The sequence below is a fragment of the Haliotis rubra genome, unplaced genomic scaffold, assembly GCF_003918875.1.
Source record: "Haliotis rubra isolate DU_JTF1 unplaced genomic scaffold, ASM391887v1 Scf1441, whole genome shotgun sequence".
NCBI lineage: Eukaryota > Metazoa > Mollusca > Gastropoda > Lepetellida > Haliotidae > Haliotis > Haliotis rubra.
In genome coordinates, this window is record NW_025765383.1 from 100,303 (window position 1) to 172,391 (window position 72,089).

The 72,089-nt window shown below is 43.2% G+C and overlaps 2 protein-coding genes and 1 long non-coding RNA gene across 3 annotated transcripts in view; all 3 read left to right on the forward strand.

Moving 5' to 3' along the window:
- The first annotated feature begins 1,343 nt into the window (after window positions 1-1,343).
- Window positions 1,344-15,245, forward strand: LOC124269359. The gene is made up of 3 exons (XR_006896497.1): window positions 1,344-1,454; window positions 3,487-3,490; window positions 15,233-15,245. It is a non-coding gene; the product is annotated as an uncharacterized LOC124269359 (long non-coding RNA).
- A 12,249-nt stretch (window positions 15,246-27,494) lies between these two features.
- On the forward strand, window positions 27,495-30,527 carry LOC124269363 (scavenger receptor cysteine-rich domain superfamily protein-like). Its single transcript, XM_046704378.1, has 6 exons — window positions 27,495-27,624; window positions 28,176-28,326; window positions 28,522-28,691; window positions 28,785-28,932; window positions 29,525-29,694; window positions 30,511-30,527. The coding sequence occupies exons 1-6, from the start codon at window positions 27,495-27,497 to the stop codon at window positions 30,525-30,527; spliced, it is 786 nt and encodes a 261-aa protein (XP_046560334.1).
- A 27,545-nt stretch (window positions 30,528-58,072) lies between these two features.
- LOC124269365 (B-cell receptor CD22-like) overlaps window positions 58,073-72,089 on the forward strand; it is a 23,097-nt gene continuing 9,080 nt past the window's right edge. The window contains exons 1-11 of the mRNA XM_046704382.1: window positions 58,073-58,246; window positions 59,144-59,404; window positions 60,630-60,872; window positions 61,091-61,351; window positions 62,375-62,623; window positions 63,896-64,039; window positions 64,266-64,284; window positions 64,663-64,736; window positions 65,527-65,571; window positions 66,551-66,619; window positions 67,508-67,576. Coding sequence (XP_046560338.1) covers window positions 59,362-59,404; window positions 60,630-60,872; window positions 61,091-61,351; window positions 62,375-62,623; window positions 63,896-64,039; window positions 64,266-64,284; window positions 64,663-64,736; window positions 65,527-65,571; window positions 66,551-66,619; window positions 67,508-67,576 — 1,216 coding nt within the window. The 5' untranslated portion in view covers window positions 58,073-58,246; window positions 59,144-59,361. The remainder of the gene's footprint in view (window positions 58,247-59,143; window positions 59,405-60,629; window positions 60,873-61,090; window positions 61,352-62,374; window positions 62,624-63,895; window positions 64,040-64,265; window positions 64,285-64,662; window positions 64,737-65,526; window positions 65,572-66,550; window positions 66,620-67,507; window positions 67,577-72,089) is intronic.

The window sequence follows — 72,089 nt, forward strand, 5'->3', positions numbered from 1 at the left end:
ACCTACACTGAGCACTTATCATCTTAACTTGACAACGACTGGTAAACATCTTTTGTCTTCAAAGAATAACCTGTCAACACCATTTGACAGCTTAACTACTCCACCTGTGACAAACAAATGTACTATGTGAACACCGAGGTTCACATTCGTCATGTGGAGGCACCTTTAGGACAATTGTGCATGTAGCTATGAGAAGAAGTACCGCAACCTTGAATATGACTTAGCTCTTTGTCGAGAAAATGTATACCAGTTCAGGTATAAAAAGAGGGGTATGGTCTTACAACAGCACGTAGCTCTCTTGATTCCAGCAGCGAGATTCTGACTTGGTTTCTGTTAAGCCCGGCAAAGCCATAACATACCATAACATTGATTAAATTGCTACAGTTCACAGAGGTGTCATAGCTCAGCACAGTTATCATTGAGGTACACAGACCAAAATAATGTTCAACACCACCCCTATGAAACTACGTCAGTGTTAAGTATCATGTGCACACATCGCACGTTGACAATGTTTTTCTCAAACTAATACATCGAAGTGTTCAAACTAATACATCGAAGTGTCCAAACTAATACATCGAAGTGTTCAAACTAATACATCGAAGTGTTCAAACTAATACATCGAAGTGTTCAAACTAATACATCGAAGTGTAAAGAAAGGAAAGAGAGAAAAGAAAGAAAGAAAATTAAAAAAAAAAAGGAAAAGAAAGAAAGAAAATTTAAAAAAAAAATTCGTGTTAGCCCGGTAGGTTGCAAATCTTTATATTTAGTTAATTTTGGGAGCTTGCCCAACTTTTCAAAATCATGTGTGAGCTTTTTTTCATAATGGTAGCTACGCCCCTGTTTACCTTCGTCCTTTATTTTGCGCAAGGTACTGACAGATATACCAGAAGCATCGCTGGCTTTTTTGAGTGCACTGTGTGGGCTGTAGGAAATAGTACACATGTACTGATTGACATTGTAGGCAACCTCGCGTGTTTGTGAATGAATGACTTGACCCCATTTACCCAATTTAGAGTGCGACATCATGCGTTTCAAATACCTGCAGAGTTTAATATTCTTGTAACAGTCCACTTTACAAGATACTAGTATACACATGCTCGAGCAGAAACACAACGTTTCCGAATCATTGCGTAGAAAGTGATTACTACAAGGATCACAAAAAGCACGTGCGCGAAGTTTTCACACCTGTTCCCCCTTCGAGTAGGTAGTGGATCAGTTCACGGCACGCTCCCAGCTCTCCTTTCACAAACGCGTCTTTCGCGCACCTCATTCTAATGTTGGTTGGACAGTAGGAATATTTGTTTGTATCTGTAGAAGTGATAGAGTGTGAACATTTCAAACTCTGTGAACTGTACAATACTTGTCTTCAAGCAATTGAAATATGTTTTAGTTGTTTGACAAATAACACCATTTATTCACAACTATGAAATATGTCTTAGCTTTGTAAAGAAAGAGTTTTTTCAGTGATTCTGAATTCTGATATAAATTACATTGAATTGTTTGTGAAAGAATTGGTGTAGAAACACAACTTCCCAAAGGAAACTTCAGTTCAAATATATTTTAAGGCGTGCTGAACATGTTTGACTGTACCTTCTTCAACATGAAATGCTGAAATTTTATGAGATCAACAGCTCTTTAAGTGTGTGTGTGAATGTAACACAGGTTTTAATGAATTTATAACTATTTTTAGTCACGATATGGCTGAAATACTGCCACTGTGACTATAAACTTTAACTCACTCACTCATGATATAACGTCTCGCCTCATTAAACTGGTATCAGGATATATCGTCCTTCCACTTAGACTACGAAGCACAGCTCTAATACCCAGTATGTGCGTATTTACACATTTACAAGAGTACTTCACATCATTAATACATTGTAATCATCTTTTTCGAAGTATAGATAATGAAATTTGTGCAGCTTTGTGAACACACCTGTCTGTGTTTTATTGCAATAAGCAGTCTCTCCTTGTATGTCATATATAAGAAGTGTACCTAAGGTCAATTATTTAAACTATAATGTAATTTCCATTACAAAAAGTATAAACGGTATTACCTACTGATCAGAAACGCTTATCAGTACCCCATCGCCACCACCCCACCCTAGGCCTACCCCATCCTACACCCTCTCCCTCTCACATACATGCACACACACTCCCTAACATGCATATCGCTCTGGCCCATCGACCCAATATTGTAACCTTTTAAACAGACATCATGTGTATGTCAAGAAAGGCAGGCACGTTAATAGTGGTGCTCATTCATGGGTATCACTTCGCCATGTGTTTCTAATGATCTCCGTGCATTATGGCGTGGTCCGACGCGCTAACGAACCCGATGTGAAAGTTACATTACAGAACCATTGAAATACATGTTAAAGTAGTGTTAATCTTGTAACACTATATTTACCCATTACCAACCATTTACGCGTGTACTAAATATGTGACAAACCTAACCCTGGTCACAAGAGATTTCAAAGGTATTGAAATGCATGTCCTACAATCACAGCATTTACATACGTTACACATGCTATTATAAGGGTATGAAGAGAGCCTAGAATACATGATATGATAAACAAGTGCGAGAAATATGCCACGATTAACAGCTGAAGAGAGAGAAAGAGCCATTGGGATTGTGCAGATGGGGACGATATACAATGTCGTGTCTCGAAATAATAACAGCTATGAGTCATAAGCAACGAGAACAGATAAAATATTGAGGTTGTTTTATGCAGAACAATGTGTCACGAGGCTGAGTAAGCAAAAAGGTACAAAATATATAAATACAAAAACAAGGGTGGGAGGGAGGGTGATTACAAAAGCTAAAAAGATGATGTGGATAAAAGGCCGCACAAATATGGAGTGGGTGGGTGGGTGGGTGGGTGGGTAGATGGGTGAGTGAGTGGGTGGGTGCGTGAGTGAGTGAGTGAGTTTAGTTTTACGCCGCACTCAGCAATATTCAAGCTATATGGCGGCGGTCTGTAAATAGTCGAGTCTGGACCAGGCAATCCAGTGATCAACAGCACGAGCATCGATCTGCGCAATTGGGAGCCGATGACATGTGTCAACCAAGCCAGCGAGCCTGACCACCCGATCCCGTTAGTCGCCTGTTAGGACAAGCAACCCGGACCTTCACGGGTGTAGAAGGGACGGAAAGGAGAGGACACCACAATACAAAGGCGTGGATGACAAGTGCGCTATTTTGTGATTGGTTAATGTACTTTGACAGACAGATGCGGTCACGTGGACTTAAAGTGATTTTGCTTCTCAACAACGCTGCAAGTCACAAGTTTGCGAAATGTGACCAAATACCACGTCTCATATTCAACCGATGGATGCAGGAATAATTCGGACATTCAAGGCATACTACAATCGATCGCTTGTTAGACATTACCTCACCTGTGCTGAGGAAGGACGTGATCAGACACGTCGGATCAACATGCGGATGTCACTCGGTAAAATTATTCATGTGATGAATTCAATGAGGAAGGTTAAACGAACACAAACAACAATGAACGACTTTTTGCTATGACTATAGATTATTGTTGTGCTTACTATGCATTGTTTTATAAGCTTTACATTAAATGCTTATTTGTTTTATCCAGATTTGTGTCGTTTTTGTAATAGTAAGGGAAGCAACTCTTGCTTGAATTTGGGTCTTGATTCAGTAGTCCGGACTTTTCGCAATCCGGACGAATTTGGTGAGAAACGCAACCGTCTGGATTAACGAGGCTTCACTACTTACGTCTGTAGAACATGTCGCTCAAAGACTGACTGACTGAACCTACTTGGTCCAAATGCTGTGAATATCCCGCTCATGTTGGCCTCCGCGGGATCAAACCCGTGTTCGCCAAGCATTGGTCCTGTGTTATAAGCGTAGGAACCAAAGTTGGGATGGAGGGTGAAGAAACCAAACCACACATAGGTTTAGTTTCTAAATTTGTCAACAGATTCTTTGGAAATAGAAGACATTTGTCGTACATGAATTACATCGGTTCAGAGATGTACAAACTGGATTGTACCCGAGTCAGCGTTGTAATAGCCAAAACACTCATGTATGTAATTTGACAGTTATGTCGTCAGTGGTATCTGAAGTGATGAATTAACCTTGTCAGCATGGTTAGATAGTGACAAATTTATATTATGTTATTAATTCACTGAATATATAGATTAATTCATCAACTGCCGACTATTTATTGTATTTGTTACTAAATGTTCGTATTTGTGAAATGTGTGATATTGTGTGGTTTTTATTTGTTTGTCGTTTAACGAAACCCGCGACCTTCCGCTCTCAGAGCGGACGCTCTAACCACTACACCACGGAGGCGGTCGAGTCTGGAGCAGACAATCTAGTTATTAACAACATGATCATCGATCTACGCAATTGGGATACTGTGACATGCGTCAGCCAAGTCAGCGAGCCTGACCACCCGATCCCGCTAGTCGTCTCATACGACAAGCATGGGTTGCTGAAGACCGATTCTGACCCGGATGTTAACGAGTCCCACATTGTGGATTCGTTGCGGACGGAGCAAACATAGTTTGTCCAGGAGATTCCTACCGTATCAATATACCAGGGCATTTTTGAAGCCAGCAAGATTGGAGGGACCCGTCTGTGATGCTGAAAGTGCCACCTGTTGGGGATGTTATCCTTCAGATAGGCTGTCACGTGGGGACTGCAATCTTTAAGTGCATTGTAAACCTGACAGAACGAAAGGTACATTCAGAGAAGTATGGGGTACTGTAAGGGGCATTCTCGCGATCTCGTATTCTTGCACTTTTGGCATTTTTAGCTTGTTTCCAAAGGTCGAGATCGTGAGAATGCGAGATCGCGAGAATGTCCCTTACAGTATTCAATTGAGAAACCATTTAGTTGCCATGTTTCGCGCTGACGTAGATGTGAAATATTGACCCCAGTCCTGTTTACATTGACGAAAACAAATTGATTACAATACACAGAAATTCTATAAATGTTCAACACTATTATTAACATAGATTCATCTCGTAGAATTTCCTTTAAACATATATTCTGTTACATATATTTCGTCCATTCGCAGAGTATGAGAAATCTGCCATTGCCTGTCTGTTTGTTTTGGAAGACAGCAACACAGCTCATTTTGTGATTCAGGAGTACTGCTAAACAGTAGTTGTTGTTGTTAAAGCGGCGTAAATTATACCAACAATTCCGTTTCATGTTCCAAATCAAAAGCCGTTGTTTTATCCCTGGATGCCCAACTAATACACATTGTATAGACTGTGGACCGACAAGCCGTTGTTTTATCCCTGGATGCCCAACTAATACACATTGTATAGACTGTGCACCCACCAGCCGTTGTTTTATCCCTGGATGCCCAACTAATACACATTGTATAGACTGTTGACCGACAAGCCGTTGTTTTATCCCTGGATGACCAACTAATACACATTGTATAGACTGTGGACCCACCAGCCGTTGTTTTATCCCGGGATGACCAACTAATACACATTGTATAGACTGTGGACCCAACAGCCGTTGTTTTATCCCTGGATGACCAACTAATACACATTGTATAGACTGTGGACCCAACAGCCGTTGTTTTATCCCTGGATGCCCAACTAATACACATTGTATAGACTGTGGACCCACCAGCCGTTGTTTTATCCCTGTATGACCAACTAATACACAATGTATACACTGTGTACCCACCAGCCGTTGTTTTATCCCTGGATGACCAACTAATACACAATGTATACACTGTGGACCGATCAGCCGTTGTTTTATCCCTGGATGACCAACTAATACACAATGTATACACTGTGTACCCACCAGCCGTTGTTTTATCCCTGGATGCCCAACTAATACACATTGTATAGACTGTGGACCCAACACCCGTTGTTTTATCCCTGGATGCCCAACTAAGACACATTGTATACACTGTGTACCCACCAGCCGTTGTTTTATCCCTGGATGCCCAACTAATACACATTGTATAGACTGTGCACCCACCAGCCGTTGTTTTATCCCTGGATGACCAACTAATACACATTGTATAGACTGTGGACCCAACACCCGTTGTTTTATCCCTGGATGCCCAACTAATACACATTGTATAGACTGTGGACCCACCAGCCGTTGTTTTATCCCTGTATGACCAACTAATACACAATGTATACACTGTGTACCCACCAGCCGTTGTTTTATCCCTGGATGACCAACTAATACACAATGTATACACTGTGGACCGATCAGCCGTTGTTTTATCCCTGGATGACCAACTAATACACAATGTATACACTGTGTACCCACCAGCCGTTGTTTTATCCCTGGATGCCCAACTAATACACATTGTATAGACTGTGGACCCAACACCCGTTGTTTTATCCCTGGATGCCCAACTAAGACACATTGTATAGACTGTGGACCCAACAGCCGTTGTTTTATCCCTGGATGCCCAACTAATACACATTGTATAGACTGTGGACCCACCAGCCGTTGTTTTATCCCTGTATGACCAACTAATACACAATGTATACACTGTGTACCCACCAGCCGTTGTTTTATCCCTGGATGACCAACTAATACACAATGTATACACTGTGGACCGATCAGCCGTTGTTTTATCCCTGGATGACCAACTAATACACAATGTATACACTGTGTACCCACCAGCCGTTGTTTTATCCCTGGATGCCCAACTAATACACATTGTATAGACTGTGGACCCAACACCCGTTGTTTTATCCCTGGATGCCCAACTAAGACACATTGTATAGACTGTGGACCCACCAGCCGTTGTTTTATCTCTTGATGCCCAACTAATACACATTGTATAGACTGTGGACCCACCAGCCGTTGTTTTATCCCGGGATGCCCAACTAAGACACATTGTATAGACTGTGCACCCACCAGCCGTTGTTTTATCCCTGGATGCCCAACTAATACACATTGTATAGACTGTGCACCCACCAGCCGTTGTTTTATCCCTGGATGCCCAACTTGACACATTGTATAGACTGTGCACCCACCAGCCGTTGTTTTATCCCTGGATGCACAACTAATACACATTTTATAGACTGGGCCGACCAGCCGTTGTTTTTTACATGGATGCCGAGCAGAAGGCAGGAAAACAACAAGTACCATGAAACGCCTTTGGGCATGACACGGCCATGGAACTGACCCTCAAACCTTCAGCTCTTTGGGTAGATGTCCACTACACCACGGGGGCGATATCACAATAGTAGTTCATGATTACTGCAAACTGCGATAAAATAACTTCGATATTAGCTTCTTTTTGTTGCATAATCTCCAATATGTTATAACAAATCGCCAAAGAAATATTGTCATTGCACTGAACACCACACGATATTTACCTCTTGTAGACGGCCTTGTTTAGGCCATACACAGGCATGGGAGACGTATGCATTTAGATTGACCTCGACAGACGACGTAGGAATAACGTCACTGACGTTGACGACTTGTGACGGCGATATTGTTGTCATCCCATGGTCAGAGAAAATCATCACGTAGACGGTGTCGTCCAAGCCGTGACTCGCAAACTTCCTCAGCATCCGTCCAAGTTCTTCATCTTCTTCCTCTATTGCCGAGTCTACATACTGGTCATCGTCGGTGTCCATAGTCGTCCACCTTCTCATGGTAGACCACTGGATATAAAGTATCAAATGTAATTCGTTTGATGTAACTACGTATATACTACTCCTACTACTACTACTACTACTACTACTACTACTACTACTACTACTACTATTGCTACTACCACCTCCACCACCACCACCACCACTACTAGTACCACCACTACTACCACCATCACCACTACTACTACCACCACTACTACTACTATTACTACTACCACCACCACCCCCACTGCTGCTACTACTACCACCACTACTGCTACTACTACTACTACTACTACTACCACTACTACCACCAGTACTGCTACTACTACCACAACTATTGCTACTACTACAACCACAACTGCTACTACTACTACTACTACTATTACTACTACTGCTACTACTACTACCACCACTACTGCTACTACTTCTACTACTACCACTACTACTACGACGACTGTTGCTGCTACTACTACTATAGTTGATGCAGCTGGTAATACTTCTGCTACTGCTACAGCTACTACTACTACTACTACTACTATTACTACTACTACCAAGACCACCACCACTACTGCTACTACCACCTCCACCACCACCACTACTACTACTACTACTGATCCAACGTTGGCCCGACGGTCACGATTACGTTGGGTCAACGTTGGGCCAACGTCATAATGCTATCTGGGGTCTTTAACTCATTAAGGCCGAGAGACGCATATATGGGGCATATTAATCAGCTCCTCACAGCGAGTGACGTGTTTATGGGGCAGGTAATTAGCAGTTTCTCACAGCAAGAGCCACATACAGTCGTCAACAGAAAGCACCTCTTATTCAGCGAGAGATGCACATGTGTGTTGTACTTTTAAAAAATCGCACTGTACCTATTATTTCAACCAATTTGGCAGTACTGAGCAAATGTTAGCTTTTCTTACGAGAGATCCCACCTTTAGTATCAATCAGAAGAAGTATTTAAAGTGTTTTGATAACAATTGCTAATCATTATCATAGGCTTGTACAGCGTTTAGCAAATGAACGCCTGTCGGCGAGAAAGGGGATTATGATGTTTTTTACAGAGGTAAGTGCCTGGTACTCTTCCTTGGGAATGGATACTAAAATACTTCGTATGCACCTTGATTGAATTAGATGTAATGGTTTAGAGGTTACTAAAAAATATATTTCCTTCAACTACCTAATAAATAGGAAACAATATACGAAATTTCAAGGACATACAAAGAATTCAAACACAATAGAATAGTTTGAATGTACTTTTTAGGCATCATTACGTTGTCATGTTTCATATACTGAAACATAATGTATAAACACAAGTAATTATACATCCAAGCTGGAATAGATTAAACATAATTGAACTTACTAATTTGAAGTTTACTGAATTGTAACTAGTTGTTTTCCATAATCTAAAGTTCGTAATGTTACCTAAGCGATTCTAAAGTGGTAAGTCGCGCCTTTGCATCGAATACATATATACATGTCAGTGTTGTTACAACAATGAAATGTTTTACTACGTTTGTTACAAAAGACAGTAAGTTGGTAATTCAAAACATTGTCACACATGGACAGAAGTAATATCATAAGTTATTACATGTAAGCCATACAAAGGTATTTCAAGCATTTTTGTTCAAGCTGTTGAAAGTTTCATGTTGATTTGAATTGTCAGTTTTCTATGCAATTTAAATGAGCATTCTGTAAAACGTTTGTATTTGATCTGTGTAATTATCAAATCCGGTGCAATTATCACGTGTATCAATCAACTCAGTCTCTATTGATACATCGTCAATAAAAGCTGGATAGTATATCAGTTACGGTATCGATACACATGCGTATAATCATTCAAGCAGATAACAGTAATGAGATAATTGAACGCCTCTTTCGACCTTGAAATAACAGCCTCCGGTAGAATGCATATGTAGTTACGTCCTTGTTGAAAGGTTTGTCCCGTGACAAGTGTAAAATAAACAGATGCGCTGTTATATCATTGGACATCTTGCTTTATGGAGTCACGCCCCTCTCTGTGATGCTGGGTTTCGGCTTTATCAACTCAAGCTATCATGTAACAGTTTGTGTATTGTAAACATACACACTGGTAACGATGTATGAAATATACCCATAAGACAAATAGGAGTAGATAGTCACTTTGGCGAGTTTATTTGTCCTCATTTAAGTGTTTTTCGATAAGTAAAACAAAGCGATTGAAATCCAACCACTGAGTCGAGGTAATATTTATTTTCATATACATTTTATGCACACAACTAGTACATAAAACATAATGGTTTGCTGTACATGTAAATATAATCTTCACCTTGATACGAATGACTATCCAAGCTAGAGTACACGCATTACAGAATTCACGAGGTGACACTATACTGAATTATTATAGTGTATAAACATGCAGTTGACACCCCCACCCCCCAATATTTATGAAGGTGGGCGTGCCTATATCTTTACTGAATGCAAACGAGGTTCATTAGATTACAGATGTGCATGCATGTATAAACATCACAGAGAGGGGCGTGACTCCATAAAGCAAGATGTCCAATGATATAACAGCGCATCTGTTTATTTTACACTTGTCACGGGACAAACCTTTCAACAAGGACGTAACTACATATGCATTCTACCGGAGGCTGTTATTTCAAGGTCGAAAGAGGCGTTCATTTAATTTTATTATTTCCTTAGAGCTTTCCCTTAGTCCAGTAGAACGTGGACAGGGTTACTGGAAGTTCAACCCATGTTTATTGTATGACAATGATTATGTAACACAAGTCAAGCAAACGATACGGGAAACAGTGGCCGAATATTGTATTACCGGAAACATCGACAATTTAGAAGGTATTGAATTATCAGTAAACGATCAAGTATTTTTCGAAATATTAAAAATGAAGATAAGAACTAAGACAACTGAATATTCAATTAAAATGAAAAAACAAACTGAAAAAGAAGAAAAGACGCTGGAACGTGAACTCTATGAAATGGAGGCTAGATCCCAAATATTAAGTAGTGATGATCATACAAAATTGTGTTTAAAAAAAGAAAGACTCGAAACTATTAGGACAGCAAAAATAAAAGGAATCATATTTAGGAGCAAGGCCAAATGGTATGAAGAGGGAGAGAAGAATACTGAATATTTTATGAATTTAGAAAAGAGAAACTATATAAATAAGAACATGAATGAAATAATAACATAAAATGAAATTCTGACGGAAAAGGAAGACATATTGAGAGAATGTTCAGAATATTATTGCAATTTATACACAAGTAAACACGCAAAAGATTGGCAAGATTACCTAGATGTATTTACGAAAAATTATGACCAGAAATTATCAAATGATAAACGCGAATTTTGTGAAAATACACTTACGCTAGATGAATGTACACGAGCCTTAAATAGTATGAAGAATCGAAAGAGTCCTGGATCGGATGGTTTCACAGCAGAGTTTTATAATTTTTTCTGGAAAGACATAGGTGTATTTCTCTGGCGATCCATTACATATGCATACGAATCTGGAATGTTGTCAGACTTTCAACGACAAGGTATCATAACGTGTTTGCCTAAAGACTCTCGTGATAGGCGATACTTAAAAAATTGGCGACCTATAACTCTTCTAAATGTAGATTTCAAAATTGCATCTGGGGCCATAGATTCACGACTGAAAGAAGTCTTTCCTGAGATAATAAGTGAAACTCTAACAGGCTTAAACAATTTCTTTTAGTTGCAATAGATTTTGAGAAGGCATTCGATACTATCGAATGGGACTTTACTGACAAGGCACTGGAAGTATTTAATTTTGGCCCGGTACTTAGAAATTGGATTAAACTGTTTCAGCGTAATAGCTGTAGTGCCTCAATTATCTCGGGTTCGCTGTCGAACTTCTTTTCCTTAGGACGCGGATGTCGTCAAGGAGACCCAGTAGCGCCATATCTCTATTGGCTATTGCAATTATATCTAATAAGCATATCAATGGTATTACTGTAAAAGATATAGAATATCTCATCTTCCAATACGCAGACGATATGAATTTCACTTTAGATGGATCTGAACGAGGACTGTCAGAGCTAATTCATATTATTAAAACATTTGCAATAGTATCTGGTCTAAATCTAAACTGTGATAAAACTATAGCTGTCTGGATAGGGTCCAAACGAGACACAAATGAACAACTCTGACGATATATACCCCTTCGCTGGTCCAAAGAACCATTTAAAATACTGGGAATCATTTTTTCAACAAATTTAGAAGAAATGATTACATTAAATTTCGAACCGCAGTTTTCAAAAATTAGAAAAATATTATTCTCGTGGTCAAATAGATAATTAACTTTGATAGGCAGAATAACGATAATTCAAACTCAAATTATCCCCCTTTTTACACACTTGTTTATCGCCCTCCCTAATCCATCTAAACTCTTTTTCAAACGTTTGAATACTATACTTTTACGTTTATTGCGGGTGGGAAGCGTGATAAAATCCAAAGGAAAATGTTGATAAACGACTACTGTAAGGGTGGCTTAAAAATGATCGATGTTATATCATTCTGCAAGTACATGAAAATCAAATGGATAAGGAGATTACTGACATCAAAGGGGTTGTGGCAGCACCTAGCATTTGAGACATTATCACCTTTTGGTGACATTAATCTATTCAGCTTTCAAGTGGAAAAAATACAATCCTACTCCAAAAAATATTAAAAACTATTTTTGGAAAGATGTTGTTTCATGCTATGCATGTATCCATTCTAGAATTAGTGAAAGTGTTGAAGATTTTATGTGCTTGCCACTTCTTAATTTTGTACCTGTTACTGATATTGGGTTGTTCGTCTCATGGATAAAAAAAGGCATGACATATATGAAAGACATTGTCTCGAACAACGGTGAGTTCAAGTCCTATGATACGCTGAAAGAAGAATTTAACCTTAAAGAAACATATCTCCTTTATTTCAGATTTTTTAAATATATACCCAAACACTGGATCAAAGCCATCAGAGACACAAATCAAAAGATAGAATCAGTAAACACACAAATACTCAAATCAGCTAACTGTAAATTCATATATACTCAGCTATGTGAAAGTCAAGGAAGCTCTCTCTATAATCTTCAGCGGAAATGGGAAACCAAACTTAATATTACTCTAGCAGATGACTATCTTTGTGACTGTTTTGCACTGATAAATAAAATTACCATAGAAAATAAAGCCAGGAATTTTCAGTATAAACTGATTCATCGAATAGTTACAACTAAGTCATTTTTGTTTAAGATAGGTATCAGTGATGATAATGCCTGTACCCTCTGCAACAAAGAAATAGAAACTTCAGAACATTTATTTTATTTCTGTGAAAAAACAAAACACCTTCTCTCAACATTTGTTGAGTGGTATCGATACAAAACTAGCTGTAATATATGTATAAATGTTGAACATTTCCTCCTGGGAGACCCGGAGGCACCTGTCCTTATTAACCATCTGTTTATCATTATCAAGAAATATATTAACAAAACAAGATATGACTTTACGGAATTAAATATCAACCAACTTATATATTTCATAAAATACCATATCAAACTAGAAGAACATATTTTCGGAGAAAAGGATGAAACTGGAATTCTTTGTTCCCTTGTGAGTAAAACCTTTCTGCACCCTGTGTCTATACCGCTATCCTTCTCTTTTCAAACTCCTCCCGTCTGAAAAAAAAAGAAAAAAAAGTACAAAATAGTGCACTTTTGATTTGCGATTGTACGCTTATAATTTTGTTTATATGTTTTTTCATAACCAGCAATGTATATTATATGTCATGAATAAAAAAAAAAAGAGGCGTTCAATTATCTCATTACTGTAATCTGCTTGAATGATTATACGCATGTGTATCGATACCGTAACTGATATACTATCCAGCTTTTATTGACGATGGATCAATAGAGACTGAGTTGATTGATACACGTGATAATTGCACCGGATTTGATAATTACACAGATCAAATACAAACGTTTTACAGAATGCTCATTTAAATTGCATAGAAAACTGACAATTCAAATCAACATGAAACTTTCAACAGCTTGAACAAAAATGCTTGAAATACCTTTGTATGGCTTACATGTAATAACTTATGATATTACTTCTGTCCATGTGTGACAATGTTTTGAATTACCAACTTACTGTCTTTTGTAACAAACGTAGTAAAACATTTCATTGTTGTAATAACACTGACATGTATATATGTATTCGATGCAAAGGCGCGACTTACCACTTTAGAATCGCTTAGGTAACATTACGAACTTTAGATTATGGAAAACAACTAGTTACAATTCAGTAAACTTCAAATTAGTAAGTTCAATTATGTTTAATCTATTCGAGCTTGGATGTATAATTACTTGTGTTTATACATTATGTTTGAGTAAATGAAACATGACAACGTAATGATGCCTAAAAAGTACATTCAAACTATTCTATTGTGTTTGAATTCTTTGTATGTCCTTGAAATTTCGTATATTGTTTCCTATTTATTAGGTAGTTGAAGGAAATATATTTTTTTAGTAACCTCTAAACCATTACATCTAATTCAATCAAGGTGCATACGAAGTATTTTAGTATCCATTCCCAAGGAAGAGTACCAGGCACTTACCTCTGTAAAAAACATCATAATCCCCTTTCTCGCCGACAGGCGTTCATTTGCTAAACGCTGTACAAGCCTATGATAATGATTAGCAATTGTTATCAAAACACTTTAAATACTTCTTCTGATTGATACTAAAGGTGGGATCTCTCGTAAGAAAAGCTAACATTTGCTCAGTACTGCTAATTTGGTTGAAATAATAGGTACAGTGCGATTTTTAAAAGTACAACACACATGTGCGTCTCTCGCTGAATAAGAGGTGCTTTCTGTTGACGACTGTATGTGGCTCTTGCTGTGAGAAACTGCTAATTACCTGCCCCATAAACACGTCACTCGCTGTGAGGAGCTGATTAATTTGCCCCATATATGGGTCTCTCGGCCTTAATGAGTTAAACGATTCACAATTAAAAAAAGAAGGATACATTACAAAAACAAACACCTATTAATTAACGTTTGCTCGTTCATCTCTCCCGCAGACGATTAAAGCAGGTTATTTTAACATCGGAGTGGATGTGTATATCCCCAATCCACTCCAGTGTTACAAATGTCAGCAATATGGACACGGATCACAATCATGCCGTAACACTGTTGTGGTGATCACCCTGACGGCTCTGACTGTGACAAAAAATTACAAGTGTGCTAACCGTGATGGTGCACATCCTGCTACATCAAGATCCTGCCCTGTTTTTCAACGAGAATCTCAAATTATGAAACTAAAATGTGAAAAACATATTTCATACCTTGAGGCAAAAAAACTGTCAACAACTGAAACTTCACCTCCGTCAAATGTCAGCTATGCCGCTGCGGTCAGTCGCCCAGTTGCAACGTCTTCCACTTCATGTCAAACTGACTTGACTTGGATAGAATCAACCTAGCCTACCCTTACAGCTTCAGCTTCAGCTCACGAATCTTCTCCGGTAGTTACACACTCTACGTCTGGATCCCAAACAGACATTCAGACCGAAACAACACCAGAAAAGTCAGCTTCACAACCAGACATAGATACAATTAAGAAGAAGAAAGGAAAGAAAATCAACAAAGACAAACCTCCTATTGTACCTTTACCTTTGCAGGTTCCTATAGAGAACCAATTTGGACCTCTGGACATGGAGGTCACAATGTCCTCTCAGGACAGGCGGAGGAGCTACACTTCCTCGCATTCCCGAGAAAGGTCCCCTATTGAGGCGCCATGACTCAATTGTCCACTATAATGCAATGGAATTGCAGAGGAATCAAAAATAACTTCAACGAGATAGTTATTATTACAAGATTTCCAACCGTCAGCAATATGTCTTCAAGAGACATATCTCAAAGATACCGATTTTTTTAATCAAACACGATACTGTGATCACCACTCCTTCTCTCCTCCAGGAGATAAAGCAACGGGAGGTGCTTCCATTTTGGTGCGGCAGGGTGTCATACATAGCCCTGTCCCACTTGCGACGAATCGTCAAACTATAGCTGTTCGTCTTACTCTGCACATTGCATTGACTCTGTTCAGTTTGTATATACCTCCGTCGTCTAATCTTCGAAAATCAGATCTTCAGAATCTGTACGATCATCTTCCAAAGCCATGCATTATCATGGTCGATCAGAACAGACACAACCCGCTTTGGGGAAGTGTCCATACTAATACTAAAGGTAAAATTCTTGAGGAATATATTTCAGACAATAATCTTTGAATATTTAACGATGACACAAGCACATATCTACATCCAGCAACCGGAACATATTCTGTCCTAGATCTGGCACTCACCAATTCCTCCTTGTATAATGAATTTGTATGGTTGGATTATGATGACCTATGCGGGAGTGATCACTTCCCCACCGTGCTCAAAACAGTCAACCCTGGTGATGATCCGCCTTTATCACGACGGAACTTCGCCAGGGCTGACTGGTCATTATACAAGACACTATGTACTGATCAATTAAAACATGACATTTTTGCGAACACCAAAGATCCTATACAGTTATTTTCTGATATACTGAATAACATTGCTGACCAAACTATACCAAAGTCCTCTGCAGTTCCTCACATTCGTAAGCCATGGTTCACCAATGAATGTAAACAGGCCAGAAAGAGTAGGAAGAAAGCAGAAAAGTATTTTCGGCGACATCCTACCGTACATAATCTAGACAAAGTAAAAATTTTAATGTCAAGGCTAGACAAGCTTTTAAAAAAAATAAGCGTCAGTCTTGGCGAAATTATGTTTCTAAAATAAATTCACTCACACATATGTCAAAGGTGTGGAACATGATTCAAAGAATAAAGGGCAAAGGTTCCAAGTCTACCGTTCACCATCTGAAGGATGGTGATAATTTATAACTAATAAATCTGACATGCCAATAAACTTGGTGAAACTCTCGCCAAGCATTCATCTTCATCTAATTATGTCCCTGAGGTTCAAAAGTTTAAGAAACAACAGGAGAAGAAAAGATTAAATTTTAACTCAGACAATGGTGAAGATTATAATGAACTATTTTCACTACAAGAGCTAAATACCGCCCTTGAGCAAGCTCATGATACAGCATCAGGAGCTGATAACATACACTATCAGCTCTTGAAGCATTTACCGGAATCATGTTTGGAAACACTTCTAAATATTTTATTCAATATGGACTTCAGGGAATTTCCCAACTTCGTGGCGTAATGCCATTGTAGTCCCTTTTCCAAAACCTGGCCGGGATGATACTGATCCGTCTAATTATAGACCTATCTCTTTAACGAGTTGTGTTTGTAAAACCATGGAACGAAATGTAAATAATAGATTAACATGGTATCTTGAAACCAATAATCTTATAACAAATATTCAATGTGGTTTAAGGAAAAATCGTAGTACCATTGATCATTCGGTACGTTTGAAATCCTTTGTTAAAAATGCAATAGTAAATACACAATATGAAGCATCAATATTCTTTGATCTCGAGAAAGCATACGATACCACCTGGAAGCATGGCATTTTAAAGGATTTACATGATTGTGGTTTAAGGGGTCGTTTACCTCTTCTTTATATTACAGTTTTTAACAGACAGGCAATTTCAAGTCCGAGTGGGTTCAACCCTGTCTGACCATTACAATCAGGATCAGCGTGTCCCACAAGGCAGTATTTTGTCTGTAACAATGTTTAGTATCAAGATCAACAGTTTATCCAAGGTTTTATGTGATTCAATCGATGGATCACTTTTTGTGGATGATTTTAACATTTCTTGTCGCGGTAAGAATATGCATACTATTGAACGGCAACTATAGTTGTGTTTAAATAAAATAAATAAATGGTGTCTTGAAAACGGCTTTAAATTGTACTAATTGCATACATCATCAAGGTTGTATAAGAGGCCAAGTTCGTAGGTCGGAATTATGACTCCCATTTAACCTTTCTTCCGCATATCAAATCCCTAAAACTAAATGCCTGAAGGCACTCGATTTATTGAAAGTCGTTTCTAATTCAAAGTGGGGGAGGGACCAAACTACCCTCCTACACCTTTATAGATCATTGGTCTGCTCGAAGCTTGATTATGGCTCCATCGTATATGGTGGAGCCTGCAAAAACAACTTAACTATTAGATTCTGTCCACCACCAAGGTCTGAGACACTGTCTTGGATCATTCACAACATCACCTGTTGACAGTCTCTACGTCGAGGCCGATGAGCCTTCTCTTGCACAACGCCGTATAAAATTATCATTATAATATATTACCAAACTATATTCTAACGAGTCTAATCCTGAATTTCACTGTATCTTTAAACCTCTTTATGAGGATTTGTACAACAAGAAATCTTCTCTTGTTCCACCTCTTGGGCTCAGGATTAAACCATCCATTACTGCTGCCGGCATTGAGCTGGAAAATATATCTCCTTCCCGTCTTCTTTCTTCTCCTTCTTGGCAGTAAGTGAGGCCACTCACTACATTTTAAAAATCAGAAACGAATTACAATATAAACAAGAATATAAACAATTAAAAATTAAATATAATACATGTAAATCCTTATTTACAGATGGGTCCAAGGACGGTGGCGCAGTAGCTTGTGCCACTGTCATTGGGTCCAAATCAATATCTTCCAGATTACACAATGACAGTTTAATTTTCACAGCAGAAGCAAACGCAATACTAACAGCTCTTTAATATATTAATAAACACTGTAAATATAAACAAAACATAATCTTTTCCGATTCTATTTCGTGTCTTCAGGCTATTAAAATCTTTCTTGTAAACATCCACTTTAATAGAAATTATTGAATTATATAATGAGCTTGCTACTGGCCAATGCGACATCGTCTTTCGTTGGTTACCCAGCCACGATTTTGCTGCCAAGGCAGCACTCAACAAATCTGTGACACCACTTCTTATTTCTTACTCTGACTGACTGACTGACTGAGTTTGGTTTTACGCCGCTTTTAGCAATATTCCAGTAACATCACGGCGGGGACACCAGAAATTGGCTTCACACATTTTACCGATGTGGGGATTCGAACCTGGGTCTTCGGCGTGACGAGCCAACGCTTTAACCACTAGGCTACCCCACCGCCCCTTTCATACTCTGATTACAAAGCTAGCATTAGAACTTACATCCGTGATCTGATGCAAAAGAAGTGGTACATCCAAGTAGGTATTAATAAATTACATGAAATAAAACCCTATATTGGTTACACCTACTTGGGTTGTCAGTCCAGATTTGAAGAGGTCATCATGCGACGATGTCGCATTGGCCATACAAGGTATACTCATGAATACATGTTAAAAGGTGAGGATCCTCCGTTTTGTATCCCTTGTGATGAAAGAATCACAGTCAAGCAAGACATTGATTTTGCCATGACAAAAGATAAATATTTTAATGTCAAAACAGTAAAGGATATTTTTTAGTGTTAATTATCATTTAATCATTGAATGTTTTAAAGAAATAGAATTGCTAGATAAATTGTGATTTTCGTCGACAGGTTTTATAATACACATATATTCCCACTTCAATCAAATATGTTCTCGTCACAATATGGCTGCAATATTGCCGATGTGATAATAACTCTCACCCCTCACTACATTACTTTTGCTACCTGCAAATTATAATTTAACGTCACATTGGCAATATTTCCAGCCATATAGTGACGAGAACAAATAAATTTATGCATAGTAAGTAATGGTAAACTATAAAACCTGTCAACAAAGGTCAGTAAAATAACTAGATTATCACAGATTCGCCTATAGATGTTGAAGAAATATCAGCGTGTCATGTGTACTGTGCACGTTTTTAGCACATGAAGTTGGACAAAGCTGTATAATGTCAAAGCGCCAGGTGTAACCTTTCTCTGCATGTCACATGACTTCCTATTATATACACTACATGGTGTCGACCAGGAAGTTGAAAACTTAAATAGACACTGAATGCAGGTCAGTGCTTGACGAACAGTTGTTCGGAGATAGTCGGTGATTCTAGAAGGGACAAGTCAGGATATTTTGATGCACTTATACAACTTGATGATCTGATGCTTCTTAGTGGCATCATGGACAAGAGGCTGGAGGTTCATTTGATGTTTCTAGCTGCGCTGACTGTCAGTGGTAGGTGTCTGTTCTATTCATTTCACTATTCTCTTGTATGTGTGCTCAGTTTAGTCTACCTGTGATTTACCCGTGAAGATCCGGGTTAGAAGTGATCTTCAGTAACCTATGCTTGTCGTAAAAGGCGACTAACGTGATCGGGTGGTCATCCTGCCGCTGATTCTTTGTTTGACGCGCACGTCATCGTATCCCATTGCGTAGATCGATGCCTTCATGCTGTTGATCACTGGATTATCTGGTCCACACTCGATTATATACAGACCGCCGCCATAAAGCTGAAATATAGCTGAGTGCTTCGTACAGCCAAGCTCACTCACTCACTACCTGTGATTTAAGTACAGACATACAAAGTTGAAGGGAGCTACGTAAATACTGCGAGATATCCCAGGTTTACGACACAAACGTAGAGGAATGATTAGTCTGAAATTCGAAGGTTTTACTCAGGAAGACAGCCGCAAGCTGTGATGTTATATCAGAGAGTGTGTCAGAGAGTCTTGTCACTGGTTCAGGTATGCGCAGCCAACTGGGACCTGCCCTCCTCGTGTTGTTGCTATCAGACACCCACCTGATCCGCTTTTGCCACTCCTCACTCGCATGGCAAGATTTCTGTAAGGTGATGAAACTGAACACGATGGCACGATGGCGTGCATTCACACTGGGATTTTACTTTTGAAACATGTAAACTTTGTTGATTTACAGCTAACTTACAAGTCCTGTTAATGCAACGCACTGGGGTCCTATTATGAAATGTAACAACGCATTGGGGTCATGTTATGGCAATGTATAACAACGCGTTGCAGAGTCCTGTATAATGTAACAACGCATTTGGGGGTCCTGTTATGATGTAACAACATTGGGGTCCTGTTATAATGTAACAGTGCAGTAGGGCCCTATTATAATGTAACAACACATTAGGGAGCCTATTATAATGCTGTATTTAAGGGTCCTATTATAATGTTACAACGCATTGGGGTCCTGTTATAATGTAACAACGCATTGGGGTCAAGTTATAATGTAACAACGCATTGGGGTCCTGTTATAATGTAACAACGCATTGGGGTCCTGTTATAATGTAACAACGCATTGGGGTCCTGTTATAATGTAACAACGCATTAGAGACCCCTGTTATAATGTAACAACGCATTGGGGTCCCAAGCTATAATGTAACAACGCATTGGGGTCCTGTTATAATGTAACAACGCATTGGGTCCTGTTATAATGTAACAACGCATTGGGTCCTGTTATAATGTAACAACGCATTGGGGTCCTGTTATAATGTAACAACGTATTTAGGCCCTGTTATAATGTAACAACGCATTGGGGTCCTGTTATAACGTAACAACGCATTGGGGTCATGTTATAACGTAACAACGCATTAGGGGTCCTGTTATAATGTAACAACGCATTGGGGTCCTGTTATAATGTAACAACGCATTGGGGTCCTGTTATAATGTAACAACGCATTAGGGTCCTGTTATAATGTAACAACGCATTAGGGGTCCTGTTATAATGTAACAACGCATTTTGGGGTCCTGTTATAATGTAACAACGTATTTAGGCCCTGTTATAATGTAACAACGCATTGGGGTCCTGTTATAATGTAACAACGCATTGGGGTCCTGTTATAATGTAACAACGCATTGGAGTCCTGTTATAATGTAACAACGCATTGGGGTCCTGTTATAATGTAACAACGCATTGGGGGTCCCTGTTATAATGTAACAACGCATTGGGTCCTGTTATAATGTAACAAACGCATTGGGGTCCTGTTATAATGTAACAACGCATTGGGGTCCTGTTATAATGTAACAACGCATTGGGGTCATGTTATAACGTAACAACGCATTGGGGTCCTTGTTATAATGTAACAACGCATTGGGGTCCTGTTATAATGTAACTACGCATTGGAGTCCTGTTATAATGTAACAACGCATTTGGGGTCCTGTTATAATGTAACAACGCATTGGGGTCCTGTTATAACGTAACCCAAATGTTTTGTTGTAGGTGATACATGATAACTGAGCTTTTAAACATTTCTGAAACATACCTTTAAACAGTGATCGCAGATCTACATTTAGACACGACCACGTTAGATACTGTTTATATCAGCTTGAATATATATTTATATTTTTTTTATTTATTTTTTTGCTTTTTATTCAGGGTATACATACAAGTTGACGTATATTATGTAAAAGTATTAGTTCAATGTAACCATGTAGGGTCTCAATAAATAATCAATAATACTTCAGTATAATTATACAGTATCAACATTGTTACATATACATCGAAATAAATTTACACACTATTCAACGGTTCTAATAGAGATGTGTAGGCTGGACCATAGTTTTAGAAAGTAGGCTTTCTGGTCACGATTAATATATACATATTTTGTGGTATTATAATGCTGTATGATTTATCTCTTGATGTATGAAATATTTGCAAATGAAACTTTTCTTACTTCCAGTTTGTATATGGTATTCTTGACTAAAATAAGAATTATCGCATTTAGTGCATGGTTATGTTTTCCTTTAATCTAAAAACTGACCTGGAGCACTTATGGAAACTCAGTTCGTCTACAGTTCTAGACCATAATTTTATTTCACGCCATACGTTTTTTACCTTGTCCGCACTCCCAGAGATTATGATCAATTGTTTCACGTCATAATCGTTGCAGAAGGTACATTTTAGGGCTATCTACATAGTTTATTTTGTAGAAATGTCTGATTGGCAATATTCTGTAGAGATAGTTCTGTATCTGCAAACCATCTTAATTCGGTACTTGAGTACATGCGATCGAGTTGAAACATTTCCAGCTTGAATATTTGCTGTAGTATGTTGAATTGCAAATTACCTAATATACTCTAAATATAAAGAAGCAGCGTAGTGTATTTTCCACGAAATTAAACAGTGGTAACATGTAATTACGGATCAGTTGCGGCCAAATGTCACAGTATAAAAAATCAATTATTGGTTAATATGTATATTGAGTGAGTGAGTTATTATTTAACGCGTCACATCGGCCATAAATGCAGCCATTTCGTGACGAGAACATATGTGACATTGACATACCAATAGATGGTTATGTTATAGCCTATAAAAGGTGAAGCATCTCTTCCCAGTTGGGCGTTGTCTTCAGTATATATTTGTGCCACTATGGGCGTTGTCTTCATTATCTGTTGTGCCCACTACGGGCGTTGTCTTCGATATCTGTTGTGCCCACTATAAGGCGTTGTCTTCAATATCTGTTGTGCCCACTATGGGCGTTGCCTTCAGTATCTATTGTGCCCACTAAGGGAGTTGTCTTCAATATCTGTTGTGCCCACTATGGGCGTTGTCTTCAATATCTGCATGAGCCCGCAAAACTGCTTTGCACCGTCTCGGCATGGATTAAATAGCCCTTTGAATTCGATATTGTATAATTCTGGCCCATTCCTATTGCAATGCCTACGGCAGTTGATCTAACGTCTGGAAGCATGGTTCAATAACCGCTTCCGGCGGTGAGTGATCGGAACCATGTGAATCCTTAAACTATCGTCTCTGTTCCCGAATAGCAGTTTAATTGCCCTGATGACGCACAATGTGAGATTTCTGCGAGTAGGATACGGCTCCCGACATCGTTGCATACCAACCACCATATCGGTCAACCTACGTGATACAATTCGGGTTAAAATGTTCATTTCGACGTCGATAGACACGTACTCTTCCGTCACGGCACTGAAGCAGAAAGCGTGCTTCGTCACTGAACCATACACAGTTCCGTAGATTCCAGAATCGGACGGTATTGCACCAATTGACCCGTCGACGTAGATGTACTCGTTGCCTAAGAGGGCCAAAACAGGGCCTGTCTTCGGGCTAGAAGTCCAGCTTCTCGTAAACGATTCCGCAAATGATGTACCCGGGTGTACATATTCTGCGCTCCGGTGGTAATCTTGGGTCTACTACTTTGAGGTCACTCTTGCATTCAATTGGTCCCATACACGACTCGCGGTACTCTGGTGAACATTGAGGTGACGCGTAACGGTAGCTTGAGATTCCCCAGCCTCCAGACGTTCAATCGCAATGTTTCGATTTACATCAGTGAGCCGATAACGATCTTCGTTTTTTTAACTAAAAAAGCCAATGACCGTGTAAAAGCAAAACGGCCTGATATATGCAATGTCCCCGCTCACGATTCTTCACGTGCATATTGCGAACCACTTGCAAGTTGAAACTTGGAACCTAAACGTGCGTAAAAAAAATCCTGAAGATGCGTTGTTGCACAGTGCATTTGTACACAAACCGGCATTATAATGGCGAAATTATAACAATCAAACACTAATTGTGAAAAGAAAATGAAAATAAATATCACCTACATGTATGCATTTCTGTTTTGAGAGAGTATATATTTTTCTGTGGCTGTGAAGCAATGTTCAGTCATCGTTGTTTGATACTGACAAGTCATCTTTATATTTCCAGTGTTTGGCAGGACAATCCGACTGGTGTCCCCACTGGACAACGGTGTTGGGAGACTTGAGGTTTACTATAACGGCACATGGGGCACTGTGTGTCACGATCACTTTGGTGAAGAGGAAGCTAAAGTGGCCTGCAGACAACTAGGGCGATAGTAAGACACCATGTGTAAAATATGTATAAAACTTTCATACAGGATATTGCCATTTGGGCAGAATAACGGTGTTAAACAATGCAAACCAAAACCGACAAAGCTTATGGGGATGTATTTCTGAGTTGGTGGAGCAATTTATCTTCAGAAGTATGGTGAGGGAATAAGAAAGATACACAGTAATAGCATTTAAACGGATTGGAAATGTGGCAACAATTATGGCTTCAACCTTCAATAGTATGTATTTGATGTAGAATGCAGGTTAGGTTATTTAACTATGACCGAAAGGTTTGCGGTCAGTCACAAAGGTGGGCTGCAACATTTGTATTCAATAGCTATTTTGTTGTTAGTAAAAGCGGACTGATACCAAGGGAGATTCGAAGTTTCGGTTTTGGAAGAGGGAGGACTTGGTTAGATGATGTGAACTGCAACGGAACCGAATCATCTTTGGCCAGCTGTTCACACAGGCCATGGGGTGAGAATAACTGTTACCACAGAGAAGATGTTGGCATCATATGTGATCCAAGTGAGTAATCAGCTAGACACATACTTATTTGAGTATCAGAGTAATTGTTTATCATGAACTATTGCATCCTCGATAATCTCTAGGGTATACGTTACGATAGCTCTCCGCTATACCCTGGACGCATCTACAGTTCCGCCGGAAAAATTTATGACCTCCCTTGGTTGGCTTCTTATCCAATCAGGTGTCTACGCTGGGAAGTTGAGCGGACCAATCACAACTCACCTTCGTTTCTTAAATTATCTAACCGATTAAACTTGGCAACACAATTGATGCAGAGGTACTCTGAAAGAGGTTGAAGGAGTTCTTGCATATATTTGTTTAAAGTTTCTGTCCTACAAATTTGTCTGTCTGTTTTCCCCAATTATCTGAGGCGCACTGCGAACAAACCTTCGGGGCTGCGACCGCTATCTTTGTTTACACTGGCAAGTTCGGTTGTAACGGCGGCTTAGCTGATTGACTACTGTGGGAATGTGGGAGGTAATAAAGTCATCGGGCCAAGCCGTAGATGCGTCCAAGGTATAGTGGAGAGCTATCGTAACGTATACCCTGGAGATAATCGAGGATGGAACTATTGATATCTTTCTTGGCCATTGTTTCTACACGGTCATGATCCCCAAAGAGAAAGAAAAACAACAAACAAAAAACTAGACCGATATAGACCGTTTACAAAAGTTATTTCGAAAGAGAGCTCTAAAATTTGCTCTGCAGAACCACTCTGCATACGCAATATATATAAAACGGGTTCAGATTCCAGATTGATCAGCTTGATGTAATTGTCACCTAAATTCTGGGGTCATTATAAAAACACTAACTAAGAAACAAATTATATTAGTTTGTATTCAAAATGTTTGGTGGTTGTTTCACGCCACATTTCAGCAACATGGCAGAGGTCTGTATGTAATTGAGTCTGGGCCAAATGGTCCAATGATCAACAGCATCAGCATCGATATAGACACAATTGGGATATGATGACATATGTCAACCAAGACGGCACGCCTGACCACCCGATCTCTTTAGTCGCCTCTTGAAGCATGTGTTGCTGAAGACCAATTCTAATTCACGGGTCTGACAATAGTAGGATATCACATTCAAAGTTTTGATTCAATTTTTGCATCTTGGTCTTTTTACGCAGTCAGTGTAAACTGACCACCGAACAAGAACAGACCATGTAACATGACGTTGTAACGGTTAATAATTTGCTGTGATAAAAGGTTTAAGAGTCACTGTCCAGAGTCTTGACATTCACAAAGAGAACAGATATACTGGTTGAAGGTTGTTTACAATCACAGCAGTTGAATAGACAAGAACGGTCAGCCTTGAAATGTTGAGCAACTACACAGATGTGTAGAAATCCAGTCATGTGAAAATTCGTGTGGCGCACTACTCAACAACCAGCCTTTATATAGCTCTTACACAATTCTCGAGCATTCTAGCAAAGCTAGGCTCCATATTTATTCTCTCAGGAAACACCTGACGTGACGAGAGCCGAAAGTTAAAACAAAATAAATAAGCTAGTCAAGGGAGGCAACCCCTGAAGCGCTGTCAAAAAGGCATGCCACTACAAATACTATTGCCATTGAACATACATGATGCGAGATGCGAGCCAACACCCACACTCAAAACTTTAAACATTGTGACCCATAATAACTATCACCTAATCAAGGTGACATTACAAACTACAAAAAAACAACCCTCTCATAACGACGGTGGTGGATATGGCCTTGTGGTAGTTCAGGGACTCTGTAAATCGATCAAGTTCTTCAACATCAGCCATGTTTAAACATGACAACACTTCACCACATATAGCTCGTGTCACTGTCGACCACCTTCATAGTTCAAAAGTTAACATATACCATATGCACTTGCTCAACTGGTCAATAATCCCAGATAATCCCATAAGGGAATCCGTGGACTTGTTCAGCTTGAGTCAAGGAGGTGCAGAGCTGTGATAACAGCACACAGTGTTCACATCAAGAACACCCCCTCTGTATTGAATTAATGTCAACAGAACATGTTGCTATCACCATGCTACTTTTCATCATCGTATTGATCGAATGGAATGAATGCGTACAATGTTTCAAAGACTATTCATTTCATTTTTGAACAATGTAGAAGGGAAATATTTATGTTTTTCGTCACGTTGCTTAAGGTAACATAATGTTAATGCTGCTGTACTAGGTGACATAACGATGAAACTGACACCGAACTACAACAGAGGACTCCTGCAGGTATTCCACTCCGGTATCTGGGGAACAGTGTGTGATGACCTTTTTTGGCCAAGTAGAAGCGTCAGTTGTGTGCAGGGCTCTGGGGTACCAGTAAGTAATATGTCAGCTTAAGAGCCGAGAATTCAAATAAATCAATTAATTAAAAGTGTGTACAATCTGATATACCAACTGCATGACAAAATGACACGGCTCTATGACTGAATTAAACCAAACTCGTGATATGGGACTAATATCAAATATTTCAGTTTTGCAAAGGTGTCTGTCTCCCCGTCGTGATAATGCTGGAATGTTGCTAAAAACTGACACTTTCTATCTTTACAGAGGAGGAAAGGTAATCAGTGGAAGCAGTTCCATGAAAATGTGGCTAGATGACGTCCAGTGCACGCTGCTGAACACAGATCTAAAGGACTGCAAGCACAGACCATGGGGGACGCATAATTGTGGCGCATCTGATGCTGTTGGTGTAGAGTGTTTTTCATTTCCTGAAGGTATGGTTTGGAACATTGCTGGTGATCAATGGATTGTTTGGTCAGGACAATTTTATTTTAGAGATCGCTGTGGTGGGGCTTGCGTGTATCTAGTTGGGTGCTTAAGGTCATACACAGACACATACTATTTATAAAAATGGCGTCAGGTAAAATCTTTAGAATATGATATGCTTGCTATATTTGCGAACACCTGCCATCACCGTGTTGCTTGTTAGAGGTTAATGAAAACGTGCTTATGATTTTGTATTAATGGGTTTGGTGGCACGTTCATTATGATTTTATTCCAAATAGGCCTTTGCATTCACAGTGAAATTCAACATCTGGTAAATATGCTTTTGGTAAGGCTGATTTGATGCCCCAACTGCTTCGTGAACTTCAGGACAACACTAATTAACGTTAGTGACACAATAAAGTTCAATATCGAGTTCACAGTTTATCGATTTCAGAATGCTAATTTTTGTTCAAACGCATTGTCGTCAATATCATGAGGATGTGTTTATGAACGAAACCAGCATTCATTTGTCGAAATGATGTCATGATGTCTTCTGCAGAGGCTACAGCAGCAAGACTTTTCTCCACCACCAACACGCCAGGAGAAGGAGTTCTGGAGCTGTACTATGGTGGGCGATGGGGAAGAGTCTACTACTCTGGGTTCGGAGTTGAAGAGGCAACAGTTGCCTGCAGAATGTTGGGATACAACATGTAAGACATATAATGAGATTCTTCTTGTCTGAAACGTCAGTCTATACATCTCATGTTATTATACTTTATGTAAAGAAAAACATCTCAATAAGTTATATATTACCACAATACAAATTTGACATACATTTTATCATTTTTTCAATGAACCCGACAAATGTTTTAAAACAGTTTGATACACTTATCCTTGATATTTAGCATTGCAGCCACAGTTGGCTCATCATCAAACACCGGCAGCGAATCACGAAGTGTTATCGTAGAAAAGGTGCATTGTCTTGGCACTGAACTCTCCCTGAACGAATGTCTTCATTACCCTTGGGGAAGTGTTACCTCGTCATCAACAGTAGTCCGAATACAGTGTCCTAATGGTAAGTAATGTTGTCTGCCAATACTCTGATGACAACGGTACAATATTATGTGTTTTTGTACCTTTTCTTGCATTGTTGCTCTGCATGTTCCAGCTAATCTTCAAATACGCTTGAATTCGACAACTACTGGATGTGGTCGGGTAGAAATACTACACAACAATGTCTGGGGAACAGTCTGTAGAGGGTCGTCGTTTTCTTCACAGGAGGCACAAGTTGTGTGCAAAATGGCAAATCGTCCATGGTAAATACATCTTTGTACGACTAAACCTTCGTGTAGAGCAAGACCACTGTGCTTACTAACCTTCAACAATGGACCTCAGTACAGGTTTAACAAAGAAACTTAAATATTGCCAATTTGCCGAACATTCTCTGTATTTCATTTCATTGTCTCTTTTGAGTTTAGACTTGATTTTACTGTCGTAGCTTATTTTTCATCATTTCAATGTTGATCGTTACATGAAATATCGACTCGTTTGAGTCAAAGATGGAAAAGCATCTTGGAAATTTTGCTAAGACCCTTGAAAGTTTGAGCAACAAACAAGCAACGCTTGAGCATGTGTCAACAGAATCAGTCATCAGAGATCTAAGATCATGTTTGTTTAGATACATGTGGGACCCCAGTGCAATGTGTGCATATTTTCTGGGGTAGCTATGTTTTCATGTCATCATGCACCCCGCGAACGTAAATAATCAAGCTCCTTAATCAATCGCTGATGTCAAATTTGAAATCATACATCAATAATTTGAAATCACAGTGGCTTCATTCCTCAGCATTCAGCTTAAGCAGTTGTGAAAACGAGGAACAATTAATTAGTTTGGATTTTCTGTTTTAGGACAACAGCCTATGTGACAACGTCTTATGGTCAAGGTGAAGGACTTATCTGGCTGAGCAATGTCAATTGTCTGGGGACAGAGACCTCCCTAGACGAGTGTTCCCACTCAAGTTGGGGAACAGCACCAGGCTGTTCCCACAGTAGTGATGTTCGAGTTGTATGTCGTGGAGGTGGGTTTCATACAGTAGTTGTGTGGTAACATATTATTTGAGTGAGTTAGTTTAGTGGTACGGTGTGAGGTGGAGGCGAGTTTGACACAGTTGTGATGTGGGGTGTTGTGACGTGGAGGTAGGTTTGACACAGCAGTGATGTTGGGTGGCGTGAGGTGGAGTGAGTGAGTTTAGTTTAAGGCCGCACTCACCAATATTCCAGCTGTATGGTGGCGATCTGTAAATAATCGAGTCTGGACTAGACAATCCAGTGATCAACAGCATGGGCATCAGTAGTATATACAATGATAGTCCGAGATCAAGTCCAACAAAAGCCTCTGCAAAGCCTTATTTCCCAAATAAGGCTTTGGTCGGACCCTTAGCTCTTGCTACCATTGTATCTACTACTTTTGAGCCCCCGTTGATTTCCCGCCCACACGTGTCACTACTGTACCTATAGAAAGATAGAAAGGTTCTAAAAAGTAGTAAAAGTCCCCGGCAGCCACAATTCCCCAAGGGTGAAATCGAAAGATGATGTTGCGCTTCTCCCACCATGAGAGTGCCCCGCTCAGCTAAGCCCTTTTCAGCGACCCAACTGATATGGTCTTGATTCCTTACCGAAACACCTCACGTCACACAAAGTTGCAGGAATCCACTGAGGCAACGACGGGATACAAACCCACATGTATAGCTCGCGCAAACTATACATAATGGGCCGCACCACTCAACTGATTGAGCTACCGGGGACTTACCTTAATAATCTCGGTTTAACGGGTCTATCCTGAGATAGTGAACTAGCACTTTCCTGATCACGTGATATGTTGTGTTGACCTCTAGGAAACAGTTTAATGTGATACTGGGATTATTTTGTTTACTTGACACACGTGACACTATGCCGTGTTGACAGGAGGTAACATTGTGTCGTACGGTACGATCAATAATTCCTGTCTAACGAGCCCTCTCCCTGGCCCATCTCTCAAGTAGTACAAGTTCGGCTCGTCAGCTTTCATGTCCACTTTATCTATGTTGTAAGTTTTGACTGACCATATAGGATCGGTGGCTCGCTTATGGCTATCACCCTCGTGTTCCCCCCGGCTGGTATAGATGCCTCACTAGGGCCCTATCTGGCATCTGTTTCTCCTTCCCATGCAATGGAGCAGCAGACTCTGCCACTATTGATTTTAGTTTGATAGCGTCTGCCGGTTTCTTACCGGTGAGACGGGTGACTTCATGGTTGATTGCCGACACCACCTTAGGTAACCTCGCGACCCATTCAGTCGATCGCTTCCCCGGGTTGGCCATCTCCCTAGCATACTGATGCATGAATAAGCGCTCAGACAAAGTTCTATTGAATCTCTCAACTATGGCTTGGCTGCGATGGGCTCCGGCCATGCCACGCCTGACCTTTGCATCGTGTTTGGCTAGCAGTTGTGACACGACCCCCATGAACTCCCGCCCGGGGTCAACTTGCAGCTCTGTTGGCCACGTCAGAGGACTGCGTTTGTATATGCGTTCGAATCCTCTGGCTACCTTGGCAGAATCTTTCGCAGTCAAGGGTTCGGCTTCCTTGTAGCGACTGGCTGCGTCCACGACGGTTAAGGCATACTTGTACCTCTTATCGTGGGGTAGGAACAGTAGGTCTGCCTGGTGAACGCTATTGGGTATGTTAATACCAAACTTCCTTCTAGGCACGTAGCGTGGTGGCGGCAAATAGATATGCCACAGGGCTTGTTTTTCAAGCCATGCTTTGGCCTCCTCCGGGGGTACTCACGCCATTTTAGCCAGCTTATCTACAGCGCTAGCTCCTTTCCAGTACCCATGCGGGCTATAGTAAATAGCCTCAAACTTTCTCTGGTTCCGTGACATGTCGCCCCGGCAGGGTATCCTGTTTATACATACACCTATGTTCTTGGTTCAATTTTCTCATGCCCGTACGCGTACGTGTTTATCCCATCAATAGCTATCCAACGTTTATTGTCCATCGGCGACAGGGACGTCTTGTTTATAGTAAGTCCGTATATCCTATGCCCATCACTTCTAAGTGTGTTCATTTTATGTCTAAAGGTACGGGTCTTGAACAGGGCTTCCTTGAATCTGGCGTGTTTGATGTGTTGTTTAACTACGTACTTCTTAACACCCTTAGCCTTCCGGATCTCACTATTGTCGGCCTTCAGGATGGAGTACATCTTAGGTCTCAAACCTATGTACTCAGCTATGGGCGTGCCAGCACACTCGCCCTTCATCTTACCTAGGACCTTTTTATTTACCGTACTGTGTATGGCATGGTCCTTGGGGTAGTCGCTGGTGTCGTACAAATCGAGGTGTTTTTTCATGTCCTCGTACACATCCTCGGTTCGAATCTCCATCAGCAGGGAATCTGTGTCAGTGTACAGCACTTCACACCTGTCGTCGTACTGTTTCTTAAGCTTGTTGTAGTAAAAGTCGTACATCAGGTGTTTGGATAAATCGAGGATGCTCATCCCCACGTAAACAGGCCGGTTGAATTTTATGTGGCTTTTTTTCATGTGTAGGGCAACTAGGTCATCGGTGAATATCTTGCTACGGTTGAATGCCGGACTGGCTATCAGTCTTCTGAGCTTGTCTTCCTCATTAGACCGAACCAGCTTCACGGTCACGCGTTTCCTCAGGTTCTCCATAGTCTTACCAAACACCGAGTTGTTCATGAGCTTGTAGAGATTTTTCTCAAAGTCACTGGTGGCAAGCTTTCGGAGGTCTGTGTTCATTCTGATGTAAGGCTCCATCCATGGGCTCTGGTTGAACATGAGCACCCTGTGTATTTTGGTCAGCCTCATACCCAGCGACAGGTACAGCTGTAGGTTGCGATAGTGAACGATGTACTTGGTCTTATTCATTAAGTTGGGCACGAGTTTTTCAACGTCTGCCACCCGCCCACCTAACAAGTTATGTTGGTACTCAGACATCCAGTCTGGGTTAACCCTCATACGTTCGGGGGCCAGGGGCTAGCTGTTGTGTGATGTGTGTAATGCCTTTGGGTATTCTAAGTCAACCTCGAGGATATAACCTTTGTTCGAATCTGGTGCGATGCTCATAACATCAATGGGTGACGCCCATTCGAATCCCCCTGTGGGTAGATACTGGCTCATAGCCCAGCCGTACAGCACTCAACTGATTGAGCTACCAGGGACTTACCTTAATAATCTCGGTTTAACGGGTCTATCCTGAGATAGTGAACTAGCACTTTCCTGATCACGTGATATGTTGTGTTGACCTCTAGGAAACAGTTTAATGTGATACTGGGATTATTTTGTTTACTTCCCGGCCACACGTGACACTATGCCGTGTTGACAGGAGGTAACATTGTGTCGTACGGTACGATCAATAATTCCTGTCTAACGAGCCCTCTCCCTGGCCCATCTCTCAAGTAGTACAAGTTCGGCTCGACAGCTTTCATGTCCACTTTATCTATGTTGTAAGTTTTGACTGACCATATAGGATCGGTGGCTCGCTTATGGCTATCACCCTCGTGTTCCCCCGGCTGGTATAAATACCTCACTAGGGCCCTATCTGGCATCTGTTTCTCCTTCCCATGCAATGGAGCAGCAGACTCTGCCACTATTGATTTTAGTTTGAAAGCGTCTGCCGGTTTCTTGCCGGTGAGACGGGTGACTTCATGGTTGATTGCCGACACCACCTTAGGTAACCTCGCGACCCATTCAGTCGATCGCTTCCCCGGGTTAGCCATCTCCCTAGCATACTGATGCCCGAATAAGCGCTCAGACAAAGTTCTATTGAATCTCTCAACTATGGCTTGGCTGCGATGGGCTCCGGCCGTGCCACGCCTGACCTTTGCATCGTGTTTGGCTAGCAGTTGTGACACGACCCCCATGAACTCCCGCCCGGGGTCAACTTGCAGCTCTGTTGGCCACGTCAGAGGACTGCGTTTGTATATGCGTTCGAATCCTCTGGCTACCTTGGCAGAATCTTTCGCAGTCAAGGGTTCGGCTTCCTTGCAGCGACTGGCTGCGTCCACGACGGTTAAGGCATACTTGTACCTCTTATCGTGGGGTAGGAACAGTAGGTCTGCCTGGTGAATGCTATTGGGTATGTTAATACCAAACTTCCTTCTAGGCACGTAGCGTGGTGGCGGCAAATAGATATGCCACAGGGCTTGTTTTTCAAGCCATGCTTTGGCCTCCTCCGGGGGTACTCACGCCATTTTAGCCAGCTTATCTACAGCGCTAGCTCCTTTCCAGTACCCATGCGGGCTATAGTAAATAGCCTCAAACTTTCTCTGGTTCCGTGACATGTCGCCCCGGCAGGGTATCCTGTTTATACATACACCCATGTTCTTGGTTCAATTTTCTCATGCATGTACGCGTACGTGTTTATCCCATCAATAGCTATCCAACGTTTAGTGTCCATCGGCGACAGGGACGTCTTGTTTATAGTAAGTCCGTATATCCTATGCCCATCACTTCTAAGTGTGTTCATTTTATGTCTAAAGGTACGGGTCTTGAACAGGGCTTCCTTGAATCTGGCGTGTTTGATGTGTTGTTTAACTACGTACTTCTTAACACCCTTAGCCTTCCGGATCTCACTATTGTCGGCCTTCAGGATGGAGTACATCTTAGGTCTCAAACCTATGTACTCAGCTATGGGCGTGCCAGCACACTCGCCCTTCATCTTACCTAGGACCTTTTTTATTTACCGTACTGTGTATTGCATGGTCCTTGGGGTAGTCGCTGGTGTCGTACAAATCGAGGTGTTTTTTCATGTCCTCGTACACATCCTCGGTTCGAATCTCCATCAGCAGGGAATCTGTGTCAGTGTACAGCACTTCACACCTGTCGTCGTACTGTTTCTTAAGCTTGTTGTAGTAAAAGTCGTACATCAGGTGTTTGGATAAATCGAGGATGCTCATCCCCACGTAAACAGGCCGGTTGAATTTTATGTGGCTTTTCTTCATGTGTAGGGCAACTAGGTCATCGGTGAATATCTTGCTACGGTTGAATGCCGGACTGGCTATCAGTCTCCTGAGCTTGTCTTCCTCATTAGACCGAACCAGCTTCACGGTCACGCGTTTCCTCAGGTTCTCCATAGTCTTACCAAACACTGAGTTGTTCATGAGCTTGTAGAGATTTTTCTCAAAGTCACTGGTGGCAAGCTTTCGGAGGTCTGTGTTCATTCTGATGTAAGGCTCCATCCAGGGGCTCTGGTTGAACATGAGCACCCTGTGTATTTTGGTCAGCCTCATACCCAGCGACAGGTACAGCTGTAGGTTGCGATAGTGAACGATGTACTTGGTCTTATTCATTAAGTTGGGCACGAGTTTTTCAACGTCTGCCACCCGCCCACCTAACAAGTTATGTTGGTACTCAGACATCCAGTCTGGGTTAACCCTCATACGTTCGGGGGCCAGGGGCTAGCTGTTGTGTGATGTGTGTAATGCCTTTGGGTATTCTAAGTCAACCTCGAGGATATAACCTTTGTTCGAATCTGGTGCGATGCTCATAACACCAATGGGTGACGCCCATTCGAATCCCCCCTGTGGGTAGATACTGGCTCATAGCCCAGCCGTACAGGTTGTTGGCATCGAGGTAGAGAATGTGATTGGTTGGCTTGCTAGGGTCGTAGACCTTCACGTATTGATTATTTGCTTTCGCGTATCGTTTGGTTGCCATGGAGATCCCGCCTCGCAAGCCTTTCTCAATGAATAGGTGCATGTCATAATCTGTGAGTAATTCTAACTTAACTCCGGTCTTTTTCAGCAATGCATCCCACGACAGACCTGGGCTTGTGTAATACCAATCGGGGTCAAGTTTATACTGCTTGAAACATGTCCGCCTAAACGTCTCAAACACGTTGGCTAACAGCAGTACATCTGTCCTCAAGTACAGGTCGTGGTAGTCACCCAGATTCTTACAACCCAGTTTATTCCATACTTTAATAGCGTGTGAGTAATCGTCTTGGAATATTTCCGAGTCGGTCAGATTGCTGTAAAATTCTCTGATGGGGGCTAGTCTGGTCTCGGTGAACTTGGTCCAACCATCCATGTACTCATAGGGGTACACACCCTTCCTCATCAGCAGGGGTCGAGTATCGATCGGTAATAGGGAAGGTATCGTTGGCCTTGACCAGACTGTCGAGTGACGACAGGAGGAACTGAACCGAGTCGATGAACCTCAGACCATTCAAGCTGAAGGAGATGTATCTCTCCATGTTGTTGGGGATGCACGTAAGGTTGCCGTCGACTTTCGCGATGGCCTGCATGATCAAGTGAGAGTCGTACCCTCTCAAGTTGTGAAAGACCACGGGGATGTTTATTGTCTTTGGGTTGATTCTAAGCTTAAGGTTACACGCGCTGTGAGTGGCGCCTCTATACTTACCGGTTACGTGACAGTGATCTCTCACCGAATCACCATTAAGTGGTGAGTCACACACGTGACAATTAGTGCTATAGGGGTGAGCTAGCCGGTCAGCTTGGGTTATACGCATGGGGGCGACTGTATAAAGTGCATTCCAAATAATTTTTTCTTCCTCCTGCAAACACTTTAGAAACCTTTCAGCCGCGTCGGGACCCCTGTACACTACCGGAGCTTTCGTTTTCCCATCACAATGGACAACCACGTATCCAAACCCACAGGCTTCATGCTCCTGTGTTTTGAGTGTGCAGCTCTCGCCTGTGGGGATACCCCCAACAACCTCAACTGGTTTGACCAAGGCTTCGAAGTCGGCGTATATAACATAAGGCACAGACATTTGGTTCTTGTGGTTGTCGAATTTTAGGATATTGGCACCTTCCTTAGGCATGTCGACTCGTATGGCCGTCTGCCCTACACCTTGACAATCTTCCCAGTGGGATTCTAAAAAATCAGCTCGGCTGAAACCGTGCAGACATCGCACACAAAAGTGTTTTTTACCAACGTGTTTCGACTGGTCGTGCAACAACCGGCTGAGATGTTTTATCCACATGTAGTGATACTTTTCACCTCGCTGGATCATGAATATATTGATAACGCGAGGGGGGTTCCCCCCCTGTCCCCCCAACGGACTGACCCTGTGTACTTTTGTTGTGTTACCTTCGTGCCCAAAGACGTTTATGGCTATATCGTTCTGTTTTTCTATTTTAGTGATCTGGGATATGGGGGTGGGTTCATCTATACCATCCAAGTTGAGCCCATCGTCAGCTGGAAACAAGGCTGACCTGATAGCTACCCTCAGGCAATCGTCTCCTCTATTCTTGACGTTTACCATGGCCTGTTTTTTCTTATAGTAAGGGGGCAAGTCTAGGTATGACCCGCCTCTGAACGGCACGTAGTTAGCTATGTCTAGATAGACATTATCGATTTTATCTACAGCCCACCCAGACCCCAAGTGTGTGTAGCGTTCTAGGTATTCTCGTATCTGCTGAAAACTGGTATCGATTGATGCGTCTATGGTCTCTGTATGCGTGACGATTTCTTGTTTACCTCGGAAGTAAGGTTGAACGTACTCAGTGACCCCTCCCCCCACTTGCTTTTGAGTGACATTTTCACTGTGATCTGAAATTTGATACTTCCCAGACTGTTTAGTTCCTGGTTTATTTTATCAGCTATCAGAGGCTTGATATCTGTGATGTCTATGTTCATATCAACATGCATGCGCCAGCCTCTCAAATAGTTACCTACAGTGCGCTCAGTGCGCATGAACTGTAGGTCAATAGCTCTATTCTGCCATAATAATTCTACAAGCTGGGGTTTCCTCATACGGGAATAACCACCTAAACCCAAATTGCGTACCTCGGCTTGTAATTGTTTTACAGTGGGGAGCTGAAGGTGAACGGGGTCATGTGATAACAATGCGACTAACCCGGCTCTCCCCAGGTTTGAATAACCCGTGAGCCCAAGCTGTTTTGCCTGGATTTTTAATTGTTTTACCGTGGGAGGGGCTTCTAAACCTAGTAATTTCAACAAGGCTGGCTTCCTCATTCGAGAATAACCGATCACACCTCTCTGTCTCGCGATCTGTTTGAGCTCGCGTATAGTAGTCATAGTTGCGTACACACCTAAGGATATCAATCTCTAATTGGACCACCGTAAAGGTAAAAAATTAGTAAATATCTAGATACACCTTATTGGCCCACCACAGTATAGTAGGGTGTTTTGTTTTCTATACTTTTCCCCAAATCCATCTTCCCTGGGCTCAATTTCCACAAACATAGTTACCTAGGTGTGCACAGTGTCTAATTGGGCCACTGTCAAAGGGACCAGCCTTACACTGCTATCCTGAGAAGTCGCCTACGTTCTTTTATGTAGGCCTTTTTATTCTCGTAGATGAGATGATGTCTGACTACGTTTGCCCCGTGAGCTTTACATAGACAGTAGTGCCCTTTAACCCCTATACCACACACAGAACACGTGTAGTTAGGACTTCCCATGTGGAAACAACAGTATCCCTCGGTCCTGCATCTCTTATCACAGGCTTCTTTCTTCCCCATAAGTATGTATTCGCATCGGTATGGAGCAGGTCTCATGTTTAGCATACTTATATGAGTACTTAGTCTAATTGTTTTGGAACCAACGCAGTCGCTGCTATACCAGCGCTATGAAGACCAGTTCACGGTCCATTTGCCCCTTGGATGGTGTGTAGTACTGAGCGAGTGTGGGTTTATTGAGTGGTTCCAACTGTTTACCAGTTAGTAGGTAGTATTCTCTCGCTGCGTCGTCGACATCGTGGAATGTTTGAACGGCATGGTTTTCACGCCTGAGTTGTTCGTTAATGTAATCGATCCTCTGGAGGCGTTTTTAAGCCTACTCGGATTGTGCTGTTTGGAATTTCTCAATAGCGAGGTCATGCCTTTTACGCTCTGCCTGTATTTCAGCCGCGTGTGACTCTCGTAGTTTCGAGAAGAGGAAATTACTCCCGGAAAATGCCAGGGCATTTATTAACGCCCCACCAACCATCATGGCAATCGTAGCCATCCTATATTTACTTCATAATATTTTCAGGTAGTATCCCTTGTTTTACTAGGATGTCCTTTGTGGCCATCGCCATACCAAGGTTCATACCCATATCCTGCAGGTTGGAATCTAGCTTGATAGTAGGTTGTTTAAGCACCATTTTGGTCAACCGAGCATACCCTACGGCTAGACTGGCGACGACGAACGTTTTCCCCTCAGACATTATGTATATGATATAAAAATATTAAATTATAACATGATATGTGGGTTGACCTCTAATTGTGGGGCTTTCTCCGGGGGATCCCTGTGTCGTGTATATAACCATGAGATAACCACGGCAGCAGTTACACCTACAGCCAACAAGAGTCGAGTCGGGTGAGTCACCATGATAATTTTATGTTGGTTACACCACCTTTTTTTACTGGCAGCTACTCTCTTAGGATTCTTCTGCCTGGTGATTGTGGGAGGGGTCACCTCCCTGGGGGTTTGGGGTTCCCCCGTCTCCTCTGAAGGGGTCTGGGTTGGGGTCTCCTCCTATGCAGCATCCATCCTGTATACTATTATTATTATTTTTCCCCTCCTTAAATTGGCAATGCTTTGCCGTGATAATCGCCACCGTCACCGGGGCTAACAACATACCGTATTTGTGGTACAGCACGCAGCTGATAGAGCTCAAGGCGTGTTCGATAAAAGGGTCTTTCTCAAGGTCTTCCCACAGGTAAAGTCGGCGCTCCGGGGGGATGGGGAAGAAAGTATGATGCAATACCAGTTTATATCTGGGTCATAGCCGATCCTAGTGTCTTCGTCATCTCTGCACTTAGTCTAGACTCTTATCTAGCGTGCAGCTTATCGATTTCTTCGGCTGACATTTTGTGAATTTTATCTGGAGTGTACTCCCCAAAGTAATGTTTGGCTTTGCCACCAACAGCCAACGCCACCAGTTTCTCTCGCTTATCATCGTCCCCTCGCTTATCATCACCCACTGGCACCAACAGTTGTTCTAGCAATTCATCACACTCCATCTTATAATGTAACAAGTAAGTTTCAGTTTTAACAATATAATACCCTATGCAGACAAAACACAGAGAAATGAAGGTTAAGTTGCACACGACGAACACTTCAAATACCATAGCTATAACTAAATGCTAAGCATTTGCTAAGCATTGCTAAGCTTTGCTAAGCTTTTGCTAAGCATTGCTAAGCTAAAACACCCTATAAGCCACTGGTTGGTCGGTCTTGAGCACGAGCTTAGCGTGTTTAGTTTCAGCGAGCTGTTTCTTCACCCATTCCTGTTCTAATTTACTCATCACATCGTTCTCTCTCAAACACTCCTTGAACGAATCCCTGTCCTTGCAGTGAAATAAGGCTACCCATCGCGTCTGTACCAAGTTTACCGTAGATAAGAAGGGCACGCTGCGATTGAGGGCTCACCCGGAGATCGATCTCATGAATAAGCGCACGAGAGAACCGGTTGCCTTATCAACACTAGGCAGTCGCCATGGGGGTGACTTGATCCGCGATGAACTAGGTTTCATAGATTACGGTGGTGCATGACCTAAAGCCCTTCCCCAGGAGGCAGTTCAAGATCTGCAAGACGTCAGGGGCGCCACATCAGATCAAGACATGACTGATAACATTGAAAAGCTGTTGGCCACCCTTCCATAACAAACCCTTACCTGGGTTCGAATTTACCTTTCGGGAAATGCGGGGGCTGGACATGGCCATGCAAACCATTCGCGGACATCTCGTGAACAACACGACCAAACTGGACGTGATAGACGACCACATCGCCCATGAAAAGGTCAAACTCGGTGAAACGGAGGACGAGTCTCTGAAAGCCACCATCGAGGAACGAATACGTAATTTGGAAGAGGAAAGGAAGATCCGGCTGGAAACGGCATCCTCCTTCCGAGACCAGTTTCGATCCCAGGTCAGCCGTGCGCGGGAAACCGTTGATCGAGTCCTCCACCAAGACACCACGTTAGCTGACAGGATGCGGATCCTGTTCCGGGAGCAAGGGATCACCATCGCCAGCATTCTGACTGCATTGGGCTTTATCATATCAACCCTGGTGGTGTCATTGAGTGGGGGTACCCCCACGCCTGCACCAACACCAACACCACCAAGTGGTGGGGGTGTCAAAGATTGGATAAAAAAACACCTGATATCCCTAGGGGAAGCCCTGGCTAAACTGGCTGGTAAGGCCGCCGAAGCCCTGTCCAGCATCCTGGGTAGCATCGTCTCGTGGCTGCTGAGCGCTCTGGCTAAAACTGCCACGTGGTTTGGTCAAAACCTGTGGGCAGCCATCGTCGCTGTGGCGGGTTTGGTGTACGTAGCGGCTAAGGAATTTTTAACCAAATGAGCCCCAAAGCTACCCCACCAATAACCAGGGCTGTTTTACGATCGATGTGCTGCTAATTGGACGCCTGAATGTGTGGGGGTGGCCCCACAGGGGGTGTTGGTTGAACCCTAGGCTCCGGGGATGGCGCCACTATACCCGTTTCACCGGTCGTGGGGGGTGTTAACATCAAGGTTGACGCCCAACTTTTGGTCCGCCGTGCCTATGACTATTTCGTTGTTGTAGCCCACCACTTTTTTTACTCTCAGTTGCATATCGCTCGGAGCCATTTACAACACCACGTCGAAGACGTAGTCGACTTTCGACCTGGCGTATTCCAACACGTCTTGGTAGCGTTTGATGGCACTCGGGAGATCAACTGGAGCATTGATAGCATCCTCAACGTTGACAACGAACTGTTTCTGAGCGTCGTAAGCAGTCCCCTTACCCAGGATATTGGAACGCGTTTGCGTCTGCGCACCCAACAGCGCCCACACGTACGTTCGAATCGAGTCGTTTAACCTGATTACCCCGGCACGAGTGAACCCTCTTGACGTGTCCAGCATGAACTTTTTCCAGTCATCCCCTGCCCCCTGCTGGAACCTCCAGACTCGGTAATCCTTACTGTTGCCGAAAGCCATGTAACGGTCATCCCACTTGTTGGTTGTGAGGTGATGATACGACTTGTATCCCCATTCTTTCATCTTCTCGCTGGCTTCCACGAGGGGCATATTGTGAACGATGGGGATACCCAACCCGTGGTTCGGTCCCGGCAAACGCCAATCAGTCTTCGGGTTTAGTTCGAATTCGTTGCAAATACGTTCGTAGGCCCGTCTATTGTACTGGTTGTTTACTGGGTTCCACGCCTTTCCCTGTGGGAGCGGGGCGCTGATCTCTTTGAGGGTACGCCTGACCTGGTAGTACACGTGGAACGTGAACACAGACTGACTCACGCGGAGTGTCGGTCAATGTCACACCACACCCCCGTTGTAGCGCACCACACGGCGAAGTTGAGTTGATTCTGCCAGAACTGCATCGGTTTGTTGAACCAAGCGTGAACTACCTTAGCGTTAGTCACCGAAAACTTATACTGGTCGAACACATCTATGAACTGGGCGTCGAAATACAACCCAGCAGCGACCACGATCTTCATGTGGGGGGAAATCTACATCCAGTTTAGGGTAAAACACTCCAGGGGAGTACATTTTAAAACTATTATATAATGAGCATATATACTTTAACATGTACATAACACTTCCAGGAATAACGAGCGGTGAGGCCGTTCAGCTGACGCACGCGATTGATAACACGTCGGGTCAACTCGAAGTAGCACTCTGCGATATCACCTACCTACCGCGATGGACTAACATCAACGCCAACAACAATAAGCTGATCGTCGGTGGCGCTCGCAACCAGATAACTGACGGCTACTACAGCGTGTGCTCACTAAGCGACGAGGTCTTCAAGCCCCTGGGAACTGAACTCAAGATTAACAACTCAAACGGCACAGTGGTGTTAATCAACAACGGAAGAAACTCCTTGAGGCTCAGCCGACCATTGGCGAGGACACTCGGTATGCCGCCGGACGAGATAAAACCAACAACTACCACCACAGGCACGAAGTTACCCGACCTAGTACCGTACCGAGAGCTGTGCATTCATCTCAACCAGGTGAGCACAACGGACAACATTCAAGGGGGTCACCCTTCCACGATACTGAGAGCAGTGCCGGTGAAAACGGAGAAATACAACGACGGTAGAACCGAGTCGTTTTCACCGCGGCAGTATAAGAGGTTGACTCAGGGCAACATCCCTGAGCTGATAATATCGGTGTTAGATATAAATCATAATCCCGTGAATATAGGATACCTCAGCATAACACTGCACATAAAATGACCAGCGCACAAAACCCTGGAATGAAGTTGAAAAAATGCATCAATGCGGGGATCTCCGACCTCGGGGACACACACGGATTCGACGACCCCGGAGTAGATGGTAAATTGTATGCCTTGCAACTGAAAAACAACATTTACAAACGCGTTGAAGTCCCCTCCATCGATGGTACTAGCAATCTAAGTGATATAGTAGATACCACAAGAGCGGCAGTCAACACTCGGTACACCCTAGTCACCACCGGGGATGATAAATGGATAATATACCCATCGTTCGGGGGCAAACTGTTCGACTTAACCGATGTTGAGAGCACTACCGTCGCCCGAAACAAGCCATATACGCTCGTCTTCATCGAAGATGACAAGTGGGTGTTATTACCCGATAAAGACGACTGGTTTCTCAATATTAGGCTCGGCTCCCCCTACGTGTTCACGGATAACAAAGACAACCACCTAAACAAAGTCGTGAACAACGGAACCCTGCTTGTGGCTTACGTCCCGACTCACAGACGTAGCGTAGTCATCAGCCCACTCGCCAGTATGGCAGCCCATATGCTATCGAGTAAAGCGGGCATGCAAAACGTGGTATTGCAGTTGGTGTCTGAATTCGAAGGCGTGGTCAAGATCCTGGAGTGTCTACCGGCGAACTCAACACTGATCATCAAAGTCTACCTAGGGGAACCATTGCAGAATGATGTTGAGATCGTGAAGGGGGTCAAGCTGCGGTGGGGGAAACAACACCAGTATAACGTTTGCAACGTTTACGTGCGAGTGGGTGTCGACTCCAAAACCAGTCTGCAGGGTGTCACCGTGATTGTGGAAGACACGATATCACTAACCAAGATATTCCTACCCGACAACATACACTTCATGGGGGTGCAGTGCACCCCTGAACTGTTATCAGAAAACCAGTTGGAAATTATATCGTAATAGTATTATAGCAATGTCTTGGCTTCGCCCCAACACTACTCTTAACGACCTAGGGGACACGGAGGGATTCGATCAGCATGGTGAGGAAGACACCTTATCCATCCTGCACTTCAAAGACAACGTGTATAGGCGGATGCCGTTATCAGATTTTAAAGAGCCTGAATGGTTAGCCAACTCAACCCTCGCCTCACCTTATATCTCCTTGGGAAAAAATAATCTTCGAGATTAAGAACAAAATAATCTCCGAGATTAAGAACAACGGCATATTTCTAGGATCGTTCGTTCCGGAATCTAGTGTACAAGTCCTACCAATACCAGACATCTCGGGTAACATGTTAGTTTCCAGTGAGAAGTGTTGCAGAAAACTACACATTCATCACAGACGTCTATCTCGGAGATAGTACTAGTAAATATATTTACATTATAGATGACATGAAGATATTTTGGGAAGCCAGGTGTAATAACCAACGTTGCCGTATTATTAAGGTATCGGGGAAACAGACCTTTAGCAAGCCTTGAGGGAGTTCGTCTCCTTAATGGACTTAGAGCTAAGACCCTGCTTTTTTACACGCACGCTAATCTAAGCATTATCAGCTTTAAGTACATTAATCGAAGGTTAAATGAAACCCAATTAAAATATCTTTTGTAATATATATTATAGGATGGGGCTGTACCCAGTCGTAGAGGAAGTAGCGAAGACCCTGGAAACCGTAGACGGGTTCCGCTTGAGGCAGTTATGTGACGTAAAACGCCAACTAGAACAAGACCGCGACACGCGGAAAGCACTATATAGCTACCATCGTGGCTGCACCTGTAGTGCTAGGTCACGAAATAACAGCTGGGGTGACAGGGGTGTTAGGGTTGGTGCTTAAGTTTGCATCACGCAGACTGCATCGTAAGGCATTGAAACACAACGAGATCAGGGTTCTGGCCGAAGCAAAGCTGAACACGGTAAGTGAGCGTATTTCCACAGCACTCACTGACAGTAAGATCTCAGAGGAGGAGTTTCGTTCAATCCTCTCTGAACTCACAAAATATGACACAATGAAACAAGAGATTCGATCCAAGTCTCGTAAGTCTGCTATCAGCGAGGACGAGAAAAAAAAGTACATAGAACAGGGGGTACAAAAAGCCCAGCAAGCCTTTATTACGAACACCAAAGAGATCATAGGCGATTCACATTAAACTGTTTCATCGATGTCAACGTGACATAGTGTCACAGTAGTGCCACGTGTGGGCGGGAAATTAACGGGGGCTCAAAAGTAGTAGATACAATGGTAGCAAGAGCTAGGGTCCGACCAAAGCCTTATTTGAGAAAAAAGGCTCTGCAGAGGCTTTTCTTGGACTTGATCCCGGACAATCATTGTATATACTACTGCATCGATATGCGCAATTGGGAAACGATGACATTCGTCAACCAAGTCAGCGAGCCTGACCCCCCGATCCCGTTAGCGCCTTTTAAAACAAGCATGGGTTACTGAAGATCAAATCTAACCCGGACCGTCCCGGCTAGCTTGACGTGGAGGTAGGTTTAATAACGTAGTGATGTGGGGTTGTGTCAATGGAGGTAGGTTTGACAATGTAGTGATGTGGGGTGGTGTGAATGGAGGTAGGTTTGACAATGTAGTAATGTGGGGTGGTGTGGCATGGAGGTAGGTTTTAAAAGTGTAGTGACGTGGGGTGGTGTGAATGGAGGTAGGTTTGACACAGCAGTGATGTTGGGTGGCGTGAGCTGGAGTGAGTGAGTGAGTTTACTTTCAGGTCGCACTCACCAATATTCCAGCTGTATGGCGGCGATCTGTAAATAATCGAGTCTGGACTAGACAATCCAGTGATCAACAGCATTGGCATCGATATGCGCAATTGGGAAACGATGACATGTGTCAACCAAATCAGTGAGCCTCACCCCACCCGATCCCGTTAGCGCCTCTTAAAACAAGCATGGGTTACTGAAGATCAAATCTATCCCGGACTGTCCCAGCTCGCTTGACGTGGAGGTAGGTTTACTAATGTAGTGATGTGGGGTGGTGTGGCATGGAGGTAGGTTTAACAGTGTAGTGATGTGGGGTGGTGTGAATGGAGGTGGGTTTGAGAGTGTAGTGATGTGGGGTGGTGTGACGTGGAGGTAGGCTTCACAGTGTAGTGATGTGGGGTGAAGTGACGTGGAGGTAGGTTTGACAGTGTAGTGATGTGGTGTGGTGTGAATGGAGGTAGGTTTGACAATGTAGTGATGTGGGGTGGTGTGAATGGAGGTAGGTTTGACAGTGTAGTGATGTGGGGTGGTGTGAATGGAGGTAGGTTTTGAAAGTGTAGTGATGTTGGGTGGTGTGAATGGAGGTAGGTTTGTCAGTGTAGTGATGTGGGGTGGTGTGAATGGAGGTAGGTTTGACAGTGTAGTGATGTGGGGTGGTGTGAATGGAGGTAGGTTTGACAATGTAGTGATGTGGGGTGGTGTGAATGGAGGTAGGTTTAACAGTGTAGTGATGTGGGGTGGTGTGAATGGAGGTAGGTTTGACAGTGTAGTGATGTGGGGTGGTGTGAATGGAGGTAGGTTTGACAGTGTAGTGATGTTGGGTGGTGTGAATGGAGGTAGGTTTGACAGTGTAGTGATGTGGGGTGGTGTGAATGGAGGTAGGTTTAACAGTGTAGTGATGTGTGGGGGTGGTGTGAATGGAGGTAGGTTTGACAGTGTAGTGATGTGGGGTAGTGTGAATGGAGGTAGGTTTGACAGTGTAGTGATGTGGGGTGGTGTGAATGGAGGTAGGTTTGACAGTGTAGTGATGTGGGGTGGTGTGAATGGAGGTGGGTTTGACAGTGTAGTGATGTGGGGTGGTGTGAATGGAGGTAGGTTTGACAGTGTAGTGATGTGGGTGTGTGTGAATGGAGGTAGGTTTGACAGTGTAGTGATGTGGGGTGGTGTGAATGGAGGTAGGTTTGACAGTGTAGTGATGTGGGGTGGTGTGAATGGAGGTAGGTTTGACAGTGTAGTGATGTGGGGTGGTGTAAATGGAGGTGGGTTTGACAGTGTAGTGATGTGGGGTGGTGTGAATGGAGGTAGGTTTGACAGTGTAGTGATGTGGGGTGGTGTGACGAATGGAGAGTAGGTTTGACAGTGTAGTGATGTGGTGGTGTGTGAATGGAGGTAGGTTTGACAGTGTAGTGATGTAGGGTGTGTGTGTGAATGGAGGTAGGTTTGACAGTGTAGTGATGTGGGGTGGTGTGAATGGAGGTAGGTTTGACAGTGTAGTGATGTGGGGTGGTGTGAATGGAGGTAGGTTTGACAGTGTAGTGATGTGGGGTGGTGTGAATGGAGGTAGGTTTTGACAGTGTAGTGATGTGGGGTGGTGTGAATGGAGGTAGGTTTGACAATGTAGTGATGTGGGGTGGTGTGAATGGAGGTAGGTTTGACAGTGTAGTGATGTGGGGTGGTGTGAATGGAGGTAGGTTTGACAGTGTAGTGATGTGGGGTGGTGTGAATGGAGGTAGGTTTGACAGTGTAGTGATGTGGGGTGGTGTGAATGGAGGTAGGTTTGACAGTGTAGTGATGTGGGGTGGTGTGAATGGAGGTAGGTTTGACAGTGTAGTGATGTGGGGTGGTGTGAATGGAGGTAGGTTTGACAGTGTAGTGATGTAGGGTGGTGTGAATGGAGGTAGGTTTGACAGTGTAGTGATGTGGGGTGGTGTGAATGGAGGTAGGTTTGACAGTGTAGTGATGTGGGGTGGTGTGAATGGAGGTAGGTTTGACAGTGTAGTGATGTGGGGTGGTGTGAATGGAGGTAGGTTTGACAGTGTAGTGATGTGGGGTGGTGTGAATGGAGGTAGGTTTGACAGTGTAGTGATGTGATGTGGGGTGGTGTGAATGGAGGTAGGTTTGACAGTGTAGTGATGTGGGGTGGTGTGAATGGAGGTAGGTTTGACAGTGTAGTGATGTGGGGTGGTGTGAATGGAGGTAGGTTTGACAGTGTAGTGATGTGGGTGGTGTGAATGGAGGTAGGTTTGACAGTGTAGTGATGTGGGGTGGTGTGAATGGAGGTAGGTTTGACAGTGTAGTGATGTGGTGTGGTGTGAATGGAGGTAGGTTTGACAATGTAGTGATGTGGGGTGGTGTGAATGGAGGTAGGTTTGACAGTGTAGTGATGTTAGGGTGGTGTGAATGGAGGTAGGTTTGACAGTGTAGTGATGTGGGGTGGTGTGAATGGAGGTAGGTTTGACAGTGTAGTGATGTGGGGTGGTGTGAATGGAGGTAGGTTTGACAGTGTAGTGATGTGGGGTGGTGTGTGAATGGAAGAGTAGGTTTGACAATGTAGTGATGTGGGGTGGGTGTGTGAATGGAGTAGTAGGTTTGACAGTGTAGTGATGTGGGGGTGGTGTGAATGGAGGTAGGTTTGACAGTGTAGTGATGTGGGGTGGTGTGTGAATGGAAGTAGGTTTGACAGTGTAGTGATGTAGGGGGTGGTGTGAATGGAGTAGGTTTGACAGTGTAGTGATGTGGGTGTGGTGTGAATGGAGGTAGAGTTTGCAATAGTGATGTAGTGATGTGGGGTGGTGTGAATGAATAGAGGTAGGTTTGACAGTGTAGTGATGTGGGGTGTAGGTGTGAATGGAGGTAGGTTTGACAGTGTAGTGATGTGGGGTGGTGTGAATGGAGAGTAGGTTTGACAGTGTAGTGATGATGTGGGGTGGTGTGAATGGAAGTAGGTTTGACAGTGTAGTGATGTGGGGTGGTGTGAATGGAGGTAGGTTTGACAGTGATGTAGTGATGTGTGGGGTGGGTTTGTGTGAATGGAAGTAGGTTTGACAGTGTAGTGATGTGGGGTGGTGTGTGTATGAATGGAGAGTAGGTTTGACAGTGTAGTGATGTAGGGTGGTGTGAATGGAGGTAGGTTTGACAGTGTAGTGATGTAGGGGTGGTGTGAATGGAGAGTAGGTTTGACAGTGTAGTGATGTGTGGGGTGGTGTGAATGGAGGTAGGTTTGACAGTGTAGTGATGTGGGGTGTGTGTGTGAATGGAGAGTAGGTTTGACAATGTAGTGATGTGGGGGTGGTGTGAATGGAGGTAGGTTTGACAGTGTAGTGATGTGGGGTGGTGTGAATGGAGGTAGGTTTGACAGTGTAGTGATGTGGGGTGGTGTGAATGGAGGTAGGTTTGACAGTGTAGTGATGTGGGGTGGTGTGAATGGAGGTAGGTTTGACAGTGTAGTGATGTTGGGGTGGTGTGAATGGAGGTAGGTTTGACAGTGTAGTGATGTGGGGTGGTGTGAATGGAGGTAGGTTTGACAGTGTAGTGATGTGGGGTGGTGGTGTGAATGGAGGTAGGTTTGACAGTGTAGTGATGTGGGGTGGTGTGAATGGAGGTAGGTTTGACAGTGTAGTGATGTGGGGTGTGGTGTGAATGGAGAGTAGGTTTGACAGTGTAGTGATGTGGGGGTGTGGTGTGAATGGAGTAGGTTTGACAGTGTAGTGATGTGTGGGTGGTGTGAATGGAGGTAGGTTTGACAAGTGTAGTGATGTGTGGTAGGGTGGTGTGTGAATGGAGGTAGGTTTGACAGTGTGTAGTGATGTGGGGTGGTGTAAATGGAGGTAGGTTTGACAGTGTAGTGATGTGGGGTGGTGTGAATGGAGGTAGGTTTGACAGTGTAGTGATGTGGGGTGGTGTGAATGGAGGTAGGTTTGACAGTGTAGTGATGTGGGGTGGTGTGAATGGAGGTAGGTTTGACAATGTAGTGATGTGGGGTGGTGTGAATGGAGGTAGGTTTGACAGTGTAGTGATGTGGGGTGGTGTGAATGGAGGTAGGTTTGACAGTGTAGTGATGTGGGGTGGTGTGAATGGAGGTAGGTTTGACAGTGTAGTGATGTGAGGTGGTGTGAATGGAGAAGTAGGGTTTGACAGTGTAGTGATGTGGGGTGGTGTGAATGGAGGTAGGTTTGACAGTGTAGTGATGTGGGGTGGTGTGAATGGAGGTAGGTTTGACAGTGTAGTGATGTGGGGTGGTGTGAATGGAGGTAGGTTTGACAGTGTAGTGATGTGGGGTGGTGTGAATGGAGGTAGGTTTGACAGTGTAGTGATGTGGGGTGGTGTAAATGGAGGTAGGTTTGACAGTGTAGTGATGTGGGGTGGTGTGAATGGAGGTAGGTTTGACAGTGTAGTGATGTGGGGGGTGGTGTGAATGGAGAGTAGGTTTGACAGTGTAGTGATGTGGGGGGGTGTGGTGTGGAATGGAGGTAGGTTTGGGGGGTGTATGTAGTTTGATGTGTAGTGATGTGGTGTGGTGTGAATGGAGGTAGGTTTGACAGTGTAGTGATGTGGGGTGGTGTGAATGGAGGTAGGTTTGACAGTGTAGTGATGTGGGGTGGTGTGAATGGAGTAGGTTTGACAGTGTAGTGATGTGGGGTGGTGTGAATGGAGGTAGGTTTGACAGTGTAGTGATGTGGGGGTGGTGTGAATGGAGAGTAGGTTTGACAGTGTAGTGATGTGGGGTGGTGTGAATGGAGGTAGGTTTGACAGTGTAGTGATGTGGGGTGGTGTGAATGGAGGTAGGTTTGACAGTGTAGTGATGTGGGGTGGTGTGAATGGAGGTAGGTTTGACAGTGTAGTGATGTGGGGTGGTGTGAATGGAGGTAGGTTTGACAGTGTAGTGATGTGGGGTGGTGTGAATGGAGGTAGGTTTGACAGTGTAGTGATGTGGGGTGGTGTGAATGGAGTAGGTTTTGACAGTGTAGTGATGTGGGGTGGTGTGAATGGAGGTAGGTTTGACAGTGTAGTGATGTTGGGGTGGTGTGAATGGAGGTAGGTTTGACAGTGTAGTGATGTGGGGTGGTGTGAATGGAGGTAGGTTTGACAGTGTAGTGATGTGGGTGGGTGGTGTGAATGGAGGTAGGTTTGACAGTGTAGTGATGTGGGGTGGTGTGAATGGAGGTAGGTTTGACAGTGTAGTGATGTGGGTGGTGTGAATGGAGGTAGGTTTGACAGTGTAGTGATGTGGGGTGGTGTGAATGGAGGTAGGTTTGACAGTGTAGTGATGTTGGGTGGTGTGAATGGAGGTAGGTTTGACAGTGTAGTGATGTGGGGTGGTGTGAATGGAGGTAGGTTTGACAGTGTAGTGATGTGGGGTGGTGTGAATGGAGGTAGGTTTGACAATGTAGTGATGTTGGGTGGTGTGAATGGAGGTAGGTTTGACAGTGTAGTGATGTGGGGTGGTGTGAATGGAGGTAGGTTTGACAGTGTAGTGATGTGGGGTGGTGTGAATGGAGGTAGGTTTGACAGTGTAGTGATGATGTGGGGTGGTGTGAATGGAGGTAGGTTTGACAGTGTAGTGATGTGGGGTGGTGTGAATGGAGGTAGGTTTGACAGTGTAGTGATGTGGGGTGGTGTGAATGATGGTAGGTAGGTTTGACAGTGTAGTGATGTGGGGTGGTGTGAATGGAGGTAGGTTTGACAGTGTAGTGATGTGGGGTGGTGTGAATGGAGGTAGGTTTGACAGTGTAGTGATGTGGGGTGAGTGTGAATGGAGGTAGGTTTGACAGTGTAGTGATGTGGGGTAGGTGTGAATGGAGGTAGGTTTGACAGTGTAGTGATGTGGGGTGGTGTGAATGGAGGTAGGTTTGACAGTGTAGTGATGTGGGGTGGTGTGAATGGAGGTAGGTTTGACAGTGTAGTGATGTGGGGTGGTGTGAATGGAGGTAGGTTTGACAGTGTAGTGATGTGGGGTGTGGTGTGAATGGAGGTAGGTTTGACAGTGTAGTGATGTGGGGTGGTGTGTGAATGGAGGTAGGTTTGACAATGTAGTGATGTGGGGGTGGTGTGAATGGAGAGTAGGTTTGACAGTGTAGTGATGTTAGGGGGTGGTGTGAATGGAGAGTAGGTTTGACAGTGTAGTGATGTGGGGTGGTGTGAATGGAGGTAGGTTTGACAGTGTAGTGATGGTGGGTGTGTGTGAATGGAGAGTAGGTTTGACAAGTGTAGTGATGTGGGTGTAGTGGTGTGAATGGAGGTAGGTTTGACAGTGTAGTGATGTGATGTGGGTGGTGTGAATGGAGGTAGGCTTGACAGTGTAGTGATGTCGGGGTGGTGTGAATGGAGGTAGGTTTGACAATGTAGTGATGTGGGGTGGTGTGAATGGAGGTAGGTTTGACAGTGTAGTGATGTTGGGTGGTGTGAATGGAGGTAGGATTGACAGTGTAGTGATGTGGGGTGGTGTGAATGGAGGTAGGTTTGACAGTGTAGTGATGTGGGGTGGTGTGAATGGAGGTAGGTTTGACAGTGTAGTGATGTGGGGTGGTGTGAATGGAGGTAGGTTTGACAGTGTAGTGATGTGGGGTGGTGTGAATGGAGGTAGGTTTGACAATGTAGTGATGTGGGGTGGTGTGAATGGAGGTAGGTTTGACAGTGTAGTGATGTGAGGGTGGTGTGAATGGAGGTAGGTTTGACAGTGTAGTGATGTGGGGTGGTGTGAATGGAGGTAGGTTTGACAGTGTAGTGATGTGGGGTGGTGTGACGTGGAATGGAGGTAGGTTTGACAGTGTAGTGATGTGGGGTGGTGTGAATGGAGGTAGGTTTGACAATGTAGTGATGTGTGGGGTGGTGTGAATGGAGGTAGGTTTGACAGTGTAGTGATGTGGGGTGGTGTGAATGGAGGTAGGTTTGACAAGTGTAGTGATGTGTGATGTTGGTGTGAATGGAGTAGGTTTGACAGTGTAGTGATGTAGGGTGGTGTGAATGGGAGTAGGTTTGACAGTGTAGTGAGTGTGTAGGTGTGTGTGAATGGAAGTAGGTTTGACAGTGTAGTGATGTGGGGTGGTGTGAATGGAGGTAGGTTTGACAATGTAGTGATGTGGGGTGGTGTGAATGGAGGTAGGTTTGACAGTGTAGTGATGTGGGGTGGTGTGAATGGAGGTAGGTTTGACAGTGTAGTGATGTGGGGTGGTGTGAATGGAGGTAGGTTTGACAGTGTAGTGATGTGGGGTGGTGTGAATGGAGGTAGGTTTGACAGTGTAGTGATGTGGGGTGGTGTGAATGGAGGTAGGTTTGACAGTGTAGTGATGTGGGGTGGTGTGAATGGAGGTGGGTTTGACAGTGTAGTGATGTGGGGTGGTGTGAATGGAGGTAGGTTTGACAATGTAGTGATGTGGGGTGGTGTGAATGGAGGTAGGTTTGACAGTGTAGTGATGTGGGGTGGTGTGAATGGAGGTAGGTTTGACAGTGTAGTGATGTGGGGTGTGGTGTGAATGGAGGTAGGTTTGACAGTGTAGTGATGTGTGGGTGGTGTGAATGGAGGTAGGTTTGACAGTGTAGTGATGTGGGGTGGTGTGAATGGAGGTAGGTTTGACAGTGTAGTGATGTGGGGTGGTGTGAATGGAGGTAGGTTTGACAGTGTAGTGATGTGGGGTGGTGTGAATGGAGGTAGGTTTGACAGTGTAGTGATGTGGGGTGGTGTGAATGGAGGTAGGTTTGACAGTGTAGTGATGTGGGGTGGTGTGAATGGAGGTGTGAATGGAGTGGTAGGTTTGACAGTGTAGTGATGTGGATGTGGGTGTGAATGGAGGTAGGTTTGACAGTGTAGTGATGTGGGGTGGTGTGAATGGAGGTAGGTTTGACAATGTAGTGATGTGGGGTTGTGTGAATGGAGGTAGGTTTGACAATGTAGTGATGTGGGGTGGTGTGAATGGAGGTAGGTTTGACAATGTAGTGATGTGGGGTGGTGTGAATGGAGGTAGGTTTGACAGTGTAGTGATGTGGGGTGGTGTGAATGGAGGTAGGTTTGACAGTGTAGTGATGTGGGGTGGTGTGAATGGAGGTAGGTTTGACAATGTAGTGATGTGGGGTGGTGTGAATGGAGGTAGGTTTGACAGTGTAGTGATGTGGGGTGGTGTGAATGGAGGTAGGTTTGACAGTGTAGTGATGTGGGGTGGTGTGAATGGAGGTAGGTTTGACAGTGTAGTGATGTGGGGTGGTGTGAATGGAGGTAGGTTTGACAATGTAGTGATGTGGGGTGGTGTGAATGGAGGTAGGTTTGACAGTGTAGTGATGTGGGGTGGTGTGAATGGAGGTGGGTTTGACAATGTAGTGATGTGGGGTGGTGTGAATGGAGGTAGGTTTGACAGTGTAGTGATGTGGGGTGGTGTGAATGGAGGTAGGTTTGACAATGTAGTGATGTGGGGTGGTGTGAATGGAGGTAGGTTTGACAGTGTAGTGTGATGTGTGGGTAGGTGTGAATGGAGGTAGGTTTGACAGTGTAGTGATGTGGGGGTGGTGTGAATGGAGGTAGGTTTGACAGTGTAGTGATGTGGGGTGGTGTGAATGGAGGTAGGTTTGACAGTGTAGTGATGTGGGGTGGTGTGAATGGAGGTAGGTTTGACAATGTAGTGATGTGGGGTGGTGTGAATGGAGGTAGGTTTGACAGTGTAGTGATGTGGGGTGGTGTGAATGGAGGTAGGTTTGACAATGTAGTGATGTGGGGTGTGTGTGTGAATGGAAGTAGGTTTGACAGTGTAGTGATGTAGGGTGGGTGTGAATGGAGGTAGGTTTGACAGTGTAGTGATGTGGGGTGGTGTGTGAATGGAGAGTAGGTTTGACAGTGTAGTGATGTGGGGTGGTGTGAATGGAGGTAGGTTTGACAGTGTAGTGATGTTGGGGTGGTGTGAATGGAGGTAGGTTTGACAGTGTAGTGATGTGGGGTGGTGTGAATGGAGGTAGGTTTGACAGTGTAGTGATGTGGGGTGGTGTGAATGGAGGTAGGTTTGACAGTGTAGTGATGGGGGGTGGTGTGAATGGAGGTAGGTTTGACAGTGTAGTGATGTGGGGTGGTGTGAATGGAGGTAGGTTTGACAGTGTAGTGATGTGGGGTGGTGTGAATGGAGGTAGGTTTGACAGTGTAGTGATGTGGGGTGGTGTGAATGGAGGTAGGTTTGACAGTGTAGTGATGTGTAGTGATGTGGGGTGACAGTGTGTGAATGGAGGTAGGTTTGACAATGTAGTGATGTGGGGTGGGTGTGAATGGAGAGGTAGGTTTGACAGTGTAGTGATGTGGGGTGGTGTGAATGGGAAGTGGGTTTGACAGTGTAGGTTTGACAGTGTGTGAGTGATGTAGGTTTGACAATGTAGTGATGTGGGGTGGTGTGAATGGAGGTAGGTTTGACAGTGTAGTGATGTGGGGTGGTGTGAATGGAGGTAGGTTTGACAGTGTAGTGATGTGGTAGGGTGGTGTGAATGGAGGTAGGTTTGACAGTGTAGTGATGTGGGGTGTAGTGTGAATGGAGGTAGGTTTGACAATGTAGTGATGTTGGGTGGTGTGAATGGAGGTAGGTTTGACAGTGTAGTGATGTGGGGTGGTGTGAATGGAGGTAGGTTTGACAGTGTAGTGATGTGGGGTGGTGTGAATGGAAGGTAGGTTTGACAGTGTAGTGATGTGGGGTGGTGTGAATGAATGGAGGTAGGTTTGACAGTGTAGTGATGTGGGGTGGTGTGAATGGAGGTAGGTTTGACAGTGTAGTGATGTTGGGGTGGTGTGAATGGAGGTAGGTTTGACAATGTAGTGATGTGGGGTGGTGTGAATGGAGGTAGGTTTGACAGTGTAGTGATGTGGGGTGGTGTGAGTGGAGGTAGGTTTGACAATGTAGTGATGTGGGGTGGTGTGAATGGAGGTAGGTTTGACAGTGTAGTGATGTGGGGTGGTGTGAATGGAGGTAGGTTTGACAGTGTAGTGATGTGGGGTGGTGTGAATGGAGGTAGGTTTGACAGTGTAGTGATGTGGGGTGGTGGTGGTGTGAATGGAGGTAGGTTTGACAGTGTAGTGATGTAGGGGGTGGTGTGTGAATGGAGGTAGGTTTGACAGTGTAGTGATGTAGGGTGGTGTGTGTGAATGGAGGTAGGTTTGACACAGTGTAGTGATGTGGGGTGGTGTGAATGGAGAGTAGGTTTGACAGTGTAGTGAGTGATGGGGTGGTGGTGTGAATGGAGGTAGGTTTGACAGTGTGTAGTGATGTGGGGGGTGGTGTGAATGGAGGTAGGTTTGACAGTGTAGTGATGTGGGGTGGTGTGAATGGAGGTAGGTTTGACAGTGTAGTGATGTGGGGGTGGTGTGAATGGAAGTAGGTTTGACAGTGTAGTGATGTGGTGGTGTGTGTGAATGGAGGTAGGTTTGACAGTGTGTAGTGATGTGGGGTGGTGTGAATGGAGGTAGGTTTGACAATGTAGTGATGTTGGGGTGGTGTGAATGGAGAGTAGGTTTGACAGTGTGTAGTGATGTGGGGGTGGTGTGAATGGAGAGTAGGTTTGACAATGTAGTGATGTGGGAGGTGGTGTGAATGGAGTAGGTTTGACAGTGGTTTGTGATGTAGTGATGTAGTGTGGGGTGGTGTGAATGGAGGTAGGTTTGACAGTGTAGTGATGTGGGGTGGTGTGAATGGAGGTAGAGGTTTGACAGTGTAGTGATGTGGGGGGTGGTGTGAATGGAGGTAGGTTTGACAGTGTAGTGATGTGGGGTGTGTGTGAATGGAGGTAGGTTTGACAGTGTAGTGATGTGGGGTGGTGGTGTGAATGGAGGTAGGTTTGACAGTGTAGTGATGTGGGGGTGGAATGTGGTGTGAATGGAGTAGGTTTGACAGTGTAGTGATGTGGGGTGGTGTGAATGGAGGTAGGTTTGACAGTGTAGTGATGTGGGGTGGTGTGAATGGAGGTAGGTTTGACAATGTAGTGATGTGGGGTGGGTGTGTGAATGGAAGTAGGTTTGACAGTGTAGTGATGTGGGGGTGGTGTGAATGGAGAGTAGGTTTGACAGTGTAGTGATGTGGGGTGGTGTGTGAATGGAGGTAGGTTTGACAGTGTAGTGATGTGGGGTGGTGTGTGAATGGAGAGTAGGTTTGACAGTGTAGTGATGTGGGGTGGTGTGAATGGAGAGTAGGTTTGACAGTGTAGTGATGTGGGGTGGTGTGAATGGGAGGTAGGTTTGACAGTGTAGTGATGTAGGGTGGTGGTGTGAATGGAGAGTAGGTTTGACAATGTAGTGATGTGGGGTGGTGTGAATGGAGGTAGGTTTGACAGTGTAGTGATGTGGGGTGGTGTGAATGGAGGTAGGTTTGACAGTGTAGTGATGTGGGGTGGTGTGAATGGAGGTAGGTTTGACAGTGTAGTGATGTGGGGTGGTGTGAATGGAGGTAGGTTTGACAATGTAGTGATGTAGGGGTGTGGTGTGAATGGAGGTAGGTTTGACAGTGTAGTGATGTGGGGTGGTGTGAATGGAGGTAGGTTTGACAGTGTAGTGATGTGGGGTGGTGTGAATGGAGGTAGGTTTGACAGTGTAGTGATGTGAGGTGGTGTGAATGGAGGTAGGTTTGACAATGTAGGTTTGACACAGTAGGTAGTGATGTGGGGGTGGTGTGAATGGAGGTAGGTTTGACAGTGTAGTGATGTGGGGTGGTGTGAATGGAGGTAGGTTTGACAGTGTAGTGATGTGGGTTGGTGTGAATGGAGGTAGGTTTGACAGTGTAGTGATGTGGGGTGGTGTGAATGGAGGTAGGTTTGACAGTGTAGTGATGTGGGGTGGTGTGAATGGAGGTAGGTTTGACAGTGTAGTGATGTGGGGTGGTGTGAATGGAGGTAGGTTTGACAGTGTAGTGATGTGGGGTGGTGTGAATGGAGGTAGGTTTGACAGTGTAGTGATGTGGGGTGGTGTGAATGGAGGTAGGTTTGACAATGTAGTGATGTGGGGTGGTGTGAATGAATGGAGAGTAGGTTTGACAATGTAGTGATGTGTAGGTGGGTGGTGTGAATGGAGGTAGGTTTGACAATGTAGTGATGTGGGGTGGTGTGAATGGAGGTAGGTTTGACAGTGTAGTGATGTGGGGTGGTAGTGTGAATGGAGGTAGGTTTGACAGTGTAGTGATGTGGGGTGGTGTGAATGGAGGTAGGTTTGACAGTGTAGTGATGTGGGGTGGTGTGAATGGAGGTAGGTTTGACAGTGTAGTGATGTGGGGTGTGAATGGAGTGAGTGTGAATGGAAGTAGGTTTGACAGTGTAGTGATGTGGGGTAGGTGTGAATGGAGAGTAGGTTTGACAGTGTAGTGATGTGGGGTGGTGTGAATGGAGGTAGGTTTGACAGTGTAGTGATGTGGGGTGGTGTGAATGGAGGTAGGTTTGACAATGTAGTGATGTGGGGTGGTGTGAATGGAGGTAGGTTTGACAGTGTAGTGATGTGGGGTGGTGTGAATGGAGGTAGGTTTGACAGTGTAGTGATGTGGGGGTGGTGTGTGGATGGAGAGTAGGTTTGACAGTGTAGTGATGTGGGGTGGTGTGAATGGAGAGTAGGTTTGTCAGTTCAGTGTCAAGTGTGTGGTCGATTACTCCAACTCTCCCGTCACGTCGTTCAGGTGGACACACAGTGGACGTTCCTATAGCGGACAAACCTTCAATAAAACAATAACATCCAAATCTGACTCGGGCACGTTGACATGCAGTGTCCAGAATGTGAGGTTCTCCACTCGAATCAACGTGTGGTGTAAGTATTCCATGGAATAAAGTCATTAAAATCAAGACATATCATGATCATAAAAAGATGCAATGTATAAGAAAGACTAGATCAGTGGAGACAAGTAAATGGTGTTACTTCCAGGCATACACTGAAGTCGTTTTCAGTTTGGTTTGAGATTACTTTCAACAGCTTGTGTGCTCTATGTGAGATCAAAGTCCGCAGATATGTTGTTTAACGAGCCTGGAAAGGATGCAGACAAATCAATCATCAGAGTTATGATGAATATTGACGTCAAACCACGATCATAGGTGTCTGGGAGGTCTTGAAGGTTCACAAGTGCGGCTACCTGTGCTACAAAGATAGGCTAGAAATGTCATATGCTTAATCTTACTACATTTAATGTTGTAAATCTAGATTTACATTTTATTTCATATTTAGTAAATAAGAACCACAAAAAAAAAATTATATTTGCCAACGTACACCCAGGAAAATACTTTATTTATTTTAAAATGGAATAATGTGGGAATATTTTGGTGACACTGAAGATTATCATTTCGAATTTTCCGTCTGTGAAACAAAGCCGAATGTGTTTTTTCGCTCAACATTATTCTACTGTGTTAAATATATCAGGTTTTTGAATGACAATTAGAAGCCATACACATAAGGAATTGAAGTTTATGGATGTCAACTTCTCTATTATGAGGAACACAACGTTTAGGAGTATATTCCTCCATGATTTGAGTGATGAATGATTCACCTGATGAAGGAGTACGTATATATTCCAAAACGTTGTGTTCCTCATAATAGAGACATCCATAAAATTATCTTCCTTCCTTGTTCAAAATACAACTCTGTTTGATGTGATATCGCAGCATGCATAATGTACAAAGTCACCGTTTCACCAAAGATCACATATATCTCCAGACCCTCCGGAAGTACATCTGGAACCGAGCAATGACACCATCAATGTTGCTGTTGGTGAAGACCTCCGGGTGCAGTGTTTCGTGGATGATGCCAACCCTAGTGTCCAGACATTCAAGTGGTCACACAACGGACGAACGAGTACTGGGTCGACCTTCCTCAAACGTGACGTAACCAAGTCTGATCAAGGACAACTGACCTGTACTGCTGACAATGGACACATGATGACGCCTGGACGGGCAGATGCAACTGTTCGGATCAGATGTAAGCTATGCTCTTTAACTTTTATATCCTTTCTGTAAAAATGAGGCATCCTTTTACCATGTTGCAGACATCCGTGATGTGCACTACTATCAGTTAGCAGCATGTTGTTTTTACCATATATTAATCTAAGACATACTGAGGCTTTGCAGTAGAGAATGTAGTGTGGTATGCCTGGGGGTTGGTATCAGACAGTAGAGAATGTAGTGTGGTATGTCTGGAGGTTGGTATCTGACAGTAGAGAATGTAGTGTGGTATGTCTGGAGGTTGGTATCTGACAGTAGAGAATGTAGCGTGGTATGTCTGGAGGTTGGTATCTGACAGTAGAGAATGTAGTGTGGTATGTCTGGAGGTTGGTATCTGACAGTAGAGAATGTAGTGTGGTATGTCTGGAGGTTGGTATCTGACAGTAGAGAATGTAGTGTGGTATGTCTGGAGGTTGGTATCTGACAGTAGAGAATGTAGTGTGGTATGTCTGGAGGCTGGTATCTGACAGTAGAGAATGTAGTGTGGTATGTCTGGAGGTTGGTATCTGACAGTAGAGAATGTAGTGTGGTATGTCTGGAGGTTGGTATCTGACAGTAGAGAATGTAGTGTGGTATGTCTGGAGGTTGGTATCAGACAGTAGAGAATGTAGTGTGGTATGTCTGGAGGTTGGTATCTGACAGTAGAGAATGTAGTGTGGTATGTCTGGAGGTTGGATCAGACAGTAGAGAATGTAGTGTGGTATGTCTGGAGGTTGGTATCTGACAGTAGAGAATGTAGTGTGGTATGTCTGGAGGTTGGTATCTGACAGTAGATAATGTAGTGTGGTATGTCTGGAGGTTGGTATCTGACAGTAGAGAATGTAGTGTGGTATGTCTGGAGGTTGGTATCTGACAGTAGAGAATGTAGTGTGGCATGTCTGGAGGTTGGTATCTGACAGTAGAGAATGTAGTGTGGTATGTCTGGAGGTTGGTATCTGGCAGTAGTGATATTGTCCGTGCATGTCCGGGACGTGGTTTTGACACATTTGCAGTGTTGTGATATATGATGGTATGTGGTTGAGGAATTTGATTTAGTAATGATGGGGTAGGATAGGGTTGTTTGGGGTCGGAGGGTACATATTTATTCGTGGGGTACGTATGATTTCCTGTATACAGAAATATGTCTAGAACCTGTATCTAAATTTCAGATTCTATTTTTAATGAGGCAATTTCCAGATTGTTTATTTGGTCACATCTTTCAGCAACGTTGAGAATACACCTGGAGCCACAAGGAAGTGTCACCAACGCCCTTCTTGGGCAAGTACTCAGTGTTGTATGTGTGATTGATGTCTCCAACACTCCGGTCACTTCGTTCAGGTGGACACACAGTGGACGTTCCTACATTGGACAAACATTCAGTAAAACAATAACATCCAAGTCTGACTCGGGCACATTGACATGCAGTGTCCAGAGTGCGAGGGCCTTCACTCGAATCAACGTGTGGTGTAAGTGTTCTATGGAATAGAGGCATTAAAGTCAAGATATATCATGATCAAAAGAAATTAATATATGTAGTGTACTATATTTAAATTTGTCATGATGAATATGTTTCTATTTCGTTTAATCTACATCCTGGTAAAATGTCTGGTCACGTCCGTTTGATGTGATATTGCAGCACTGCCAATTACATTTATGGCTAATAAAAATATTATAATGTCTCCAGACCCTCCAGAGGTACATCTGGAACCGAGAAGTGACACCATTGATGTTGCTGTTGGTGAAGACCTCCGTGTGCAGTGTGTCGCGGATGATGCCAACCCCAGTGTCCACACATTCAAGTGGTCACACAACGGACGAACAAGTGCTGGGTCGACCTTCCTAAAGCGTGACGTAACCAAGTCTGACCAAGGGCAACTGACCTGTACTGCTTACAATGGGCACATGATGACGCCTGGACGGGCAGATGCAACTGTTAATGTGATATGTAAGGGCAACTGTTTACATTATGATTGCTTACTTGATTGATTTTAGGGAATTGGTTGTGCTTTGATTGACTGGGATTCATTCAGGATTATCGCATCGCTTTATTGGACATGCATTACACGGCTGTCCTCAACGTCCTGACGTCGCAGCAGTGTTAAATTATTGAAGGTAACGTCATGTTAGCCCTTTTTCGTTACATCTGTCACGGGTTCATGTCTTGAATTGTGCGAGGACAATAAATGATGGGATGGGGAAACTCGTTTAAGATCAAAAGAGGATTACAACATGAGAAAGATGTGTACGTCAGACATGGTCGGATGGTGACATGAAAGTCCGTATATATGTGAGTGAGTATGGTTTTACGCCGCTTTTAGCAAATACTCCAGCAATTTCACGGCGGGGTAGAACAACTTACTCTTTTAACCTTACCAGTGACCATGAAATGTAGAAGATTTGCAAATTAAAATATAATTGATTTGGCACTAATGGCCAGTTTGGTCTCCAAGGTAATCTCAATAAGACTCTCCATAAGGCTGTAAGACCAATTGGATGAGGTACAGTCGAGCATGCTCTTTTTATACAGCGTCATACGACTCTTGCTTAGAAGTTGTTCAATCAAGGTTACCATATTCAAGGCGTAGTAAAGCTTTAACATTTTTTTTCCATAATATTCTCATGGAAAAAAATAAAAGAACACATGAAAGTGCAAGTGTTCCTTGATTCTTTTCCATGTTTCTTCACAAGGCATGCATTGCACTGTGGGTGGAATTCTGGAAATAAATAAACGAACACTTGTACTTTCATATGTTCCCATTTTCGTTCCCATGAGTATATATGAAATTATACAGTTGTACAGTCGACTCTTCATTTGGAAGAAATTTCCTATGGATGTGGTTTTCCCGCCATTATTTATAATTATGAATCATCAGACGGATTGTTTTCACAGGGTATAAATGTTTCATGATATTGTGCATTGTGAATGTTGTGGTTGTGGTTATTTTTCATATCTTGTGTATGACATAAGATCCACCGGAGATCCACCTGTCAACAAGGCAAGATGTCATCAGTGTCATGGCTGGGCATGTCGTTGAAGTTGAATGTGTCGTTGACGATGCAAACCCTACCGTCACCTCCTACATGTGGCATCACAGCGGCAATATCAGTTACGGACAGACGTTTCTGAAAAACGTGTCATCTTCCGATTCGGGGAACATATCGTGCTCTGCTACCAATAAACAAGGGACATCAACTGTACAAACAGGCATCGAAGTCTGTGAGTAGCCCCATTATCGTTGTTGTGTGTTCTGCCTAGACGTTGGCAAAAACGGATTTTGTGGTTAATGTTTTACATGGTGGTTGGGCAAACTTATCACCTATGGTAAAACAGAGTACAGTTCCTTAGAAGAAGTATGAAATATATATTCGCAAAGAATATATTCGTAAGAAATACAATTCCCTCCACCACCGTGCATAGTGCAATAAAGCACACTTTCGCCCTAAACTATTATAGTTAAACTTTAACGCTTTATTAGTTCAGGGCGAAAGTGTGCTTTATTACACTATACATGGTGGTAGAGCGAACTGTATTTTTTTTCTAGGATGCCAAATTAAATACTTTCTTAGACTAATTACAATTAATCTAAGGCGGAAAACAAACGACCGTGTCGGTGACCTAATTCAAGACTCCTCGTTCATGGCTAACTGACGCGCTGTTCTATTGATTTGTCTGCCCCCTACGTTAACACGAACGTTACCAGAAAAAAAAAATGATGAACAGTTTGATGACTGTTTTACGTTCGGGTTAAATGTCTTCTCTAAATTATTTTAATTATATCTGTGATTAACGTATATCATATGGGCCAATATGAACATCACATTTCTACTACCAACGTAAGTATAGATCAGTACATCCATATGAAGATTACAAGTCATGTGACATTCCACGGATGCATTGTGGGAATGTAAACACACGTTGTCGTGTCGCAGGTAAATTGTGAGTCGAACTGAGACATTTTATCCGTCGTAAAACATAAACGTAATGTTTCCACCAGTGATGTTCGCCGGGTGAAGCAACTGCAAACCAAGAAACGGGATGCAACGGAGTAGTTTACTGAAGGATGCTCTACGAGGCGATGACCACTGACATGCATCGTGACGTCTGTTACATTGTGACGTAATGCCAAAGTGTTCGATTACGAGGGGGCAGACTAGAATGGCGCTGTAACGCCAATACATTATGACGTAATGCAAAGAGTGTACATCATCGTCTGATAATGTACTGTGCGTCTTTGATAGTTCACCGAAGCTTCTTAGAATGTACAATATAAGCATGTGTCAAAAATCATGAATGTCCCTTGACCCGCCAGAGGTACATCTGGAACCAATCAATGGCACTGTGGTTGTCGTGGTCGGTGAAGACTGTGTGTACACTGTGTAGAACACGTCAACCCTTGTAAAACATCTGAGGCAAATCTTCTCATACATCTTCAAATAGAGTGCATTCGTTTCTTCATTTTGATAATCTGTTCTTTCTGTTCTGCCACAGTGCAAGCTTACTCTTTGATCGAGGACAATGAGTATCCAGTGTTCCTCATAGCAACAGGATCTGGCCTGGTCATCCTCATCCTCATCATCATCATCCTCATCATCATCATTATCTACCAGAGGAGGAGAATGAAGACTGCAAAACGTAAGTGTATTTGTGGTATAACTTGATACTGTCAGTTATGAAATATGCACATAGCTGGCCACACATATGACTAACTTACATTGCCTTATATGATTACTTTACATTAATATTTACTATACTATGCATAACATCCGATAACCTCTCAAATGACAGTAAATTCTATTGTAAAATAGTATTGAATAGTATTGCTCTGAATATGACATTGACAACTGCGTTTTTATTCCAGCTATTGAGAATCCTCAGAGGTAGGTGTATCTAAAACTGTATTTGATATAAATCACAAAAGCTTACTTGTCAGTTATAAAACTTTGTGAACTTCTAAAGTGGCAGTTGGAAGGATGTAGAGTATCACCTTGTATGGATTGACCTCTTTTTGATTGCTATGGACACAAGGTTTCGGTGTAGATGTTTAATAACGGTATTAATACCTACATCTCGCATCCATTCCAATAAAGGAATTGTCAACCCATGTAACGTGCTCCCCCTCAAAACTCACAAAAGGGCAATGCAGAGTAACGAACCATATATTTGAATTAATATATCCCAATGTCTGATAAACAAGAATGTGTTTATCTAGAGCACAGATTGTAAAATATTCCCATTTGATTTTGCATGTGTACTAGAACTGCACAGACCACCAGGGCAGATGTTGGAGGGAGCCAACAGATGTACGAGACCGTGGAACTGCCAAGTGGGGGTATAGCACCATTTTATACAGTCCATATATACAGTGAAACCTGTCTAAACCGGCACCCCACGGGACCGAAATGAAAATGCCAGTTTAGACAGTGAATAGAGAGATTGGCGAGTGTAAATGGCAGCCATGTTCGAACATGATCGTTACTGTCTAATCCGGTATCTTGTCTAAACCGGCATTTCATTTCGGTCCCGTGGGGGTGCCGGTTTAGACAGGATACCGGATTAGACAGTGACGATCATGTTCGAACATGGCTGCCATTTACACTCGCCAATCTCTTCTTCCTGATTATCTAGCGTGCCGAGATGAGTGTATTGGATTAATGGACCTTGATTGGACTGCTCATACCCATGCCGGCTTAGAGCGTTTGATTCACCACGCAGTCACTACTTCCTGATTATCTAACGTGGATTATAAGAGGATTAATTAGTGTATTGGATCATGAGACCTTCGTTGGACTGCTCATACCCATGCCGGTTTAGACAGTGTTGATTACAGTTAAAATTGCTTGTTGGGACCGGAAAGCCGTGCCGGAATACGGAATAGGCAGATGCCGGATTAGACAATGTTTTAATGGTCATACTATCGTTGTAAAATGGCGGGACCAAAATTGTATGCCGGTTTTGGCTGTGTGCCGGATTATACAGGTGTCGGTATTGGCAGGTTTCGGAAGATGATCGTTCTGTTAAGCCAAATAAAGTGAAGACTTTAGACAGAGCAATGTGTCAGTTTTGGAAATTAATTTGTCTGGTATTTTGGCCTTTGGCAAATGACTTGTAACATGTTCCAGGTGCTGATAATACGTACTGCGCACTTGGAATGACCCCAGTGAGAGGTAATGAACAAGGTTTTGTAAATATGCAGACATCTTACGCCGGCGTCTGCAATCGATCAGCTATTTAAAGACAGGCACAAAACGTTAAAAGCATGAAATACTTATATGACATTGCTGATTGTGTTAAACGTGGAATGCAGACCCCAAATAGCAAATGGATGGGGTAACATGTCTTGGATGTTGCCTATGAATTCTAATACCCGTGAAGATCCGGGCTAGAATTGGTTCTCAACAGCCCATGCTTGTCCTAAGAGGCGACTAACGGGATCGGATTGTCAGGCTCTCTGGCTTGGTATTGCCGATGTGACGATAAATATTAACTCACTCACTCACTCTGACTTGCTTGACACATGTCATCGTATCAAATTGCGTAGATCAATGCTCATGCTATTGATCACTGGAATGTCTGGTCCAGACTATTATTTACAGACCGCTACTACCATAGAGCTGGAATATTGCTGAGTGCGGGGTTAAACAACAATCAAATACAAAACAACACCTGATTATTTTAACATGGAATGCAGAACTCAAGTAACAGTAGCTGGACCATCTAAACTTGAAGCTTGCAGTGCCTATGAATTCTACACAGTAGCCTTGAAATGAAGTCATAACCCAAGCAACAAGATAAACGACCCAATAGGGAAACAGGGATATGGAATGTTTAGAAGTAAAACTCGTTCATTATGACAGGACTTGCGCGTCACATTACGTACAGCAATGTTTAACTACCTCAATTACTATTCCTTGTCATAACAAATTAAAACCTCTGTTCTGAAGCTTAAATCCTTTCACAATAACGAACTACGACTTAACGAAGTTAAAGGAATTTTACGATTAAAACCTGCTTTTCAGATACCAATTTGTGTTCCTTCTATCTGTCCTTGTGGCGTTGACAAAGTATACATGAGCTTTTCTGCCAAATCAAGCAGACTGTCCTACAATTCTATATAATTTATTCTGAAATAACACAATGTTCCAGATGACGATCCCATTTACATCTATGGCAACCTTGGATTTGAAGATGAAGCAAACACACGCCAAGAGACTGGTAAACTGTTGCTGGTTTCAAACACACGAATCAGATATTAAAGTTAATCGGGGTCCTCCTTTCACGGGGCTTTTCTGAGGATTAATCATATTTAAGTGGTAATAGGAGGCCTATATCAGTTAGTCAGAATTCCAACACAAGCAGAATGATGGAAATAGGCCCTCGTGACGATAAAGATTCTGCAATTATCATAGCTACTTTAAGTTAGTTTGAGTTCGCGTGTCTACACACAAAGGTATCATAGGTTTATCACACAAAAAATAAGCTTCGGGCGACCATCAGCTGAACACCATGGTGTCCGATGTTTTGCTGGGGCTCTCGATAGAGAAAAACAATCAACTCCGACACCTTCCAGGAATATGTTTTCTTCTGTGCCACGACGACACGCTAGATGGCACGCAGCTCATATCCACATGTATTATAATACATTAACTGTCTTCACTGTAGGGTAAATCTGTGAAGATCCATGCTTGTCGATAGAGGCGACTCACGGGGTCGGGTGGTCATGCAGTCTGTCTTGATTGTCACATGTCATCGCATCCCAATTGCTTAGATTCACGCTGGTGCCTTTGATCCCTGGCTTGTCTGGCCAGGACTTGATTACAACCATTTAGCTGGAATATTGATGAGTACGTTAAACAACAGCAGCAGCAACAACAAAACAACAACAAGAGACTGTTGGGTCACACCTCGAATGACCGTCTTTGCCTCTATCACCCGAAATGCTCAATCACACTTTGATATAGGCTAAAACTGGTTTTGCCTGAAATTGGAGACCCCTACAGCGTCAGCCAAACTAGTGTCTAGAAGATGATACACAAAAACTCATGTATTGGGCAAGCATTTTAATTTGAATCACAGTGTATGCTGAAATTTGTATGTTCACAGGGACTGCTTCGGGCCAATCCTACGGTGACATCCAGCTTGAAATGAACGAGAACATACGAAAACAAAGAGGTACTAAGACGTTGATAAAGACACCGAATAGCTTTGCGGAGTCGTACAAAATGCACATTGACTATGTATGGTGCATATTTACTCAACACAGCTATGCTTTACCATCTGATGTGGTTGGGGGCGGCGGGGTAGCCTAGTGATTAAAGCATTCGCATATGCCTGGATTCGATTTCCACATGGGTTACAATATGTGAAGTCTATTTCTGGTATCCCCCAATATCATATTGCTGGAATATTGCTAGAAGCGACATAAAACGAAACTAACATCCTCACTCACCCCGGTTTTCATGATATCAGTGAAGAGAACTTGTGGCCCAGAGGTCTAAAGAAACGCAACACGCACAGCTGCCTCAGTCCGCGTGTTGTGAGTTCTAATTTACTATAATGATGGTTCCTGGTTCATAGTAATATAGAGTTCAATAATGTACAACATTAAAACTGCCTGTGCAGCAAGGCTATAGACCGTCGAGTTCCAGATATGTCCATGATGTCATCCTCCGCATCTCGACATCCTCTGCATCTCGACACCCTGTCAGGGATTGTGTGTTTCACAAATGATGTTCACAGATGTAGCAATACACGATGGTTTGGAATTCACTTCTCACACTCAGCTGTTATTGAACTGACTTGAATCACTGTCTATGTGCGCACACTCTTTGTCAATAACCTTCTCAGTAGAAGCTGTTCTAGACTCGTTCATGTTCATTATGGTTTAATGTCCTGTTTGTTAGTGGTGCCTTATCCTCCTTAGCACATGGTCCTGCTTATCAGTGGTACATGATACTGTTATGAGTGATACATAGCCATGTTTATCAGTGGTTCATATTCCTGTTTGTAAGTAAGTGGTACATAGTCCTATTTATTAGCGGTACATGGTCCTATTTGTCAGTGGGTGGTACATGATCATATTTATCGGCGGTACATAGTCTATTCTATCAGTGGTACATAGCTATGTGAGTGAGTGATACGTATCCCTGGTAATCAGTGGTTACATGCCTTATACCAGTGGTACCAATTCCCGTTCCGGATTTTTAATGATAAACTTATTTGCACTGATAAACATCTAAACATTTGTAATAAATGGCAGCTTTTATTTCCTGAAAGTGATTTTGATTGGAAAAATGGATTTACAGTATAAAGAAAGGGATTACAAGATACAAAGCTTATTGACTTTCAACATAGATTTCTACAACGTATTATTTATACAAAAAAAGAATTGGTCAAAATGAAAAAAGTTGATAACAGTTAGACACAAACCTTTTGGACAAACCTACAAATTTGGCTCAACAATGTTTATCCTCATCCATTGATATTATCTAAAAACTTGATTTGGTTTGGTACTCCACATGAAAATGGAATACTAAATCACATCATCATTGCTGCGTAGAGACATATTCACATATGAAGTATTAAAAATATGCTTCCAAACCTAACTTTATATATAAAAACTCTAAAAAATATTCTTTGTGGAAAATCATTTTTCAACAACTATTGTTTTGTAAGTTAGTGTTACATAGTGTCCTGTTTATCAGCGGTACATGGTCCTGCTTAACAGTTCTATATACGTCCTGTTTATCAGCGGTACATGGTCCTGCTTAACAGTTCTATATATGTCCTGTTTATCAGCGGTACATGGTCCTGTTTAACAGTTCTATATAAATCCTGTTTATCAGCGGTACATGGTCCTGTTTAACAGTTCATGGTCCTGTTTAACAGTTCTATATATGTTCTGTTTATCAGCGGTACATGGTCCTGTTTAACAGTTCTATATAAGTCCTGTTTAGCAGCGGTACATGGTCCTGTTTAACAGTTCTATATATGTTCTGTTTATCAGCGGTACATGGTCCTGTTTAACAGTTCTATATAAGTCCTGTTTAGCAGCGGTACATGGTCCTGTTTAACAGTTCTATATAAGTCCTGTTTAGCAGCGGTACATGGTCCAGTTTAACAGTTCTATATAAGTCCTGTTTAGCAGCGGTACATGGTCCTGTTTAACAGTTCTATATAAGTCCTGTTTAGCAGCGGTACATGCTTCTGTTTAACAGTTCTATATAAGTCCTGTTTAGCAGTGGTACATGGTCCTGTTTAACAGTTCTCTATAAGTCCTGTTTATCAGCGGTACATGGTCCTGTTTAACAGTTCTATATATGTCCTGTTTATCAGCGGTACATGGTCCTGTTTAACAGTTCTATATATGTTCTGTTTATCAGCGGTACATGGTCCTGTTTAAAAGTTCTATATAAGTCCTGTTTATCAGCGGTACATGGTCCTGTTTAACAGTTCTATATAAGTCCTGTTTATCAGCGGTACATGGTCTTGTTTAACAGTTCTATATAGGTCTTGTTTATCAGCGATACATGGTCGTGTTTAACAGTTCTATATAAGTCCTAATTATCAGTGGTACATGGTCCTGTTTAACAGTTCTATATAAGTCCTGTTTATCAGCGGTACATGGTCCTGTTTAACAGTTCTATATAAGTCCTAATTATCAGTGGTACATGGTCCTGTTTAACAGTTCTATATAAGTCCTGTTTAGCAACGGTACATAGTCCTGTTTAACAGTTCTATATAAGTTCTGTTTATCAGCGGTACATGGTCCTGTTTAACAGTTCTATTTAAGTCCTGTTTATCAGCGGTACATGGTCCTGTTTAACAGTTCTATATAAGTCCTGTTTATCAGCGGTACATGGTCTTGTTTAACAGTTCTATATAGGTCCTGTTTTTCAGCGGTACATGGTCCTGTTTAACAGTTCTATATAAGTCCTAATTATCAGTGGTACATGGTCCTGTTTAACAGTTCTATATAAGTCCTGGCACCCGTGAAGAGCCACCTCCTCGTGGTGGGTGCTGGGTAACGCTAAGAGCTCTTCGACCCTCGATGTGGACCCGGGGGGGATATTTTGGTCCACCAACCCGTTTGCCTTGGGTTGCGCCCCTGTGTCGGTGGAGGACGGGATTCTGGTGGTTGAGGGCACTGGTTCCAGGAACAGTGTTCCTTTGCCCAATACACCACTTCGACCCTTACTTCACCTAGACGGGTGGTAGAATCGGCCCGATTCTATCAATCGGCTGGTCACGCAGTGCCCTGTGCGTAGAGATTACTTTTGCACATATTCAACATAATATTTGGTCTTGGCTGTTTACATTCAACTTGCATGTATATATATATATAGATTTGTATCTATGAAATTGCTCTAGAGTCCCATGCCAGAAGGCGGTGGCTCATGGGCCAATCTGGCAATTTTGACCTCCGGGTTCTGTTTGTCTTTCAGGGATCTGTCTAGGGCCGGACCCAGCCTGACTTATACCCTGTTTGGCAAGAATAGCTACCTGTGTTTATTTTGCTGGAGTATAGCATCCCTGTAACCCTGGTGTTTGTAGTTGGCTTCCACTACGACACCGTTCTTGTTGACACTCTCCATGGTGGGTGGGGGAGCAGGAAGTCGAATATTTTCCCTTCATCATGGCTACCCTACAATTAACTGGTTCTAGATCCAAAACTAAGAGAAGGCATGTCGATAGTGACACTGCTAATTCTCGGATGATGAATTCGTACACAGTCCTGATTGCTGGCCCCTGCTTTTCTGGTTGTAGAAGGTGTTGATGGTGAATCCCTCAAAATCAATCCCTTTTGTTGTATCAAAATCAACTGAAGTGCATTTGTGGGAAACGTGAAGAATGTCATCCGTTGCCCCGCTCCGGTTCCTTGCTAGTGGAATGTGCATGGAGACAACAGTCTCTAAATCTGCTCAAGGCCCATCAATTTGCAATACTGAGATTGTTGTCTTCAGTGCACAAAACCTTAAATTCATGTAGAGGCATTTAGACATGACTGTGCGAAGTGTCTCTCAGACATGAGTGAGGGAGGACATTGCAGCGGAGTTGAAGAATCAAGGTGTAACATCAGTGAAAAGGTTTACTAGGAAAGATGGTGACAGAATTATAAAAACAAACACCTACCTTTTCACATTTGCACTTTCAAAAATCCCTTCTTCTATCAAAGCCGGTAGATTAAACATCGGAGTGGATGCGTATATACCGAATCCACCTGTGTTTCCAACTGTCAACAGTTTGGTCATGGAGCAAAAATCTTGTCGTAACTCCTGTTTGCTCCTGCTGCAGTAAGAAACATGACAGCACAGACTCGTACAGATATCATCAAATGTGCAAACTGCAGCAAGCGACTACATGTCATTTTCAAAATCATGCCCGTTATGTGAAACAAAACAAAATCCTCGCAATCAAGTACACTAAAGACATTTCATTTATAGAAGCTAAGAAATTACAGAGAAGGATTCCACTTCCACTTCTGCACTCGTCATACTCTGCTGCTGCTTCTCTTCACCTCCAAAGGTTGATCAGGGATGCCAAACAGCAGTTACCTGACTACTGATGTCTCAGGGAATATTCCTTTACGATGCTGAGGCTGGAGCTATGTCTCTTCTTCTTTCTCTCGTCCACATCAGCTTCTCAAACTATCCTGTCTTCTGGAAACACACCAGCAAGGACTATG

What these genes read in the sequence shown, in the direction of transcription:
- LOC124269363 (XM_046704378.1), top strand. Translation starts at nt 27,495, where the DNA reads ATGTGGCTAGATGACGTCCAGTGCACGCTGCTGAACACAGATCTAAAG. An exon ending in AGAATGTTGGGATACAACAT is followed by an intron (nt 28,327 to 28,521) that starts GTAAGACATATA and finishes CTTGATATTTAG; the next exon opens with CATTGCAGCCACAGTTGGCT. An exon ending in CCGAATACAGTGTCCTAATG is followed by an intron (nt 28,692 to 28,784) that starts GTAAGTAATGTT and finishes TGCATGTTCCAG; the next exon opens with CTAATCTTCAAATACGCTTG.